The 72089-nt window shown below is 39.2% G+C and overlaps 3 protein-coding genes and 1 long non-coding RNA gene across 6 annotated transcripts; 3 read left to right on the top strand and 1 right to left on the bottom strand.

The window, feature by feature from the left end:
* Positions 1-21926: 21926 nt before the first annotated feature.
* On the top strand, positions 21927-22895 carry LOC119137090. Its single transcript, XR_005100859.1, has 2 exons — positions 21927-22610; positions 22766-22895. It is a non-coding gene; the product is annotated as an uncharacterized LOC119137090 (long non-coding RNA).
* Positions 22896-28614: 5719 nt separating this feature from the next.
* klf17 (Kruppel-like factor 17) lies at positions 28615-30992 on the top strand. The gene is made up of 3 exons (XM_037276694.1): positions 28615-28858; positions 28982-29981; positions 30066-30992. The coding sequence occupies exons 1-3, from the start codon at positions 28787-28789 to the stop codon at positions 30239-30241; spliced, it is 1248 nt and encodes a 415-aa protein (XP_037132589.1). The 5' UTR covers positions 28615-28786; the 3' UTR covers positions 30242-30992.
* Positions 30993-31682: 690 nt separating this feature from the next.
* On the bottom strand, positions 31683-34370 carry ppp1r35 (protein phosphatase 1, regulatory subunit 35). The gene is made up of 6 exons (XM_037276738.1): positions 34198-34370; positions 33540-33717; positions 33302-33428; positions 32837-32958; positions 32666-32756; positions 31683-32570 (listed from the first exon to the last, which is right to left on the bottom strand). Exons 2-6 carry the CDS (start codon positions 33714-33716, stop codon positions 32266-32268), a joined length of 822 nt encoding a protein of 273 aa, XP_037132633.1. The 5' UTR covers position 33717; positions 34198-34370; the 3' UTR covers positions 31683-32265.
* A 5262-nt stretch (positions 34371-39632) lies between these two features.
* slc6a9 (solute carrier family 6 member 9) lies at positions 39633-69749 on the top strand. 3 transcript variants are annotated; one of them, XM_037275857.1, is made up of 15 exons: positions 39633-39790; positions 40862-41145; positions 49077-49195; positions 58890-59046; positions 59907-60038; positions 60796-61063; positions 61850-61982; positions 62116-62250; positions 62524-62627; positions 63421-63658; positions 63750-63884; positions 64033-64132; positions 64541-64641; positions 65483-65653; positions 65964-69749. In XM_037275857.1, exons 3-15 carry the CDS (start codon positions 49154-49156, stop codon positions 66204-66206), a joined length of 1959 nt encoding a protein of 652 aa, XP_037131752.1. In that variant the 5' UTR covers positions 39633-39790; positions 40862-41145; positions 49077-49153; the 3' UTR covers positions 66207-69749. The 3 variants fall into 3 exon arrangements, with proteins under 3 accessions (XP_037131752.1, XP_037131753.1, XP_037131755.1); XM_037275858.1 differs by lacking the exon at positions 49077-49195 and having other exon boundaries at positions 65964-66206; XM_037275860.1 differs by lacking the exons at positions 39633-39790; positions 40862-41145; positions 49077-49195 and adding an exon at positions 55017-55036 and having other exon boundaries at positions 65964-66206.
* The last annotated feature ends 2340 nt before the right edge of the window (positions 69750-72089 follow it).

Genomic DNA, 72089 nt, shown 5'->3' with positions numbered 1-72089 from the left:
AAACCACCTAAAGGCATTTTTATCTCATCATCACCATTTGCTGAGAGATTTTCTGAAAGAAATAGAGGCAAATGCAGATGACCTCCTGTTTCACAGCTATTTCAGATGGTTAAGAAAAGTAGCTCTTTGCGACACTGATGAGTTTGCAGGCTGCTGGTTATGGCCACCTCTTGTCACTCTCTAGCACCCTCCCTGGCCACCCACAGACCTACCTGTGATTTTAACTCTTGACACATTTAATTATAACAAAAGACAAAAACTTACAACTCACCTGAATGCAAACCTTTTTAAAAAAATTGCCTTCAGTTTGATTCATACAGTCAACACCTACCAAAAGTATTGCTTTCACATAATTGCAAGCAAAAAAATTAAATGCAATGTTACACAACATCCAATGTCCATACGCGAGACAAATTAAATTTAACAAATTCAATCTTTTGTTGTTCTACTCATTATTATCAGAGCTCAATCAATTATCATTCATTATTTCCAAGTAAATATTTTGTTGCCAATTCCGTTTTTCAAGCTTTCTTTGTCTTAAATTCCTTCACCAATGTTCAATAATAAATACCACCACAAAGCACAAAATAACTTTTAAATATGAATGCAAATAAGTGTGTATTGACATGATGTGCTAATACATTTGGTTTTCACTGTAACCTTTCTGCCGTTATTGTTACGTATGTGCTATATTTGATACTTTTTGGCTTGTTGGCTGCAGTGTCACCTGTCATGGTTTCGATCAAAGTCTCTTGGCAAATGAACCTGATACTAGCTGACTTCAACACTATTCGAGTCGCTTGAAGCTGTTATCTTGTGAGCCGTCTGTCAGCTGTTCTTGCTCAAATACTTGTTTTGTAATTATGCTGCTCTAAATTGGATCAGACAACTTTTTCAGACCCCCCTCTTCATCTCTAAGATGGCTCCATATTTATTTATTGGACACGTTTCCTCTAGCTAAATGGTTTTAGTTAGATGCTTGAATACGTATAGCTTGTTGCTTTCCTATTGACTTGCAAACACACTTACATGTGAAGATTTCACTTTTCATGACATTTTTAACCCTGCGAAAGTCTATTCTTGCCAGTCCCTTCCTCAAAGTCAGTTGCAATAAGCTCCAGCTCCTTATGACACAAGCAAGGAGAACTTTGAGTACCTGAGTATTAATGCCTTGCATTAGAGCTATTTCTCATTCATAAGTTACATCAACATGGTAATTTGGTTACTCTTCTTCTTTTTCTTCTTCTTCCACTTAATATTATTACAAAAGGGTCGCAAGAGTAGAAAATAAAGTTCCTTCTCCATCATCAGAGTGTCTTTCATCTTGATGATCCCCCTGGGGAGAACGCTGGCCTCGGAAGCCAGCATGCACGTGTTGGGACGAAAGGGGTGGGTGTCTTATATAGGTTTCCAGTGTCTTGAAATAGGAATATGATAACATGAGATAAAGGGATGTAAGCATTTGTGAGTCTGTTTGGTGGGTGCATGTACCCTACTTTCCCACTTAGTAAAAAGAACGACCATGATGATGTCAGTCTTCCCAAGAAGGGTGGTAAGTTCATCAAAGCATTTTGCTTAACTGAAAATGAAATGTGCATGCAAACTATGTTTGCATCTGTAATGACTTACAAGAGCTCAAGAAAGTTGGCCCAAATGTTGAAACATATTAAAATATCAAAGAATATGCATATTTAATAGTTTTCACCCTTGAGGGAAAAATACACTTAAACTGAGCAAAACAAACCTGCTGGTTTTACTGAAACACAAATTACTAAACTAAGGCAAATTTTTCTACAATTTTCTACCTACCTACCTACCTACCTACCTAGGTCTAATACACCTACCTAACACATCTATCATGAATTATACTTAAAAAATAAAAACATCAGTTACGCGGATAAAAGGAACACTGTTGGAAATATAAATTTCTCTTTCCCATGTGTGAAAATTATTATAGTATGTTGATGATTTTATTTAAGCTTATATTGGTTATATACCGTATATGGTGATATTTACTACTTTCAAATGCAAGTAACGAGTACTCTCAAATGTATTACATTTTAGAAGTGACCTGCCCAAAACTGTAGGCAACACAATGCGCATGTTCATCTGTACTGAAAAAAAAATCGAAAAGCAGCGTAACTAGTCATGTTATGATTAAATTTATACTTCTGTCCAAACATACAGTGCAAACTCTTTTTACACTGTTTGTAAAGGCCCACTACCTTTTGGATTACTTTCGGTAAATCTTAGATTTAGCAGGTGCTAATCCTGTAATTAAAGTCAGTTTGTCAAATGGGAAGAGTCAACTATTCTTGTTTTTGTTAAGATTTTTACAAACATTTCAAACAATGCTTTGTTAGTGAAGACTTAAAGTAATGTACACAAGTGCTGCTGTTGTAGTCTTTGCGTACATTGAAAAGCACACGCCCACTGAGACATGCTCTAGTAGTTTACCAAAGCTTCTAAAAAATAAAAAACAATAGTTTTGTATGAGTATTTTTCCGAGGTGATTTGAAGTCTCATTCTTTGAATTTTAATAGTCAACTAAAGAATATTTATCTGTCATGTTTATGGTGTGTGTTGTGGCATGACTCAATATTTTTGGAATGTGTCACTGCAGGGCATTCCATGTTAAATATGCATTCTCAGCTTACTACCTGTTGCAATATCAGTCTTACTTTTTGATGGCTTACCCACTAAGCGTACATTAGCCTATGGCACATTTCTTTCAGCGGTCTTTTAGCGGTCATTTCATCATTTGGTCATTACACAAGTCACACAACACAAACAGCCAGCCCTGTGTGTCTTACTGCCCATGAGGAGTGTGAAATGAGAAATGAGGGCAAGACAGAGAGTTGCCTGATTGTTTGGTTGTACATATCTGTGCATTGTATGTGCCTATGACTATAACCGATTTTTAATACTACCGTATTTTCCGCCCTAAAAGGCGTACCGGGTTATAAGGCGCACCTTCAATGAACGGCCCATTTTAAAACTTTGTCCATATATAAGGCGCACCGGATTATAAGGCGCATAAAATAGAAGCTATACTGCGTCAAACTGAGGTTGACTAGGGTTGCGGTATGCATCCACTAGCCAATAACCAACGAGCCCTCTGTAAACAATCGCGTTTCTCAAACGATCTCCTATAAAATGATCAGAACTGACTAAAGTTCGATCTAACGCATTGGTACTACTTACCTATGTTTCCCTTCCATATCGATCCGTAGATTTACTCGAAACATTAACAGAGCAGCCTATTTTGACATGAAATAGCCTGGTACGTATAGCAGCTATCGCAATAGCATTAGCCATCCGCAAAGTCTCACGAGCCTCAGCTCGCAATCTCCCATGAGCCTCAGCAAAGTGTAAACAATCGCGTTTCTCAAACGATCTCCTATAAAATGATCGGAACTGACTAAAGTTCGATCTAACGCATTGGTACTACTTACCTATGTTTCCCTTCCATATCGATCCGTAGATTTACTCGAAACATTAACAGAGCAGCCTATTTTGACATGAAATAGCCTGGTACGTATAGCAGCTATCGCAATAGCATTAGCCATCCGCAAAGTCTCACGAGCCTCAGCTCGCAATCTCCCATGAGCCTCAGCAAAGTGTAAACAATCGCGTTTCTCAAACGATCTCCTATAAAATGATCGGAACTGACTAAAGTTCGATCTAACGCATTGGTACTACTTACCTATGTTTCCCTTCCATATCGATCCGTAGATTTACTCGAAACATTAACAGAGCAGCCTATTTTGACATGAAATAGCCTCGCGGGTACAACAGCTATTCGGTGACGCCCCCTGACTACAGTTGCCGTAATGCTGGGAAGCGATGCGACCTTGTAATTTACTAGTCGTACTAAAACGTACTGAAACATTTTGGCAGAGCACTGTGTACAACCAGTATGGATCAACAAATTCATCAGTTGATCCATATATAAGGCGCACTGGCCTATAAGGCGCACTGTCGGCTTTTGAGAAAATTTTAGGTTTTTAGGTGCGCCTTTTATGGCGGAAAATACGGTACTTCAAACATCCACCTTATGAACGTTTTGAACACGATGTGTGGTGTGTTGTACAGTAAGTTACTTTAGCATCCATGTTAATTAAAAAAATCAGTTTCTATTTTTATACAGTTTCATGTCATATGTTAGCATTAATGTACCGTATTTTCCGCACTATAAGGCGCACCTAAAAACCTCCAATTTTCTCAAAAGCCGACAGCGCGCCTTATAATCAGGTGCGCCTTATATACTATGGACCAATATTGAGCCACTACAGCAGGCGTGCCTAAAGTCCGGCCCGTGGGCCAAATGTATATATCTTATATATGGACAAAGTTTTAAAATGGCCCATTCATTGAAGGTGCGCCTTATAATCCGGTGCGCCTTATATATGGACAAAATTTTAAAATGGGCCATTCATTGAAGGTGCGCCTTATAATCCGGTGCGCCTTATAGTGCGGAAAATACGGTACTGTACTAAGGTTTGATGACATTACATTGTTTTGTTGAACAAGTTTAAATCAAAGGTCCTCACAATGGTACTCACCACATGAGTAGCCCCATAAGGCTGTTCCAAAAATAACTCACCAGTGATAGGACATTGTGATTTTCTGGGACTGTTGTACAAATTATCATTTGAGATTTATGGGTAAAAGAATGTTGCACATTGTAAATATTGTCAGACATCATTAATGGGATTAGTGTCTGAGAATAAACAGCACAGTGCTTTATTTTATGAGTGTTTGGCTCTTGCATTTAATATTAACAACCCAGGCCATCTTATTAGCGGTGATGAAAATTCAACTCATTACAAATTTAAGTGAAAACAACTGTACTTCACCTAGTACTTCAAAAGAACACCCTCCCCTTCTTTTTCACATCTTCCACTTTCTTGGCCTCACCTATCCATCTCTCAGCTCTCTCCCACCCTGCATATCTGTGCCTGCATGGAGGATGAGGGATTTTGATGTTGTCCCAGACAATGGACAATTTGGGTGATTTCCTGTGTGCCAGTGTCATATGATTTTGTCCTGAGGCTGAGCTGATCCTGAGTCTTTTGTTTGTCTGGCTTGAGCTGTGGAAGTCAGACTTCCCTCTTTCTCTGTGTCTTTTCATGTGGCCTGCGTGAATGAGCCCAGTCCATGGCTATTGTGGTGTGATTTAGTGATTGCCTGACTGGATCCAATGACCGAAAGCTTGACGTGCTGTGTTAACTGTGTATTTGATACTAGTAGCCATACCTTTCACAGGGATCATCTCTCCACGTAAGGAAGGCGCATGCATTGTTCCAAACAATACCTTTTCTTTGGCTGAATAAAAGAGGTTTTAGAAGCATTGCCCAATAGAGAATTTGAATGTTTAAGTTGTATTAAGGACAGCGATGATGGGTTGTTGATGATGTTTCTTGTCATTTTCTGCTTCAGAAGATGAATAGAATTTTTGGCAAGCATTGCGTCTTGTTGGTTGAATTCCTTAGGTGTGTTTCATGTGGAATGGATGTGTTCAGCAGTCGATTACAACTGACATCGGGGAGTGATGTGTGATATGCCGTATTATACGCTAGATTGACATGAATGGTGGAAATTATCTTAATCAGGAAATGTCAGCCTGAATGTTTTTTTTTTTTTGCACCCAGCATGTTCATGATTTAATTGTGAATGTCAACATGAAAATTCAAAGAGATATGCCGCAGGAGTCTTGACAGAAGCGCTAATTCTATTTGTGACTGGATGTCCTCATGCTGTTGTGAAACGCCTCAAGAAATCTGCCTGTTTTCATTTGAACATATTTTAGTCTAAATAAAACCAAACACAGGTTCTTTGTTTGATATTCTCTTCTAGTGTTATATGCTGTCGGTGTGGGAATGTCTCTCTACTTCATAATTCCATTATATAATTAGATTTCTTAATTTATTACATTTAAGAAAGGAATTCTAATTAGACATTAGATCTATTTATTGCTGTTATGTTCAACAAAACAAAAATGTTAGCGATCATGTAGAATTTACTGCAGCTTTGGTTTGCATCCCGTAATAATCTTTAAGCAACTGAACTCTGAATATTTGGATATTGTCTTAAATATTGATGCTTCCGGTACCAGATCGTTTGCGTAAAGATTAATGATCAAACATGACTATAGATGTTTTTAATACTTAATGTCATTTGATTTATTTGCTATATCATATAAGAAAAGAAATCGGAGATATCGATTAGCAGGAAGAAAAATAGCAAGAAAAACTCTGAAATAGTGAAAGATGAAATTAAGGTCACAAATGTAAACCCCGTGATAGACTGAAGCCGCAATAACCCAACTGCGAAGTGGCGAGGGAACATTGTAATTTGTAAATTATAGAAATGAGGTTCTTGAACTGCAAATTTACATCACTGTGCCATTAATAGGCTTTGCATCCTGGAATCCTCTGAAAAAATAAATAAAAGCGTTACAGGAAATTACTTTGAGCTTCAAGAAGAGGTTCCAGTCAAAGGCTTACGTCGGTGACCCAGACAGTGGCAGTCAGAACATGCACGTTGGGGTTACCTCGTCTGACTAGACACGAGTTTGGCCCGATCTAATTTAACGTTTTCATTTTGTTGTACACATTTTCTGTTTATGGCATGAGGATGGAGTTTCAAAATTCAACAAAATGTTATGACATTCATATGCAGAATAACAAGTTTCACCTTTGACCATCCATAAAAACTAGCGAGCCCCTGAAGTGACTAGTACTTGGTCTTGGATGTTTGGACACCCGTTATTAAGATAACTACCAACATCACTTGAGCTTGACTCAACTCATTTGGAGGCGGCCTGGTTCGGGTGGTTGAGTGGTCATCTCTCAACCCCCAAGGTTGCATTTTTTGTCTTCAGTCCTAGCGACTATGTTGAAGAGTCCTTGAGCAAGAAACTGAACCCCCAGTTTCTCCTGATGCTGCATCATCAATAGTGTTGAGGAGACACTTTGAGTACTTTATAGTTTTAAAAATGCTATACAAGTTTGTATTTGGTGGAGTGTGATTTTCACGTCATAATTCCACTATCTTGGAGTTCATCTCAAATGTGTTTGGTAGGTGCAAAGTATCCTAACTTTCCTGATATGGACTGTTGGTGCTAAGGGTTGGAGGTCGAGTTTACTTCTTCAGTTTTTATTCAGATTATGTTAACGATGTCCGGAAGACATGCAACGTTATTTAAATTTGATGTAAATGAAGCAAAACCAAACATACTTCTAAAGCATGTCTTCCTATAGTGAGAAGAAAGACGTTAAAGCGAGAAAAGAAAATAGAAAAAGAAAATATCGTCCAGTGCAAGAGAAAACAAAGTCAATAATTCCCAAACGGCTGCAAAACCGTCTTTCTGTTCGGAACCATGAAGCTCGTATGTGATAGAAGCTGAAAACAAAGAGCATCTTTGCTTTAATTATATTTATCTTGAGCTATTTAGTAATTGGACTGCCGTGCCTAGTTATGGTATGTAAATCACCAACTATGTCGTAACCGGAAGCAAACGCTGTTAACAAATAACACTTTGAACACTTTCCTTTTAACTTCCTGGGCAATTGCATTTGTCAGGTTTAATTATATTTTCAAGACTCATACTCGGCATTTTGACCAAGGCAAAAACTGTAAATAATATTTGACCCATTCATGATTTGTTAGGGAGTATCATTTATATTTTCCCAATTTATCCATTTATTTTGCATATTTCACAAAGATAATACAGATTTTTGAGCCAATTTTAATATCATACAAAAACAACCCAAGTAAATACAACATGCAGTGTCGAAATGATGCAAATCTATCTGTTTATTTCTGAAAATGTAAAAATGGTTGTCAGTGGTGTCAAATTCACTGCAATGTTAGAAACTCAAGAAATGTGTGTGAGTCAGTGAGTGAGTAATAATGGAGAGGAAGAATGGGAATGAAATGGAAAAAAAAGGAAGTATGTTCTATCTGGGGCTTGCCATTGAGACTGTGCTGTGGTGCCAGTGCTGTAACGGCATCTAAATACAAAATCTCCCAGAGCCAATTAGTGGCCAATCTGGGCACTTTGAAGTTTGTCGTCAGCGAGACCCAACGCTTCCTTTCTGCATTACAGAGTCAGTTTGCCGTTGTTTTCTCAAGGGAATGAATAATACGTGCCTTGACCCATGCGTGTGCATTTTTCTGTCTGTGTGTTTATTCATAATCCTAAAAGCCACTGAAAGGAGGCCAAATTGTATCGCATTTATTTCACTCTTTCTTTCTCTCAATGTCTCTTTTGAAATGATCACAGAGTAAAAATATTTAACGACTTTCTAGATAAACTTCATCTGGTTTGGTCCCTCTTTTACCTTTTTAACATTATTTGTGGCAAATACTGATATCCTTCCGATGATCTGTCAGATGCATAGCTATGAAGTGACTCCTCAGTCCCTTCCTCATTCCAAAAAGCTCTGTACGCGATTATCATTGTCATCTTTTGGAAACTCATTTATGAGGGTGATGTGCAATGGTCACAATGTGATAAGACAACATCCGCCAAATTTAACCATCACCAGGCCGACACACAAGAGCCAGAATAACCATTTTTAAATCTCTTAGCCTTATGAGAAATTTGCATCAGTAACAAGTTGACACTAATCAAGTGGCCAGTGAGCGTAATCTGATATTTAAATGAATAGATTCAGAATGACAGATGTGAAAGGTCTTCAATGTTTGCCGTCATGTTATCAAACTGCCCTCAACTTCTTGGTTCACAAGCTTTTCATGTGCCATTTCCACAATGACACAAGCGAGAAATGCTGAGTTTCCACTTTTTGTACCGCTAATGGGATCTTGGCTAATAGTCCCCGGTGGCGTGCATTTCCTTCACAAAGGAAAGTACAGAAGATATTTACCGTGTGCTATAGCTGACCTGCTATAGTCGCACTCCAGTCTACTTCCTCCACTTGAATTTGTCTCTATTAGTTAGTTCCTGATTATTAAGGTGATCCACTGGGGGTGATTTGGTGGTTTGTCTTGGCCTCTAAGACGTCTGCTTGTGCAATAGAACTAAAATAAATAGATCCCTCAACTCACATAGTTTAATCGATCTGACATTTTATAGTTTACATCTGACACAAATTTACGTTTAGTTTTTTCCCCCAACTCAGGTACATAGTTGCTGAATAATTTGTGAGGCTCTTAATTTTGGGGTTCTCAGGCTACACAGACGTCCGGCCGGGATTTCAGGGGGCTTTCCCTCCACTTCCTACATGCACGGTTGAGGTGAACAGTGGAGACAGGACTGCATGGGAACTTGTGATTACTCATGAATCAAAGATCAGATCTTTAACCTGATCAGAGGAAGACAAAATTATTGAGTTCCTGTTCAGGCGACACACTGATTCCTTTATGCTTAGCCTCCGTTGATGATGCGTAGTCTTGGGCATATCCGAGGTGGGGAGTGGGAGGTGACTTCCTCGGGCATTTGTGTTTATGACAATTAGCTAAATAATAGAAATACAAGTTTTAGGAGTGAATGGTGGAAAATACATGTAGTGCATATTTTAAGCAAAATGTATCGTATTTTCCGCACCATAAGGCTCACCTAAAAGCCTCCCATTTTCTCAAAAGCCTTATAATCCGGTGCGCCTTATATATGGACCAATATGGATTCGTGGATGAGGACTAATTTATTAAAGTAAGCTTTACGTGTTTATTTTGTGTGTTGTGTGATATTAACGTCTGAGCAACATTGAGTTATTGATATATTGTTATTGTTTTCACTATTTCGAGTGTTACTATATTGTGATTGCATTAACGTTTGAGCAACGTTGAGTTATTTATTCTATGCGCCTTACAATCCGGTGCGCCTTATGTATGGACAAAGTTTGAAAATAGGCCATTCGTTGAAGGTGCGCCTTATAATCCGGTGCGCCTTATAGTGCGGAAAATACGGGACACAAAACGTATTATAGGATCAAAATATGGGTGTGACCCTATCCAACAAAACACGAAAATAAGCAATTGTAACATCACAGTCAAGTCAAAATATTGACTGGAATCTTAATAAATCATCGATATTATCACAATTAAATTAAAAGCCCCACTCAGCCCACATTACACAAAGTGTGAAGATCACATTAATGGTATTGCAATGGTATATAACAAGAACAAGCTGTAGTGGATGCAAAAAAAATTATTTTCCACACTTGAATGAAAAAATTTGTTTTGCATTCCCGCTTAACTTTTCAAGAGAATTTCATTGACGTCAAGTACTAACTTAGTCTTGATTATCATTCCTAGACCGCTCCTCCTGCAATTTCGACGGTTGATTTCCCTCTAGCTTAATCCCTTAGAAATGTGAGCAGATCAATGATGACTCATTTGAGCTAAACACTGTCATTACTGTCATTCTGATCAAGGAGGTAAGGTGGACTGAGAGTGACTGCGTGCAATTGGAAGAGTCACTTAGGAATTCTAATTGGCAAAGCAGATAAAAGGTGTTGGTTGTTCAATACAGTTGATGTGGTCAACATGCTTGGTTACTGAACGTCATTTAGAAGTCTTGTGTTTATTTTGTCAGACATATCTTTCCAGTCTTTAAAGCAGGTGTTGGAAAAAATTGAAAAAAATGTAGTCTATGATATTGTTTCTTGAAAATCTTTATCTAGCTACTGTTTATTGAATTGAATACATGACACAAGTGAATAGTAAAAGAGAAAAAGCTTAAAGATAAAGCCTCTTATTCTACAATACAGTCGAGCATTGGTGTCAAAATCAAGGCTCGGGGCCAGATACGGCCCGCCAAATCATTTTATGCAGCCCCCAAAGACAAATGGTGCATCAACTTCATCTGTCAATACTAAAGTTACAAATTGTCTTCACTTTTAAAAAGATATTGCTTGCAATTTTTGTTACCATTGATCTTTTCAAAGTATTTCAACAGTTTTTACTAGTCTCCGGTTTCAAACTTAGTTATTCATCAGTATGTTGACGGTCATAATGGCCCTCCAAAGAAAACTATGACTATGACAAAAATAAGTTTGACACCCCTGTGGTAGAGAATTGAATAGAAATAATGGCATATCAATTTGTTTCAAAAGCATAGGATGATTTGATTTGAAATAAATTAATTTACAAGCTTATTCACGGAATTAATTAAACTTGTAAATTACAGTACAACTGTAGTCCATTCATTATATACCTAGAAATATAGCACTTACCTCAATCCCGGCAATTTATCTATTACCACCTTCACAGAGATGATAAGTTGCCCAGGAACATCAAGTGCTTCGTTTCACACTTACAGCAGTGGCGCGAAATTCAAATGAGAATTCAATCCCAAATCTTGTGTCCAGTCTTGTATGCCCCCCCACTCAACCCCATCTACATGTGTGCCCCCCACTCAACCCCATCTACATGTGGATGACACGATGCAGGCTTTCATCAGTCTGCTCTTACTACCTCCACATGACCTGTTGGAAACTTGAGCTCAGCTTTGCACTGTCACAGCAGCTTCCATTTGAAAGTGCATCCATCCACACTGACACAACGCGATAAGCATGTACACTTTAGGTTCATACATACAGTAAATACACACTGGGAATACACAACACACACATATGCATCAAGATGGACAAGATAGCTTACATCTACATGTGTATGCTGTGTGTGTGACACACGCACCTACAAACAAGCTAAGCTTTGTTATATAAACAAAGGCCCTGCCTTTACTGAAACAACTTGCTTACTTATCTTATTGTTCAGCACTTCTTTACACACTTTGATCCCCACATGAGAGGTTACTGCTCATGTTCGCTTGAATGTCCTGAGTCAGCCGCTTTGTTGTCATTGGCAAAGTAAATAAGTCACTTCTTGGCTGAGATCATGTGGATCAACAAGTTTGACTTTAAATTCCGTGGAAAAGTGAATCGCTGTCATCTTGTGCAAGACTCAGAAGTTAACATGCCGGTTGACATTTTCACTGAGTATCGCTTGCATGTTTCTTTTAATCGCGTTACACGGTAGGTCTGTTGAATTTCTAAAAACCTCTCAATTTCTGCTTTTCAACTAAGTGAGCACAGTTCTTCATTTGCTCACATCATTATCAAGTCTCGACAAGACAGACTACCACAGTGTTTCTGACTGAGTGTGTTCCCACTCCTGCGGTGTTATTTGCCGTTATCCCACGACTATAGGGGTGTTTGATATTGTCCCCTGTGGTGCCCTCTTTAGACCCTCTTAACTTCCTGGTGGTGCAGCCCAAAGGCGCGAGGGCTTGCCTGTGATTGTAGCCCCCAACCGAGTTTGGAATGAGGTGCCTGCCTCCCTCCAATTACATTCAAACCAGCCCCATGAAACGCAAGGCTTTACAGCTCTTATCCAATATGAACCCCAGGCAATAGAGGACGGAGAGAATAGGGCAGCAGCAGGTAGTAATGGTGCTTAAATGGCAACAGGCATTCCACAGTGTGAAGCCGCTCCCACTGCAGGATACTGGCAGGGCGACAGGTGAGCGATGGATCTGGTAACTGCACTCTGGGTCCACTCAAAATTACTTGAACACAGTCACCCAAGGCGTGCCTATGCAAGCACTACACACACACACACACACATATTTTAGATTTCTGAATATCCAAATGTTGATGTTCCTGAGTGCCATAATTTAACAAGTCAAACTTGAATGACTTAGTTTTAAAAAAATTACATATAAAACTAAATCCATATCCACCTTATTTCTGAGGACTCTCATGGAGAAATGATTGTGTGCAACGTCCGGTAAGACACATCAGGTTTTGCTATTTGTTATAGCAGTTTATTTGAACCACCCACGCTTTTCTAAACGATCATAAGCCCCCATTTGTATTGAAATGAACATCAGGTGTTGTTTTTATGTGTGTGGGAAAAACAACACTTTAGTATTAATTTGAGAAATTAGAAAATCAGATAGATCAATATTTTTAATTTTGTTCACAATCAGCCTTTTAGTCAGTAAACTGTTGTGAGCTTCTATGACGTGGAAGATCATAAGATTCTATACATTAGAGCCAATTGTTCTTGTAAGGATTGACCATATTGCATAACATGAAGCTCCCTTTGGCTACCTGGATAGAATGACATCTTCCTTTCCCATTGTTCTTTATTAGTATGTTTAACCCAAACATCATAGACAATAAATTGAGCTGTAGGCTGACCATAAATAAAAATGATTTTATGGTAGGAGGGACCCCAGGATGCTATTGTTGCCCCTGTTGTGAGGTCTATTGGCTGCACCTTTGGATGAAAGTTATAAAACAAAGAGTGCAATTTATTTTCAACCTGATTACATATAGATTGAAACCAAATGATTAAATACAGGATGTACATTTCTTGGCCAAATTTGTCTTCTTTCACTTTACCCCTGAGAACGTGAGGGCAATGGGATCCTGAGGGTGCCCAGAGGAAAAGGTGTTGGCCAGGTAGTATTGCCCCTGCTGTGCAACCCCATGGGGTACACTAATGGTACCCCAGCCTGAGCTCCCAACACATCTTGGCAGGTTTAATTAAACACGCATTGTTCAGCCTCCCCTATATATATTAACAGCACATTCTTGTACTAAATGCCTGACAGTAACTTGAGCCGGACCTCCCGAAATTGTAGGTTTTAGATGATTGTGATTTTATGGTAGGCGGGACTTCAGTCAAAGGGGCTGGACCGTTATTGTTGCCCCTGCTGTGAATCCCATTGAACAACACCATGAGGCACGGTTGTGGTAGCTCATCACAGCAGACGTGTCTGTTGTGTCAAAGATGTATTCGCCGTTTACTAACACCAAAAGAATAAATCTTCATCCCGTGACTTCATCTTTTATCACAAATGAAACAAAAGACTTGACATGCACAGTAACCTTTGAGTGAAAATGATGAAAGCATAAATACTTTGTATAAGATGTGATTCTTTGAATTAGAAAACAGTTTGTTGGATGTAATTTCTGATTCTATGCATTTTGAGACATTTAGGCACATTCATTTTGCAATGCAATAATCTGTGTAATAAGAAAAACAACTCTGATCTGTATCTACACCATTGGTTTTCTTTTCACAAAATTTGTGAGACAAATCATTTTTATTCATCTGGTTTGTATGGTTAACTCAAAAAGAGATGTAACTTGTCTTCTCATCCCGCGACGCAACTCATAGCAGTCCACACCTAGAATGAAACGATAGTAGTAGATAGTTTGAACATTTATCATCTTGTAAAAAGTCCAGTGACCCTGATCAACCAGTTCTAGCAGGTGGAGGGATAATTGTCTGATTTTTGTTTCGATCTATTTTTAACGTTGCGAAATGAAAAGTAATTTTCCAGGGAAAATAGCAATTGTTAGTCTGCGCCTAGGTTACATAATTGGCCATATACAGTATAAACCACAGGTGTCAAACTCAAGGCCCGGGGGCCAGATCCGGCCCGCCACATCATTTTATGTGGCCCGCGAAGACAAATTGTGCATCAAATTTGTGTCATGACTAGAATTGCAAATTGTCTTCACTTTTAATAATATCTTTTTTTTTTAAATATTTGACCAGTTTTTACTCGTCTGATTTGAAAACGAGTTATTTGTCAGTTTGTTTTGTAGCTTTTACTGTATATAATGTGAGGTGCTCATACATTTATTTGGGTTGACAGTCATAATGGCCCTCTGAAAGAAGCTATGACTACAATGTGGCCCGCGAAAAAAATGAGTTTGACACCCCTGGTATACACTAATGAAATGACTTTATTGAAGTGAACAATTTTCTACTAAAATCTAGATTGCTTAGCACTCCCCCCTAAGAAAGAAAAAAAAATGTAAATTGGCTTATTTAAGGAAAACCTTTGATATTTAGTTTTATGTTTGTACAGTCTGTGATTATATGCCAACAATCCCTCACAGAGGGTAAATTGCTTTATACCATCTGACCACTGGCATCTAAGCAATGGCCATGGATACACTTCCTTTAGCTGAGCAATTACCAAAAATTCTCTCTGATGTCTTATCACGTACAGTGCCCCTCAGTGTGAGCGTGTGTTTATATAGCGATGTTCTGTGTCATTATATGTTGAACTGTTATTTTGCCACTCATGGGCATCAGGCATTTCTATGTTTATAAAGATATGAGCTAACTATGTTAAAAACGAAACATTTACTGGAACAACATGTTTACTCATGATATTTTTCTAGGATGTTTAGACTAATCTAATAGTGTGTTAGCATACAAGCAGATAGTACTTGAATAGCAACCTAGTCCCAGATAAAGTATACTCTTAAAATGTCTTGGTTAAAATGAAATTGAATGAAATGGGTCCAAAGTGGGCGGCACCACTGCTGTTCTGATGATGCGACCCATCAAAATAGGTCAAGATGTGGGAATAACTCCACAGATTGATTTATAATTATGATTCAATAAAACCTTTATAAACTAGGCCCGTGCTGATTTTTGTAGCGTCATACTGCAGCCCTCGCATACAGCATATCCTTCTACAAATCTAGAAATGGCCAATGGAAATTTGTGTTTATCCTGGGCCTCTCAGAATGTGTGCAAGCTGACCTTTGTCCCTCCCGCAGGTGAATTGTTGTTTTTGTTTTTATGTCTGCAAATAGATCAGAGTTTTGACCACCGCTGGCTTATGAACTCGATTTCCTCTTTCCAGGGAAAAATTGGTGTGGTATTTGCCACTGGGGTGGACTGAGTTTCCATAGACAAGAAGATACGTTGGAACATGCTGGTATATTTAGCACGTTGTTACAGGCAACAATTTTACTCTTCAATAATAATTTACAAGCATGCTTAAACTAAGTGGCATATGCCCTCCATATATTCGGACTTAACTAGACAATTCAGTGGTAATTGCTCTATGACAGAAGCAATTGAGTTGCTAAAATTTTGAGTCGTCAATTACAAAAAAAACAGATTGCAAATAAAAACAATGGTAAACTGTGAAAAACCTTATTAAAAAAAAATACAAAGTTTTCCCTATGTGCATTCTATAAACATTTTATATAGTTTTTTGTGCAACTTATTTAGTTGTGTTCTTTGTAAAAATAAACTAATGTTAAATTTATTACATATATGAATGAATGCTGGACATCGTTATGATGACCTTAAGGAAAGACTCGGAGGGAAATTATAAACTCAAATCCAAATGTCTGTTTTTTTTCATATTGTTGTAGTTTTTTGAGTTTTTTATTTAGTCAACAGTAGCAACATTGACCACATTTGTACTTTGTCAGACAAGAAATTCTTGTGACCTGAAAAAGAGAAAATAGCTGACTAAAAAGATAAAGTTTTCTTAACTTCCACTAACTTTCACAGGATTTGCCGAAAGTTGTGACTTTTGTTTTTCTTGTCAAGATTTCAAGTAAATTGTATGGTAGTGTATTTTGTTCTTTTTGTGCACACGTTTCCTGCATGGGGGTAGGGAATGATTGCAAAGTAAGGTAGAGGTTAAGGAAGAGGTGTCACAGTGGTGCGGCAGGATCTGTTGACAATCAGGTCTTGTATCTTCCACCCGCATGTCCCGAGGGCACAACCCTTTTGTGCATGAAGCCGTAAAACACCAAAATTGGCGCTTGGTTACATGAAAGAAGCTTTTGGGACTGTGAGTGTGTGTACCATACAGAGGAGAGATTTAGCATCCATTTTCTTCTGATCGGTTTGACAGGTGAAGCGTTTTCTTTGATCCTCTGGCTCGCTCACGAGAACACATTCTCTTGTGGGCAGGCGATGATACTGACTGAGAAAATAGGAGGGTGAGAGCGCAGGACACTGGGGAAAACAAAGGGAGAATGGCAAGGAGCGAGATCATAGTGGCGGCAGAAAAAAAATGAATGGGGGGGTGTTGAGGAAGTGAGACGTTACTCTGAAGGGCTTTGGTTACGTTGGCAGTGAATACAAAGTGTCAAGAAAATGGAGAACGGTGAGGTCATGCCATCCAAAAGGCTGTTTCGCTATCACTCGGTGACAGGTGAAACAGATAAAGGATAACATGCCACTGAGTGACATTCTTAAAATGAATATGAAAGAATGCAAGGCTATTTACTTTGTGACAATGACAATTATAGACACAACAGTTTTACTTTTGTTTTGACAGGTTTTCAGTTCAGCGTCAGCGATTACAACGACTATCAAAAATCTTTCATGTTAAATTTGAACAGATTTTGTTAGACTTAGAAATCTAATGTTGTGTCCTGCCCAATTATTATAGCAGGAATTGTAACCATTAGCAAAACTACTTCCTTGAAACACAAAGACAAAAGTTAGCTTCCGGGAGATGGGAAAAAAATAAAAACACATACAACAGGTAGATGACTCTTTGAACATGAGTGGAGGGTGTAAGACATGTCACTGGACTATAGGAGTCATCTAACTAATTGCTGTCATCCCCAGGGCATACAAGGTGTCAATAGGTCAGAGGTCAAGGACATCAATCAGGGTTCACCTGTCTCGACAAGCCTTTGAGGCTTTTTTTTCTCAGGACTGTTTTATTTCATCTGAGCCTTTCATTCATCTGACAACAGTGTTTAGAAGTATCTCAAAAAGGAAGTTCTAATAAGACTTATTTTTCCCTGTCGAAACAGCTAAAATGCGTGCTTTTGTGCAATTGAACCACTGTGCCAATGTAACAAAGCATCTGGTGAATAACTCGCTAACAGTAACGTCAGGTGAGGTAAATAAATACAAATATGATTAAGGCATGGCATGTAAATCACCCATTCGCTCATCTTAATTATAAGTTCTTTTAAAATCCATTTTTTTCCAACAATGCATAGGCTAGGACAAAATGAGTCCATGACATGTTTTGGCAAGGTTGTGGTACATTAAGATCGAGATGAATTCAAGAATTATTTTTTTTAAAGAATTGACAACCATCTGGGCATCTAGGTTCCATGATGGTCAACTTAGATAGAGCAGGGGTGTCAAACTAATTTTTTTCGCGGGCCGCATTGTAGTCATAGCTTCTTTCGGAGGGCCATCATGACAACCCAAATAAATGTATGAGCACCTCATATTATATACAGTAAAAACTACCAAACAAACTGACAAATAACTCGTTTTCAAATCAGTTGAGTAAAAACTGGTCAGATATTTAAAAAAACAGATATTATTAAAAGTGAAGACAATTTGCAATTCTAGTAATGACATGAATTCGATACACAATTTGTCTTCGCGGCCACATAAAATGATGTGGCGGGCCGTATCTGGCCCCTGGGCCTTGAGTTTGACACCTGTGCCTGAGAGTGTTTTCTGGGCGGCCACATTGGTAATATGAATGAATGAATGAATGAATGAATGAATGAATGAATGAATGAATGAATGAATGAATGAATGAATGAATGAATGAACGAGCAAGGGAATGAACATACTCAATTAAAGTGTGTTAGGCTCCCCACACCAGACTCAAATTGCACCATCCCTCACTAATATTTGAAAACGGCGCTCAAAGGGTACATTGCCTGGAGGACCACAGGGCTTGCGAGGGGGTTGGGTGTGGTCTGGCTAAACTACAATCTAAATCATTTCTATACTTGGACAAGCCATGTGAAATAAACTAACCAAATGCTATGCTAATAAATCAATCAAACAAATCATAGGACAGAACTCCCAGTTCACATGCAGTGCAGTGTTTAACCTGAAAGTAGCGCTACATGGATGGTTTCTGCCCCAAATTCAAACTTCCAGTGCAATATCAAAATAATGACCAGAATATGTAGTAGACACCCGTTTCTACAATTTTTCAGCAAAAAAAAAAAAAGTTTATTTGGGGCGAGTACTCCTTTAAAGAATCTTCATGTGCAGTACTGTAGAACAAAAGTGTATATTATGTTTGTATCGCTGAATTATAACTTTGAAGCTTGTTTGATTGTAATGTACTTTTCTGTCACAGTTTAATTGGTTTAAATATGTTGGATAGTCATTTCATACGTGGAGCATCTACTGCTAATGTCACAAGCGCTGACATTTGGCCAGCCGGCAGTACTAATATGTTGTAATTGACTGTTGGTTTGCTGTTGTTTTTCTTTCTCCTCATGCGGTCACCGGGAGTGATGCTATCTCCAAACCACAGGCGCCATTTCTGGATCAAATACAAAAACTGCTAATCTGCTTTGTGACAAAATGTGTGGTCTGTTAATGAAAGATGGGCGCCTGTTTCTGTTGATGTCTGGGTGTGTGAGAGGAACTGAAAACTTCAGGATGCTTCGCATGGACTGGTGGAGCCAAATTTAAAATTATTTTCTGTCTAGTTCATTGGATTATACATGATGGCAAATTTCTGTGGTGATACATGAAAATCTAAATCCATATATCCAATATTAACTGTCAAGGTAAAACACTTTACACCCTAGTTTATTGACACAGAATTTTATTATAGGAAAAGCAAATGAGAATATACAACAAATACTACTAAAAGAACTCACGTATATTACATTTAATTTGCACTTGATTATTTTTTTTTTTAATCACAGTTTCACTTACATTTTTCTTTTGTCCCTTAAGCGTCATTTGTGCAAAATAATTTTAGGAGGGTTGACATAAAGGCCTACGAGCTCCTTCGCTCCGGTCGACAGCATTTCTCCATAATCTTAAAGTGGTTATAAGTCTAATACACTTTTTTTTTATTTTGAAGATCCAACAGTTGAGGTAGCAGATGTCAAGGGTCATGCTGTCTGCGTCTTATCAGTCCTCTGTCAACCTCTCCTTCAAATCTTCAGAATGTCATGCTCTTTAGTGCTATTTGCGCAAAACAGTTTTAACTGAAAACGGACAAAAACAAAAAACTCTTCCGCCATTTGCTTTCACGGATTTAGAGCCGGAAATGCAAATATTTGACATTGAAAAAAGTGTGAATGTCTCCTGGGCAATTGCTTTGGGGGCAAAACAAATAAAAATGAAATGAGACGCGTGTCCAATTTCCACCTGTGTAATCTGTGGAGGCCAGAATGTAGAACAAGGAGCGATACCGTCGTCTCTCTAACGGAAATGCACAAGGCCAGATTCTGATAACAGTCCAGCCTTTTGCAAAGCATTTTTGGGATCAAGTGATAACCAGCTTCACAGAAAACGTGACGAAGCACCGAGTGTTGATTGGCTGAGCCCTTACAATTCATGAATAGTTGCTTTCAAATTTGGTGTGGAGCATTTTCTTCCAGGTTTTCAACTGAAACTATACTTTAACGTGTTAAATTGTACTGCAGAAAATACATTTACTTGTTATTATTATTATTAGTATTATTAGTAACAGTAGTAGTAGTAGTATTTATCATGAAAAAAGGTGTAGGACAAATATTAACAACAAAATTTACATGTGAACTTACGTGATATGGAACATGTAAAAAATGTCATTTCTGATTTCTTTTTGTTCATTTTTATTATGGTATGTACTAGTTTTGAATTCCATTCGGGCATTGTGACTAAATGTTTTAGCCCTGACTTCAATGTTATTTAATTTTGCTCGTTTAATGTTATATTGACCACATGGAGAACCTTTTCAAAACCGTTCTTCTCCAAAAAAAAGAATGTATGTCTGAGCATATTGTATTGCAGAAATTCAGAAGAAAAATGTGGAACATAAATGCGAATATTTCACAAATATGATTTATTTTTCAAAACTGCTTATTTCTTTAAGCTGCTAAAAATCCTTATGATATTGTTTTTTTAAGTGCTTGACAGAAACATGATAATGTTCTTTAAAATGCAGAAGCAGCAAAATTTTAGGAGGGAGCATTTTAGTGGATTTTGAGGTTGTAATCCTTTCATTTCGGAGTATTTTGGGGGATGACTGCAACCTGAATGAGCCAGAAACTGCCAATGCATTCAAATTTGCATGAATCATTCAACTGACATATTCAAATGTCCATGTGAAGGTGAAAAGGTCAGTAATTACACGTACGTGAGTTTCTGTTAGGATCTTGTCCACGTAATGGTGCCGTGCATTATCTCTGTTCCCAAGTTTGTTTTTGTTGCTCTGCTTGTTGAAACAGACCATTAAAAGTTGGAGGCAGACTTGGTCAAACAACGGTTATCTGAAGTGGATCCCATTAGGGCTCTAAATGTGACAGAAGGTTGGGAGGGGGGGGCAGGGCTTTTACATAGCAAAGCCACTGAGCACATATCATGACAAATTGGGGGTGAGAAAACATGTCAACTCCATTTAAAAGGCCAAAAGATAAATGTATGCTGGCCAAGTTGTGTGCAAAACGTCTACAGACCACCTCGGCGTTTGCACAACGCACAGGAATTAACCTGTCTCAGCTTTAATCTCGAGAAAATCGCGCCATTACCCATAAATGATGACCAACAAGAACCAGAGTGACAAGTTTGGGGCAAAATGCAAAGTGCTTGATAAATGTGCTCAGTTGACCGTTGATGAGCCCACAAAGTTGGTCTTCTGCTGCTAGTTCGGGAAGTTGTACATGTATTTGTCTTAATGACACGGGAGATAACATGGCTATGCAAAGCATGTCCTCGTAAGAATTATACAGGCTAGCCGAGAAATAGTAATGCACAGCAACTAGAAACCTTTTTTTGTATTTTTGAAAAACTTGAATTATATTTTTCGTCACAAAAGTTAAGATTTGCAGTTAGGGAAAAACGTTCGATCTACACGAAAATTGAATGGTGTTGAATCCCTTGAGCAATTTGAGGAAAATTTGTATCTGTTCTCAAAAGCTAAATTTAAGTACCGTATTTTCCGCACTATAAGGCGCACCTAAAAACCTCCAATTTTCTCAAAAGCCGACAGTGCGCCTTATATATGGATCAATATTGAGCCACTACAGCAGGCATGTCCAAAGTCCGGCCCGCGGGCCAAATGTATATATCTTATATATGGACAAAGTTTTAAAATGGGCCATTCATTGAAGGTGCGCCTTATAATCCAGTGCGCCTTATATATGGACAAAGTTTTAAAATGGGCCATTCATTGAAGGTGTGCCTTATAATCCGGTGCGCCTTATTGTGCGGAAAATACGGTACTAAAAACATGTGCAGAACACATTTGGGCAAAGAATGAGAACTGGTTCGCATTTGTCTGCTGTATGAACCTAGCTAATGATTTGACCTACAGCAGAGGTGGGTATGTTGATTTATTGACATTAATATAGTGTAGCAATTGGATATCGACGACACTCATATAATATCGATATGGGTGCACGAAGCACGCTGGCGACACATACCGTCAGAGCATCAAGCAGGAGAAGATGGACGCTATGTAAGCAAGATAAAAAAGGGAGATCACACTGGGATTTCCTCAAAGTAGAGTAAAACATTTTTTTCTCCAAATCAATCCTAAATTTGTAAAATTCCCACTCTGCTGGCCCATCTAATGAAAGGTCTGAAAGACTTGTTCCAGTCACTTAACCATCTCGGTTCCCTTTTGTCTCTTGTGTCTTTTGGGGTGGGTAAGGAGGGGGGTCAAAGCGTGTAATTGGCTTGGCCTGTTCAGGTGAAAGCCCACCTCTTGTCTGCGGACATAAAACCGTCTCCAAGTGTGTGTCTGCAGTGTGGCAAGGTTAAAAGGACATGCCGTGTTGGGACGAACACACACAGTCAAACAGAGAGCACCTCTTCATTCATGCTTCAGCCCCAACAATCAGCCCAGATACCTGGGGAAGGTAATTATTTGCACTCCTGTCTGTCTTCCATCTTTCAGAACACTTAGCTGCCATATCTGAGCAAAAACAGAAACTAGAATGTTACTCAGTATCCCAATGCAAATTTCTCAATTCGTACTTACAAACAAATTTTGCCGGTCTGTCCATTTAAACAGCGCTCAGCGAAAGTAAGTTGCCGTGACTACTTCCACCGGCAGTGTCAATGTAATGGAAGAGAAAAGAAGATGATGCCAATGGCACTGACGAAGGAAAAAAAATGATATAGAAGATGAAGTCGCTGCAAGGTAAACATCCATCATGGCCGCCAAGTTACAGCAACTGAACGTTGCCGGGAGGGGTAACATGCTTCTCGTACAGCCTGCAGCTCACTATTTAAGTTACTTAAGTTGAATTTATTAATTCTGACAAGTATTCATAAAGCGGGGCCCTGTTTGGGTGCTGGAGGGGGCTCGTAACTTTGAAAGTTGAACGTATTTATCACCCAACGTGACGTCATACTCGTCTGTTGCCGGGAAGCAGAGCATGCTTAGCCCACAGCTCGCTATGTATTCTTCAGTTTGCATTTTTTAAGTTAAATATATAAAGATTAACAAGTATTTGGAAGGAAGGGAACTGTTTGGGGCTGGGAGGGGTTTCAACGTGCTAATAGGTGTAAATCCCTTGAAAATGTCCACAAATTAACTTCAATTTAAGGAAACAAAATGAAATGATTTTCATTTACTCGAGTTACATTCTGCTTTCATGGTCATCATACTCATCATATAAAGCAAAAGGGCTCGAGGCAAACAAAGGTTGGGAGCCAGTCCAGAGTTTTACTGTTCAGTCTCACTATTCCAGTTCAGTTAATACCATGCAGATTAGAATGACCTCTTTTTCTGACTGTTAAACCCTAGTTTGAAACCCTGACCCTAGTTTTACACCCTAACCCTAGTTTGAAACCCTGACCCTAGTTATACACCCTAGTTTTACACCCTAACCCTAGTTTGAAACCCTGACCCTAGTTATACACCCTAGTTTGAAATCCTAACCCTAGATTCAATCTCTAACCCTAGTTTGAAACCCTGACCCTAGTTTTACACCCTAGTTTGAAACCCTAACCCTAGTTTGAAACCCTAACCCTAGTTTAAAACCCTAACCCTAGTTTGAAACCCTAGTTTGAAACCTTAACCCTAGTTTGAAACCCTAGTTTGAAACCCTAACCCAAGTTTGAAACGCTGACCCTAGTTTTAAACCCTAGCTTGAAACCCTAACCCAAGTTTGAAACCCTGACCCTAGTTTGAAACCCTAGCTTGAAACCCTAACCCTTGTTTGAAACCCTATCCCGTTTGAAACCCGAGTTTAAAATGCTGACCCTAGTTTTAAACCCTAGCTTGAAACCCAAACCCAAGTTTGAAACCCTGACCCTAGTTTGAAACCTTTGCTTGAAACCCTAACCCTAGTTTGAAACCCTATCCCAAGTTTGAAACCCTAGTTTAAAACCTTAACCCGAGTTTGAAACCCTAGTTTGAAACCCTGACCCTATTTTTAATCAACCCTCGCTTCTATTTTTCACGGATAATTTTAAAGCACTCTTTAGCAATGCAGATAAACTGGCTGTAGTGATTGTTTGACAGGCACGCAGAAATCTGTTTGATTTCAAATGTGCATGTGTGGCCCCTGTGGGAATGGAACTCCATCATGAGCAACAAGTGACACAAAATACGCAAAGAGTTGGGCTACAATATATCACTTGTTGGCCTTTGGCTCACCCGCATGGAGCAGCTGTCTTATAGCTTCTATGTGGCCCGTGAAGGGAAGCAAAGAATAGTGGTATTTTTAGAGAGCACTTCATCATTGGACGCATGTAACCTTTCTTAAACTTGAACAGCTTAGCTGCATTTGTGCCACAATTAGTGGTTTTTCTTGTGTGTCAAACAAAAGCACAACAATGGGTCTGATTTTGACCCTTTGGCGTGTGTCTAGAATGTCATGGATGGTTAGCGCTAAGACAGCTAAGCCAATGAAAGACGAGCTACGTTAGCTAAGATAGATGAGACGCTGTGATCCCAAACACACATCTATACACACGCACACACACACATAATCACACAAGTAGCGATTGTTTCTGAAAACATCACACATTATGGCTCCAAAGCAACCCAATACCATTTCCCTGTTTTAGCACATGCTTCCTCCTGTTACCCCTTTAAGGAGAAACCTATCGTGAACCAATTTTATTCATCCTGTAACCCATTTGGTTTTATTGATGGCACAAAAAAATTACCAAAAGTGGTGTCTTTCTCTAGTGTCATCAGTTTTTTGTGCGAAGTTTCTCATTTGTTTATTTATTTTTTGTCTAGAAATTTGTACTCACAAGATTAATATCCACGACAAACATAAAATATTTTGTCGTGGATATGTGTTTTGCTGCCAATCTAAGATTAATTTACTATCAGTGGATATGTGCATTTGGATATTTCTCAGTGTGTGCAAAGGTTTTGTGGCGAAAAAAGGTTTGTGTATTTACACAGCAGCAATTCTGAATAGTCCAGTTTTTCTTCTTAATTAATTAATTTTCCCACATTTTGCATTTACATGAACTTTTGATGCACCTTTTTCTTGAGATAAACATGAATACACTGTAATGGAAAGCACACATATAACAGGCGGAACTGGTAAATAGCCCTGGAGGTATACAATATGAGCTGGTAAAAGGCAGTGGTCACATCCTTGGTGTCTGCTAGAGGCTCACTCAGAGGGAAAAAAAAAGAAAAGCTGACACTGAGTCAAAAAAACTAGACCGGTTTCTATTCTGCTTTGGATAAAAGTGCAAGATCAGGTTGAATAATATTGAATAGCATTTTACATAAATGACCGGAGATGTTCTTTTTACTATTCAAGCACTATGGGTTGTTTATCATCTTAGATTTATATGATCCTAATGAAGATGGAAAAATATGTTCCTGAACCTGAATGAAGCTGGATTTTATTATATACAGTTTTGCGACACAGTTATACGATACTATTACTGTGTGGCAAAAAGAGGAGGAAGCAATGCAGTGGGGTTTTTTTTCTGTTTTTGAGCAGATACTGTATTGTGTTTGAGCTGAGCATTAATCAACCCCTGGATCAGGTCCTAAAATCCTTAGAAAGGTACTTACAGACATAGGACTCCAAGGAACATATTAAACCTCTCCTGGTAATTTTAGTATGTAATGTAACAAACTAGGTTAAGATTAAAGTAACAATTGCTGTAATATCAGCGTTAACACTGTCGCAAATCATCCGGCTAAGCAGGAACTAGGTTCGCCTGGGGATGAAGACTATGATGGTGGTACAATAGCGATTCAAGATGATCTCTTGTATTATTTTACAGCAGTGATGTAAACTAAGAGGAAGTTGGCAGCTAAAATGTGCGGCTCACAAAAATATATTTTCTACAGGAAGGTCAGTCATGTTATTGAAAGGGTTCATTCAAATTACTTTAGTAAGGAATCTGTGGGGCAGTTAGAATTTTTGATACATTTGGTTAAAAAAAAAAAATCTGTCCTTGAAAGGAGGAGGACAAAGATGTTTATTATTTTCTATTTTAATTTCCAAGTAAAAAAACTGGCATTTTAACTGTTAATTGCAACAGTAGCACTGACACTTTTGGAAAAATACAATAAAAAAAAAAAGAATTATTGGCTGGTCCACCAAAACTATAGTGAAATAGTCAAATGTCAGCGAGTCGATGGTGAGAAATATGAAAATTCTCCTCATATAAAACTGTACAACTAGAAGTGGGCATTTAATCATAAATTATTACTAATTGGTTTTAATAGCATTTACAAAGTGTTTTTTAGCGTTCAGAGTAGAATTTTTCCACATGTACTTACATTATCTGATGACATCATCTTGAACCTGGAAAATGCTGACAGTCAGCTTTGTGTTCCCTGACAAAACATGAAGTAGTTATCAGTATATTAGCATGTGTACTGCAATAAATACGATCCTCATCATAGACTAATTAATTCCACCAATATGCAACATGCTCCTTAGTATGAGGCCATCTGATCTCATTAGGCTAACTGGTGATGTCTTCATTAGTGCTGAACACTTTTAAACCATTTAGCCACCTTGAGCCGTCTGCTTATTGGCACGAGATAACCTTTTAACGCCACCGCTAACTAAACATTGAGGTGGGGCGGTAATCTTTTGTTTGATATATCAAGTGGTTTGATTAGCATACGGGTTCGTGTCATGCTACAAATGTGCTGCAAATCCTGATATCAAGCAAATGTGAACAAATTATATCCATTTTGAATTAAGTAAAGCCAATGTCGTTTGCAAGCCATTTATTCAATTTTTCAGTCTAGCTGGGTGAAATTGGACCTTTTCACTGAAGCGAATTTTGTTGACATCGTTCCATAAGGTAAAAACTATTGCTGTTTCGTTCATGCCAATCAAACTGAGGTATTTGAAGCGGAATTGTTATTAGCACATGTGCACTTCACTGCTCATTCCAAACAAAAGCCTCCGTTTGCACAACAATACACACGTCCACAAACAATTACATGTATGAATAAAATAATCTGCTTTCAAATGTGAAAATAGCAGTTGAGTCTTCCATTTCCGGAACATGTTGGCACACATACAAAGAACCACACTGCAGCTTCTTGTACTAGTTAAACTTCTATAAAGGTTCAGAAGAGGAATGCTGAGATGAAAGCCAATAAGATGAAAGTTTTTTTGTTTGTTTTACAATTAACATGGCTGGAGAATCATTTATCTAAATTTTAGCTTCATTTTTTTTTGGAGGGGGGGGGGACATAAAAGTTAAGTAAAAAAAACAAACTCTTAACCTAACCCGTCTTTATTTATTCTGTGTAAAGTTGTAAACTCTGAGGCAATTTAGTGTATCTATAAGATGGCATGCCTCGGCTCTGTCTGACTGTAATCTTCAGTAATTGTGTTTAGAAAACACTCAAGCTGGACGGCTTCCACCCTTTTAAGAGTCACAAAGGGAGAAACCTGAGCCTGAGGTGGTTCTTTATCTCAGTGTTTCTGTCTGTTTTCGCCAGTTGTATTCTTCCTAACTAACATAAATTTGCCATTGCCATTGATGAGACATGATTTAGGATGTTTTCCTCTGGAGGGGGCACAAATTATACCATCAACCATTGGACATGTATGATATCATATGATTTTTAATGTAGCTTTTGTGTGTACAAAAATTACCACCAGAAAAGAAATTTAAAGACAATTTCTTTAATGAAAAAAATATATTATTTTAAAATGATTAATTATGCATGGTGAGGTTCTTTTTGTGTATTCTTCTAAATAGTTTCATTTTAAAAGATGATCTTTTTTAATGGTAAAATTTAAAAAACAATTCAACACCAAAGTTTTCAGTCTTTTTTTTTTAAAAACTTTTTTTTGTATGCTCCCCCAGGTCAAGCAGCTGTAGGCCATTATGATAACATTATCATAGCAACGACTGCGGGGCCTCACGGGGCAGTTGGAGGCGGGGGTAAGATCATTCAAGAAACATGTAGTCCTTTGTTTGACAGCCGGAATAATGGCTCGTTTCGATGGGCCCTTCACACATTCCATATTTACGGATCAATTCAGGACAAATTAATGACGCGGCCTGAAAGTGTGTTCCGAAAGATTAGCTCGAAACCAGGGGAGATAAATGATGGTTAGGGGGATGGTAACATTTGAATCATTTGAATTTTGAGCATTTAAACGATATTGAATTTTTAAACACGACATATAAAGACAGTTTAAGTGTGTGTTTTAATGTGTCCAACAGGAAAAAAAAAAGAGTTTATTCCTGCTAAAAAAAAAAAAAATTAAAAAAATAAAGATTCTGATGATTTGAATGAGGCGAGCAGGGTAACATCAGCAGGATATATGGCTCGCCTGGGACCATGCTTCTTGCATTACAGTATATTACGTCCACCAGGAAGGACCAAAATAAAAGTCTGGTGACTTACCTGCCTGCATAGCACCGATGAGTACGTGTTGTTGATGGAATGGATGGGGTGGGGGCGTTGCCACGCCCCCCAGTATGAGCCAAGGTATATATAAGACGCTCCCACCGCTCATGCGGCATCCATGAACAAGCGCTCCATGGGCGGGGAAGTCTCTGTTGGTTTTTACACTGCTAATTTGTTATTTTACTTTTGTTTCGTCCGATTTGAGTGGTTTGCATGGCTTTGACCGATATAGCGATGCCCAGCACCACTGCATCGTGTTTCCAGTCGACGGGTCCTTTTCCCAACGTGAGTACTGTGATCCAAACTTTTCAAAACTTGTTACACTTTCTCTACGAGCCAGCAGACTTAAAGGAAGATTTGGATGATGGGGTATTGATTCCTGACAACGTATCTTGTTCGACTCCACAGCGATGTCAAGATGAACGTGGAAGAGGGAGCGCACCAGACATCCAAGTGGAGTTCAGCATGTTCAAACCTCCGGCTTTGTCCTCCAAGGACGACGACGAGCTGGGCAAATTCTTGGACCTCGAGTTCATCTTATCGAACACTCTCAGTTCGGACGTTGTGGGAGACAGTGTCGACGGCATTGCGGACACGCCTCAGCCGTGCGCCTACGCGCTACCGGAGTCCCCGGAGAGCTGCAGCGGTAGTTCGGAGTGCGTCGATCGGCCATCCCCACAGCAGCTCCACAACTACAACGGCGCGGTCCGCTTCACCGAACCCAACTCCTTGCGTAGCCTCATGGCGGAACTTCTCGCCCCTGACGACAACTATCCGCGGGAGAGGTCGCCTGCGTGCGCAGACAACGCGGCGAGAGATAGCAGAGAGTACACGGAGCTGGGCGCGCTCAACCCGGTTACGCATCACTACCAGCCATCATCGCTTGGATACAAAATTAAAATAGAGCCCAGTGCGCAATCGTGTATGTTGGCCGGTGGGGACTATATGGGGCATGCTTCTTTCATGCATCAGCAGAATCTGACTCCAGGTACCGGTTTCGGTCCACACGCCATGCAGCAAGAAACGCCAGGGCGCACAGACTGTCATTTAGTGCAGCTCGGCTTCACTACTCATCACCTCCCAAACAACTACGCGAGCAGTTACCATTACGCACAACACATGTCCACGCGCTTCCAAGGGCAGTATAGCATGCACGCAGAGACCGCGCACATCCATCACCATCAAAGGCAGCATGCAGCTTCTGCGCAAGGCGTCTTGCTCACTCCACCGTCCTCACCGTCGCTGATGGACTTCTACGGGCCAGACGAAGCGGTCGGACTCAAGCAGAAGAGAGGACGCAGATCGTGGGCTCGAAAGCGCGCTGCCACGCACAGCTGCGAATTCCCGGGATGTGGGAAAACATACACAAAGAGCTCGCACCTCAAAGCGCACATGAGGACTCATACAGGTAAGCACCACATTTTTTGTAAAAAGTCACTTTTGTCATCGAAATACCCAGTCGTATAAATTAACACGTTCCTTTCGCCCTCAGGTGAAAAACCCTACCACTGCAACTGGGAAGGCTGCGGATGGAAGTTTGCCAGGTCGGATGAGTTGACGCGCCACTTTCGCAAGCACACTGGACACAGGCCGTTCCAATGTCACCTCTGCGAGAGGGCCTTCTCACGCTCCGACCACCTGGCGCTCCACATGAAAAGGCACATGTAGACCTTGATGGCCTCTTCTCCATTGTAAGCCTTTGTGCGCACCTGCGCATATACTCAGTTAAGTTATGACCACTTCAGCGTGTCTTGGAAATAAGTTATTGACTGTTAATATGTGAGTGCCTTAAAAAGACTTCCAAAAGACAACTGCACATTGGGCAGGACCCAGAATGCTGCACCTTTGTGTACTTTTTTGCATTTTTAAATGTTTTAATGTTTACAGTCCTGTCTTTGATACTGCTCGAGTTTTACATTTTGCTATATACTTTTTTCTTTTTTTACTTCGAAAGTTATTGTAAATCAAGCCTAATTCCATTGTGAATGTGTGATTTAGGTTTCAGATGGCATGTGATGTGGAATCAGTTAAGACTGCAAGGTCATCTATTTTTTAAATGAAATTATATATAGTTTTTTAAAATGAAGAAATGGATTCAATTGCTCTATGATAAACTATCTGACTCGCCAAGAAGGAATTTTGTATGCTTCAGGGCTCTAAAATAAAACCTACTTCAAGAAATATAATTTCCGCGCTATTGCCCTTGTATGCAATACCCACAAGGTATTATTTTACGTAATAATTGTTAAATTGATAGCCTACATACAATATTCTACCACGTTCACTACTTTTCCAAGACTGCCCTCTGGTGGTCAGTGCTATAAAGGCAGGAACACGAGTGGTTAGTTGTCACTGGCAGTTTGTACTAAACTGCACTCTTAAAACCTCTGAGCCAAAACCAACACAATTTGAATTAAAAAAAAGACCCGCTAACTTGGGTCAATTTGACCCAAATTATTGGTTGTCTTGTACAAAATAATTTTAATTGACCCAACAGTTTTAAAGGCTGTAGAAGTGCATTTACAGGTGTGAAAATAGATTTGGAAATTACAGCTCAAACTCCTGTTAAGTAAAAGTTATTAAAAAAAGAATGCAGCGAAGCACAAAAGTATTGATTAAGATGAATTTTTACTATCAGTTGCATTTACCCATTTAGCACGAGAAACACTTTCACTTTTATTCATAGACTTGCTGTGATACACACTCTTTTTATGTCATGTCATCAGCGGAGATGGAAAAACAAGCCTCTATTGTCAAAGTAAGGAGTGAAAAGTAAACCTGTTTTCAAATGTATTGACTAATTAATGGCAGTGATGAAATGTTGGCAGAATACTAGATACTCAAGTTTACTGTAGGTATCCTTGTCTAAGTAGAACGCAAATGTGGCACACTACACCGGACCACAAGAATAGTCTGAAACAACCTTTAATAACAACTGACAAGTCGAGTAACAAACAGATGTGCTAGCAACACGTTTAAATAATGAGCAGTTTACTTTAAATTCCAGATAAAGGGTCTTTGAAAATTGGGTAGGGCATCAAGTAAAAGAGTTATATATTATATATATATTGTCACAATATATCCACACAAGACTTTTATTGTAGTTTTAAACACTTTATTGTTTATTAAACACTTTTTTTTTTGCATTTTTAAACATTTTTGCAAACATTTTAAAGTCAAGAAACATTCTTGTTTACTAACTTTAGAAAACACTTTTGTGAACATTTTAAAGACAAGCTGACTTTCAGAGACATTTTTATTTACTAACTATTAAAACACTTTTGTGAACATTTCCACTAAAGTCTCGAAGTAAAAAAAACTTTCATGATGAAGCGCAAGTCTGATATGACACAACCAGTGCGGTAGGCTGAGCTAAATTGTAGTTGGAACTGCTAAGCCAATCAGCTGCAAGGACACAGCTCAACATGTTCCCATTGGGGCCATTAGTGTCATATGGTCAGACAAGTGACGCCCGATGCCACTGATGGTGGAGGGGTGCACTTGCCTGTCTTGTTGCCTGTCTTGTGTGCTTCATTCCTGCATATAACGATTTGAATGTATGAGTGAGACATAAAAAAAAAATAAAAAATCCGCGATGCATCAAATCAATCCGCAATATTTGTTTAGAAAAAAATCCGCGATAGAGCAAGGCCGCGATAGGTGAGGCGCGAAGTAGCAAAGGGATTACTGTACTAGGGGGCGGCTTCCCAGCGACTCCTTCGTCTAAAAAGGTCAAACGTCGAGGAGGCGGGAAAAGGTGCTGGGATTTGGTTTGTAATGACTGGCTCCTCCTCCACGGGGACGGGCCTCTGTCTGAACAAGTCAGGTGTCAAAAAGATGAGGGGTGAGGGGCTTTCTGTTACTTTGGTGTCAAGACTTCGGGGTGTTGGAGCCAAAACCAGCCTGTCCTTAACGGCTTGGCTTATCAGCTGACTCTCAGGCACATCCACGCTGACCAATGAGGTGAAAAGGGTCTGAGACCGAGAGAAGTTGGTTCCTGTGGGGTGGAGGTGGGGGGGGAGTACATGCATGAAAAAAGTGACTTCTTCGCGTTGTGTCACACTCACTTTGCAGGGACTTAAAACAGGTTACCTTGTGTCGCTCTGGTGTTGATCTGTTTTTTTGTTTGCTCCACCTCCTGTAATGTCTCCTGAACAGCTTTCCGGGTGTTAAACTCTGCTCCCTGGGAACAAATGAAAAATGATCAATAAATGCTACTTTGATAACCCCCCCCCCCCATATTGCTCACAGGAATTAGAATACCTGCAACTCCAAGAGCTTTGCCTTTAGAGCCAAGGTGGTGTTGAGCTCCACCTCCTCAGGAATGTCGGGATGGTCATAGGATATTGCAGCGGTCAGCTCTGTCTTCTGGTTCAGCGTTCCAGCTATCAGAGGACAAGTGGTCTTAACTAGAAATTTCAGAAAAGTGTTGTCCCTTCCCATATTTACGCATGAATACTCACACTTGGCCAGTGGTTCTTAAAACCTTTTACACCTTTCGGGTCATTTGATTTTTGCATGAACAGTTTTTAGAGCAGACCGGAACAACCTAAAATACGCATCAGTGTGGCAGCCATGTTGACAGGGGTGACTTGCATTGGCCTAGTGTGAGTATGACCAAACTGTCAGCGTCCAGGTGCATTCTGGGTCATGGAGTCAGTTGGGTTTGCCACAGAAGAATGAGTATGATTGAATATAGCACATAACTAAAACACGAAAGTGACTCACTCCTTAGATTTTGTTTTCCGTGGAGATTATCACTATTGTTGGTTGGCTGTCGAGGCGGTGCATCACTGATGGGTTGGATCTGTGGCTCTGATATTACCTTCACGACCACTGGCTCTTTCAAACACGCCTGTTAAGGGCAACGGTTATGTCATTAGTTGCAAACATACGTCACAGACTTTTTTTAATCAATGTGAATCAGTCACATGCATTAAATCTGTTAGTGGCTATTACAACTCACCTTTGTGTTTTGCTTTCTCTGTTTGTTCTTCTGTCGCTTCAGGTGCATGTGAGTCGGGCTGGTCATGACAGACAGGTCAAGTTCGGGACAGACTGCCAGTGCAGAGGAGGAGGGGAGTGGGAGAGGGGCCACTGATGGAGAGGGGGGAGGCGAGAGGAAGGAGGCCCCACCTTTCATCCTAACAGCAAAATGCAGAGATATATCCTTTAAAGTTTGTGGAACAAATCATTATATAAATGAGTAAAGCAGCTTCACAAGGTTATGAAAATGCATGTTGGTTGGGTACCGTTTTGGATTTCTATGCTTCAATCTAACTATCTATCTAAAAGATACAACTTTAAATGTGCATTACCGTCCAATCAGGAGTGGGGCATTAATAATACTAAATAATGTAAGTCATATTTGTCTGCATGAAAAATGTATTTAATTTGACGATAAAGATGTAATTTAGGTACATGTCAAATATCAATTATTTGATAAAGTTATATGCACCAAAATCACATATTGCACATTTTTTTCCAACATCCTGCAGAGCTTATTAGCGCTATAATACATGTACTCGATTCGGTTCAAGAGGGTAACGAGGCGAACTAAGGCGACAATGAAGCAAACACGTCAGTTCTTAGTGACGCTTTCTTCACCAGAGCAGTAGTTTTACCTGAATTCGAGGCGATTTGCCAACAAAAAGAAGCGGTCCGTTTCCGTCCTGCGGAACTTCAAACGTATCTGAAATGTCCAATAACAAATATTCCGTTGTTGGACTCAGCGAGGAAGAAAATGCTTGCTTGGTTTCTTTTTTTTAAACTCGGTGCTCTTAAAAGCATTTCCGGGTCCGGTTTCTGACGTTCCAAATGACACAGTGACACCTGGTGGTGATTCGCACAATTACTTTTCTACCGTTCACAGCAACAAGAGAAGCACACCTTTCTTTGCTGTCAGAGGAAGAGATTATATTAGAATCATCTTCCAGATCTTTGATTTGATTTCTGTGCTGGTTCCGAGTCATCCAAGTCTTGATAAAATACTTCTTCAACTTTAAATCTTAGGTGTGGAGTTAAAGTATTTGTGTTTTAATTGGAAAACAATATACACACATATAAAATATAATATATATATATATGTATTATGAATAGATAAAAGAGATAGGGGGTTAGGATTTGAAAAGTTTCTTAACTTCTCGAGCTGTCCTAATTGTTGTTTAAGTTATTTAAGACTTGTTTGGGACATTTTGTTACTGTCCTGTTTTCTTTTTTTCCTTTTATATTTTACTGATATATTTTCCTGTTTTTAAGCTCGAAATAAAATTGAATTGATTGATTGATTGATTGAAAACCTAAAATATGAATTTTTGGATCTGGGTAATTAATTTGTTCGAAACATATAAAACCGCAAATATTAAAGGTTAGAGGTACAATTTTCTGCATTTTGTTTTAATTTAAGTTTTACGCAGCGTCCCAACTTTTGTGGAACTAGGTTTGCACTTATCCCATAGTATTTTCTACATATTGTAGCTATTAACTTACATTTTGTAGCCACTACTTTTTATATATATATCTATATATACACAGATTTGAGGAGTCAAACCGTGATTTTTGACATGACTGTAATGTAGTCCTACATTTGAACACCACTATACGTTTGGTCAGAGCCTTCACCTCATTCCCCAGTCCTCTCACCCCACCTTCTGACCATCTGCGCTCCAGCATCGCCACACACACAAACATTCTGTAACCCGATCGCTCCAAAAAGGTAAAATCCCAAATCTGCATGCCAAAGCCTCGCAGAGTCATGTCATTGTATGTTCTGCATCCATCACCCGTCGCACAATCCATATATATCACTATTGTGTCAGTGCAGCGACGTTTCCATGTACGCACATCAGCCCCAGGCTACCACACCTGTCTGCAAGATTTGGTTGACGCAATCTGTATCTGCAAGATGTGCCATACATTCTAATTTCTAAAGACTGAATGCGATTGCTCGCTGCCGCCGAGAAATACATCACAAAAGCCGTTTGCACACAAAACACATCCCATTGCATGTTAACAAAAGAATGAATAATGCCCGCAGTCTTTCTTCCACCGAACACGTGTAGCGCCGCACAATAAAGTCAGCTATTCGACGCTGTAATATATATTTAATTTAGTTTTGCTTGCACCTAAAATGCAATTACATTACAGTTTATTTTAATATTAGCAAATCTTTTTTGGCATGGGAATCAGCAGACTTCTGCAAATCCGACAGTTGCGTCCCTGACAACGTCCGTCCGTGCGCGTGCGCAAGTGGGTGCAATGCGTGTAATAAGCGTGCGCTAAACATGCAGCTGCCTCTTCAGTGGATAACAGAGTTGTAAAGGGAGGGCCCTGAGAGTCGTTGACCCGACTGGTCGAGAATGGGAAGTGTAGTCAAGATGATGCAACTTTTAACAAATTTGGCGGATATACATACGGACATAAGATGTGGAGGAACCATTATAACTGTAAAATAACAATTTGTGGAGGAACCATCACAACCGTAAGATAACAGTTTTTGACTTTACACTCATATATACATGTATATATATGCTGAGAAACTCACATGGGGATCCAAGTTGTTACAGTGGATTAAAACGTGGTGCTCATATTGTCATACTGTATGGCCCTTTTATATTTTGTGGAAAGGTTGACTGAGTGAATGTCTTTTAATAGTGTACAAAATTGATACTTGAGGAATGGGACCTAACTGAATGTTTGACAACAAACATGAGTCATATTGATAATAAATATTAGTTGAACTTCTCGAGAATGACAGTTGCCTTCAAATTAAACATTGACTTTAGCAATGCTTTTATTAAAAACAAATAGTGATTTTTGTCAGGCATGTTAGACAACAAGTCATATTGATAATAAATATTAGTTAAACTTCTCGAGAATGACAGTTGCCGTCAAATTAAACATTGATGTTAGCAATGCTATTATTAAAAACAAATAGTGATTTTTGTCAGGAATGTTAGTCAACAAACTAGTCACATTGATAATAAATATTAGTTAAACTTTTCGAGAATGACAGTTGCCTTCAAATTAAACATTGATGTTAGCAATGCTATTATTAAAAACACAAGTGTTTCAATGAGGTTGCTGAACTGGGTGGTCAAAGTAGGGTATGTCAACAAAAGTTGCACATGTATGGATGGTAATAGATAAGCCCAACCCTAACCAGATACATTCCCCACCCCCATTATATCATTATCCACTCAGAAGGTTGCCTACTTGTTCATTTCAAAAAGGACCGGCACACATGTCGAAAGGCCATTGGCTGACAAAATATGAACAAGTGCATTGTAACCGTAATATTAAAAGCAATTGCTGAGTAAACGACTCAGAGGAAAAAAAAGTCCAAAGTTCAGAACGACTCCTCTTTGGAAAACTACTCTCTTTGTATGACATTCATGATTAAGGTATTTGCATTTGTGGCCCTTCGATAACAACACAACCAAGTACTTTGTCATGAGCTGCAGAATGGATTAGTGCTGTCAGCCATGGTTCACTAAAGGTAATTTATTGGTAAATTATGGTCAAAGTAAAGGTAATTGTTTTACAAACATGGGTATTTAAAAAAAAAAAAAAAAAACTTGAAACATACCGTATTTTTCGGACTCTAAGTCGCGTTTTTTTTCATAGTTTGGGTGGGGGGGCGACTTATACTGAGGAGCGACTTATGTATATGTGAATTTTTTCATCAATTTAAAAAAAAAAAAAAAAAGAAAAGTGAAACCGCGATAAACGAACCGCGATGTAGCAAGGGATTACTGTAATTTGAATTTCAAGTGACGTCAGCAGCGCGGCGCGGCGGTTGTTTACGTAAAGGACAAAGATTCGATCACGGGATGACGAAGATGACGAAGGGCCCCATGTACTACCGGCATCATTAGCGGCTTTGTTTGTAAGTTTGTAAGAGTTTGAAGGATTTAATGATTTGGAGTGACACAGAAGGTTTGAAAAACTATTATGGCTTTTATGCACGCCCGGTCCTACTCTACAGAGCTCTCTTACACCTCCGTGGATGGAAGTCGGGGGCCAGCGCTCAGCCGGGTGGCTGTCCGGGGACGGTGGATGGGGCTCGGAGATGGCTTTTACGCACGCCCGGTCCTACTCTACGGAGCTCTCTTTCACCTCCGTGGATGGAAGTCGGGGGCCGGTGCTTGGCCGGGCGGCTGTCCGGGGACGGTGGATGGGGCTCGGAGATGGCTTTTACGCACGCCCGGTCCTATTCTATGGAGCTCTCTTCCACCTCCGTGGCTGGAAGTGCCCCCCTCCGGGGATGGAAGTCCACGCCGCCACTCGCCTGGAAGTCGACGTCGGTGCTTGGGGCCGTGTGGTGGTTAACTATTTCTGTTATAGTTATTTGATATATTTTATTTCGTGTAGCAACTTGTATATGTTTTTATCGTTACATACTTTGCTAACGCTACAATATAGTTATATACTAGATCTGTGGAATAACGACGAGGCTGACGTCAGGGCGCACGCGCGGCGTTGTTGACAAAGGACGAGGAATTTGATCGATGGATTTAATGATTTGGAGTGACACAGATGGTTTGATAATATTATTGCTTACATAATAGTTATTTGATATATAATTTATATATCGTTATATGGGCCTGTGGAATATTTTGAAGTGCAAGCGCCGTCAGCGGCGTGCACCCATTGTTGACAAAAAGGACGATCGATGGATTTAATGAATTGGAGTGACACAGATGGTTTTATAAACGTGTTATTTATGTAATAGTTTTTTTGAATAACTCTGAATGTTACGTCAGGCCCGTTCTCAGCTCTTCGTTTGCATACCTATCGTTTAGCCTGTTGTTGCTCGTTGATGTCTGTTCTTGGTGTTGGATTTTGTCGAATAAATTTCCCCCAAAATGCGACTTATACTCTGGAGCGACATATATATGTTTTTTTTCACGTTATTGTGCATTTTATGGCTCATGAGACCTATATTCCGGAGCGACTTTTAGTCTGAAAAATACGGTACTAAAGAAAGAAAACAGGTGACAAACTCATCACGGTTGTATTAAGTCAAGATTACCCTGATTTCATGATCACACTATAATTTGACAATGACAACTGTGTCTCTCTGCTTTCAGACGCTGGCTGAAGTTCAATCAAATCAGACGAACTCGTGTTCCAAAAGTGGACTTATCTCAATGGTGCTAAAAAGAGAAGAATCAGGAGGACAGAAGAAGAGATCAGACAAGATAAAGGCATGTTTGCACGATTATTAACAATTATTTACAAGTTCTGACTGAAACTGCAATGCTAACTAACAATCAAGACTCTACTTTGATCCCCATCACAAAGCACGAAATAACTGCGCAAGGGTGGAGTTTGCTTTCGTAGACGCACACAGTTAGTAACCGGCATTTGCGCTGTTGTGGGAGTGAGCACTGCCAACAATGATGGCGACTCTTAAAATACAATGTAGGACAGGTGCAAGCACTGTCTACATTGCGGAAGCATAAACGGACTCACCGGAGTAAAAGTGAACGGAGAGAAATACATGGCAGCAAATCCAAGTCAATCAAAGTCAGTAAGTCAAAGTCATGTCTGAGTTTGCTATGCATGGCTATTTTTTTTTTTCTTAAATGTTGCTGACAGCCCAAAACACTTTGGTAATACGACACTTTATGAGAGTGCTGCGCAGTCACCCGTGAGATTTGAATGAGTGACGTAATGAACAATCGACAACAAAGGGAACACTTTTATTAGGCAATGGGGAAGATCTATTCAATGTCCATAATTGTGGGAGGGAATTAAAAGTTCACGTCTCTGTGTCAGTCACCATGTGTGTATCCTGCTTAAGATGCAACCCTAATAATTTACCAAAAAATGAAATACTAACGAACAGTGGTAAGCCATCCACAATGGTTAACCATTTCATTTGTATTTTGGCAGAAGTAAAATATCAAAATTTGGAAAAAAATACGCTCTGTTAATCTTTGTCAACAAGAATCTCTCAGAGGTAACAAACATCCTGTCTCCGTGGAAATTTTGTGTAATCTCTTACTGCCACTCCTCCTGGAATTGTCCAATAGACTTGCGTCCACTGGACACACATGCTTTGTGTACATACATATTAGTGGAGTCGACCAGTTGCATGGAGCCACCGCTTTTGACTTGTTCTGTGTCAGACTACACACCAGTCAGTTGCTGATGCTTAACTTGTTATTTTCTATCATTGTCTTCCTTCTTCAAATATTACAACATTGGATGGTAAGATTTAGTCTTTTCACTTTTTTCTTGGGTTTGTCTCTTTTATCACTGTGTAGTGTGGCATGTAAATTGGGTTAGGTCTGGTGTATATTTTGCTTGATTTACATGTTGTAAGACAGAATGGTGGCTGTACATTACCCTTTTGCCCAGATGCTGTTCGTACCATGTTAAAGGTTTTTATCATTTAGTCTGTTAAAAAAAAAAAAGAAACTTGTAAATTGAGGATATATGTATATGTGTATGTATATACGTATATATATATATATATATATATATATATATACAGTATATATATATATACAGTATATATATATATATACTGTATATATATATATATATATATATACTGTATATATATATATATATATATACTATATATATACTATATATATATATACGTATATATATATATATACTTTACACTCATATGTGTGTATGTGTATATATGTATATATATATATATATATATATTGTATATATATACACATACATACATACATACATACATACACAGACAGATGATTGATTGATTGATTGATTGATTGATTGATTGATTGATTGATTGATTATGTGTCCAGACCATTTGATCCCTTTAAGAAGTTAATTAGATTATTCCAGACATGTCAAAGGGAGAAAAAGGACCCACTAAATGACGATGCTCATTGTCAGTGTCATTTTAAATCCTTATTGCTGGTTAGTCGTGGGGGATGTTGCGTTCCATTCCAATTCATTTTATATACAGCAGCAGTCGGCGGCAAGTCCAAACGTTTCCCCCAACAGTTAATCTCATCGCACAAAAGGCCACTTTGTTATTGCAGCTGCTTTGCTACGAAATGCAAATCCATTTACACATTTGTAAATTCGTTGACTGCATTCTTTCTTACAGAACAGTGTAAAACACCATTTGGTCAAGTTTCCAACTTTTTCAATTTGTGGTCCCAAAAATGAACTTGGGTCATGTGTTTGGAAAGTGTTGGCTCAGTCTTTTCAACCACTCCACCATCTGCCCCCCCAACCCTCGCGTCTCAACTCACCCTTTCCCTCTCTGCCTGTCACATGCTCTTTTCACAGCATAGAAAAGTTTCTGGATTAGGGCAGAATTAACACAAAGCGGCGACGCCACTCCAGCGACATTCCCAAACAACACTTGAAGAGCCAGTGGAGGGACATCGACTGAGAGAGTGACGCTACAGGGTGAAGACACTCGAACGAACGCCACCTCAGAAAAAACTCCAAACTCTTGATAGTGAGGGGCAGACAGGTCCACCCGAGTGAGGGCGGGAGCATCAGAGAGGCAGGGATCTTTGGCCACAAGGTCCTGAAGGATGGAAGACAAGCAGGTTGCTGGGATCCTGGTAAGTTCAGTAATCATATTCATTCACACTTTAAAAAGCACCCAGCAAATCCCATCATCTTAACCATTTTAAAAGGTGTGTGGTTTTTTTTCCCAGTGGTTGAAAACTTCTAGGATAATTGAAAAGTACACATCTCATAATAATTCATTCATTTCATTTAAAGAAATCAGATTTTGGGAATGATTTTTTTTTTTTTTTTGCTTCTGATCAGTAATCTGGTCAGGTGTTAGTGAAAGGCCAGTGCATCTGTGACTCTTTAAATATAGACTTGAGTTACTGCTTGCTTCTCGATTCTTTCCCGTTTAGTCCTCCAGTGCATCTTAACAAAAAGATAACTACAAACCCACACCTCAAGACTCTTCTGACATTCTCATTCGTCTGAAGCAGCTTCTTTACAGAATGGCATTTTGTTTATTCCATTCCATCATTTCTGTCTCCACAACCTCAAAGACATACATACTTTTTTTTTAACTTCACATGAGAATGTTATCATTCTCTCCTGCTTGCTTCGCTCTCTCTCAGTTGTAAATATTAAGAAGTACTTGGAGACCCGAAGATAAGGTTTCTGCTTTCAGAGTCTTTTGAGAGTGGGAGCGGACGATTGAACCACAATCTCTGGCATAGTTATAAAGTGCTGAAAATCCAGTAACCTTCTAGAAATCGATGTGAGAGTAATTTCCACTAACATATTTCCACAGGTGATAACTGTAATTAAATCAGTACATAAACACAAATGATTAGAATTAACTGAGCTGAATCCACTCAGCAATGATAAACTGAGCAGAACTTACAAACAGCAGTATGAACCCAATCCCAAAAAGCTATAAAATAGTACAACAAATAATGAAAGATGATTAAAAAATATATATATATTTTTTTGTAATGTAAATGCATCTGTATAAGAAAAGCGCCCTCTATACCAATTCTTTGGTCCTAATAATTCTAATTTAGATAATTTTTTGTCTACACCAGAGTTGAGTACCTGCCATTAGGCAGGGGTTAGAAATAGGGTGTCAACATAATGTGTGCTCCTTGCTGCTAAGCTCCTGTACATTCCTACTGATATGTTGAGATGAAGATAATCGAGACATAAAAAAAAAAAGTTTACTTTTAGGTATTTTTTATTGTGTGTGTGTGTGTGTGTGCATGGGGGGGGGGGTAAATATGTTAATCATTGAATTTCCCTAAGTAAATGCCTTATCAAAGTTCAGCGTGTCTGACTGTTGTGTGTGTGTGTGTGTGTGTGTGTGTGTGTGTGTGTGTGTGTGTGTGTGTGTGTGTGTGTGTGTGTGTGTGTGCGTGCGTGTGTGCGTGTGTGCCTGCCCTCCTGTCACCAACTGGCACGGCATTGATTGTCTTATTTTCCACTCTTCTCTCTGTTTCCTCTTTCTCATTTGTCTTTTCACATATTGTGTACATCAACATTATTTACTGCATTTATTACGTAAAAAAAATAATTAACTAAGTGATTAATTTACTTTTATTTGGTAGTAGTTAGATAGTCTTGTTCTAGGTAGTACCTTATTCCACCCTGGCTGAATTAATTTATGCTGTTACAAATGTTTGGTGGATGGACCCATCACTGTAAATCTTGTTAACACACAAGGCACTCGCTTCCTGCTTGGCTAGTAGAGTTCTGCCGTTTTTCTTTTGGCCCAAACTTAATTCCTGTTTCGAAGGGAGACGCACACCGTCAATCTTCCTACACTGGTGTCTTTGACTGCTCTGGAAGCCACCACTTCCACTGAACAGATGAGCAGAAGCCTTTATGGGATGGGTAGATGTCACGTTGTTTTTTCTTTTGTTACTCACTGGTTACTTATTTCCATGTTGTTTTTTCCTCTTTAGATGTATAGGGATGTGTGAGTAGGGGAGAAAGAGGATTAAACTGAAGTTTTTTTTGATAATTTTCTGCAGAACTGAAATATAGACGAAAGATATAGCACACCTGGCTTGAAAGACCCTGATGTCATTTTTTTATCGCCCAGGAAAAAAGGGCATGAAAATGCTAATTCAATTACAACAACTAAATATGAAATCTTGGCTGATTGCATGTCCTTATACTTCTCCTTATACTTGTGTTTGATTGCAAAATACATTTATTTGCAGACTCTACCTGTAACTTGTCCTATGTTGGCTGCGTGAGTTTAAATGATTTGACTGGCGACCCTCAATATCAGCTGGCACCTTATAAGAATAAGTCACAAAGAAAATAGCACAATAGTATATAGTCAATACTACTACTATAATAAAAAAAATAAATAAAAATAATAATAAAATCTTTTCACAATATAAAAGTGTATTGCCATGAGCATCACACATTGGTGTCCACATTTTACTATAGTTGTAAAGAAAGTAATCCTATTTACAGTGGAGCAGTGAGCCGTTTTCCAGGGGAAATGATGTGCCTTGCTTAAGGACACCTGAGCCTGACTAAATACGCGGGTTGATGGAGTTAAACACAAAGTCATTTGGTCACAGGCCACATTTTTACCAAAATGACTCACGGCTGCCCTCTTTTTCCAGCTGATTTTTTATAAGGCTGTAATTGCACAATTCTCGTGCACTTTTGTGTGTATGTGTGTGTGTGTGTGTTTAGTGTATGTGTGTGCACGGGCATGCAGTGTATCCCAGGGGCACCGTGGCTAATGTGTGCTGTAGGCTGTGAAGTGGAAGGAAAAAGAAAAGAAATAGCGAAACCCACAGCTTTAAACCTCCCCAGGGTCACAATGCACACGGACAGATAAAATACCCACATCAAGTGCACAACAACACACACAAGCCCTTTTTCAGATTCCAACACATTTTTGTGACTGTTCCACAAGCTAAGTTGGACGAATTAAAATCGCAACTTAATAAACGGTATCGCTACAATCTGTCGCAGGATATAAAACATCGTTTTTTTGCATACCAATACAGAAATAAAAGTAAGATATAGAGTATATTTTGCAAGTGTACTGCATATGTGTTTAGTGTACACTCACTGCAGGTATAATTCGACAGTTGCGATATCTTCCTTCCAATTTGTGATTATGCAACAGACATATTGAGTTGTCAGCCAGTTCAGTTAACAGCAGTGCTCAACAACTGTGTTGACTGCCTCTGGGGCGAAACAAACAGATGTGAATGAAGAGAGAAAGTGCTGTGCGGTCATTTGGGGGTTGAAAAGTCCAACATGATTTGTGTATCTGATCTCACCCACCTGATTGACCAGTTAAGGACGGAAAGCAAACACAAGCTGCCGTCAGGGTCAGAGGTAACTGTGAGGGTAAAGACAGTTCCTTTCTGCCTTGGGCATTTTAATCAGATAAGGAAAACAAATATCTAAGATTTCCTTCCAGCAGTGGGCTAATTAAGCACTCAGGGAGCAGTTCAAAGTATTGATGTCTTGTCCAAGGACATCACACTCGTATGTCAAGATGATGTTGGGGTCCTTAAATTCAAACCACTTACAATACCAGTCTTGCCATTCCAGGTTGTATTGTCTTTGTCCATGTGAGAATTCAAGTTCCTAAAGCAGAACGAGGGAGTGGTCTTTAGCAACCCCATCAAAGATTCAGAAATGGTTTGGTATTCTGTTTGCACATAGGCACTGACAACACTAAGGAACCATTAACTTACCGGAAGGCGAAGGGATGCTACATTCTCTTTCACTTGGGTAAACCCTAACATTGTGGCACCCAGCCGGCCGGGGGCCTTTATGTATCCACACACCTGTGTGGCACCACTTACGGGGTAGTAGAATAAACCTCTCAAGAGGACTGGTTCTAGACCAATGTAGGAGGGTCCAAGTACACTATGTCTTGCCAGAACCTCTTGACTGTGCACACCAGCTCGGTATCTCTGCCAGGAAAGTTACATTCCACATGCTTCGGAGCAGCTCATGATTGAAATACCAAGGCTACCAACCCAGGTCCCACTGCACCTGACTCCCTGGCTCCTCTGACAGGTAGCAAGCCCATGGGAAGGTGCACCCATGTTGCTGCTGGCAGGCTCTCTAGAGGGCCATGGTAACCCACTTTCAGGCAAAGGTAAACTAAGTCCAATGTGTATTTTCATGTTATCATGGGGGGTCTTCGGAGTTTTGCTTTATTTTTGTCACTCACCTGGTACCTGCTTGTTCTAATCTCGATGACCTTTAAAGCCCTCAAGAAATGTATATTTATATTTTTTTCTTTTCTAATGTTTCACCACAGTTCTATTGCTTTTGGAGAATACATTTATTGCAAGTTTTAGCTTTGTGTGTTGCACTGCAGCAATAAGTCTTAAGAACATTTTGCCCACCACACACTTTAAACTCTCCTTCAATAGAAATGTACTTTAATATATATTTCATACGTAGGTCAAAATTAATTGATTAATCCCCTTTTATTTTATAAATCGAGCAATTGTGTAATCGTATAAGTAATGGTGGATCACTGGTTAGCATGTCCGCCTCACAGTTCTGAGGTGCAGGGTTCAATCCTGGCTCCGGCCTTCCTGTGTAGAGTTTGCATGTTCTCCCCGTGTCTGCAAGGCTTTCCTCCGGGTAATCCGGTTTCCCCCCACATTCCAAAAACATGCATGGTAGTATGAGTGACCACTTCAAACACGTCAATAACCATGTGAGTGCGAATGGTTGTTTGTCTGTGTACCCCTGCAATTGGGTTGTGACCAGCCCCGCCCAAAGACTGGGTAGGTTCCAGGAGATTTGCAATCCTCTTGAGGATAATTGGTTCAGAAGATGGATGGATGGATATATTTAATATATTCTACTTTTAATCATTACACAGAGAAAAAAATTCATTTTTTACCCATAGTTGAAGAGTGCGAGACAGATATGATGGCTTTTTTGCCCTTGCCTTCCTTTGTCACATTACGAGCGCGACAGTGACTTCAGCCACGTGTGTCCAACTTCAGTCACATGTACCTTGCTTTCATTCCCAGCAATGGTCCCATATGTTTGTCAAAATGTGTGTGTCGTGTGCTTTTTCCAGGCTGATTTGTTCCCCTGCTTTCCCTCCGATGAGCCCCGCTCTCCCTGGGGGTCCGAGGCCGAAGCCTCACGCTATTTATACAGACCCAACAGCTGGGGCCCTCCCAGCCAAAGCAGTGGGGGTCGGGGAATGGGTAGAAAAATTATCATGGAAACTTCAGGTTAAACCAAGCGTTGGAAATGTCTGCCTGTTCACTTTTTTCATCTCATCTTTCCCTTGATGCCTCTTTTACGTGGGCAACCATGTCAGTTGAACCCAGCATGAATCCAAAATCAAAGTCTGCATTTTCTCATTTGCTTCTTTTTAAATCCTCACGGCATTGAACGTCATTTCTTTTACCTCCCCTGCCCTTCTTTGTCAGGAAGCTTGGCAAACAGAAACAAGAAATGCAGATTTTCAGTCAGTTTCCAGTGTCACTTTAACATATTGTGTCCCTTTTGTTACGTTCAACAAAGCGAACCTATTGTTAGCCTTTTGAGTTCTATCATTCCCCTCAATGACTCTGTCGGTGCGTGTCCTGTTCTGAACCTCAACCCTGCAAATTTGTGTCCTTACGACTCTAGCCATCTCTAACGCTAGCCTGCCTTCACTTGTGTCATTCTGTCGACTGCTCTGCCCTCCTGTCTTCCCATTTTATCATGCGAGCCGCTCTTGAAAGGAGAACAGTCGTACGGATGCTTCGTTCAGTTAAGGGCCTTTGTCATACATAGCGGTCTCATCACAGGCATGCTTGGCAAATGAGAGGTGAAGTAATATTAGCCTAATTGCTTTAAGGGACATATATACAGATTGAGGAAGATATAATCAGTGTCGCTACAAGTTGGCCTCATTGAAGTTTGAGTTTTTAGGAGAAAAGTAGATATATATTCAATAGATGACACCAAAACATCCAGTGTGGTAGACTGCCCTATCTTTCAGAATTTATGGTTCCTTAATTTTGTTCTACCCTTTTACAAACAGTGACTAAATGTTTTTGTATGTACTCCTCTAGTTGTATTTTGGGATTTTTTTGCTTGACAATCATCAGATTCATACATTGTTTTCATTTGATTCTTAAACGCTACTTTCAACTCTCCCTTTAAAAACAGTCACCTGTACTTTCATCATCTTTGTTTTTATTGTGTTCAGTCAAGTGTTTAAGAACATCCAGTTCATAGGAAGTACGTAACTGTCAATACGACACCTTTTTCCTCCTTCGTACGATTTTTGGGTTTGTTTATGAAAGTTTGGCTAAACATTAACTTAGTGGAATGTGGTAACTAATAGCTTAGGCCACGTGTTTGTTTCTCAAGTTTTGACTAACTCTTGGTTTGTTTACGACAGCTTGGCTAAACATTCACTCACTGTAATACGAAAAATATTATAGCTTAGGCCATGTGCTTTTTAGAAAGCAATAAAATAAAAAGAATTAAAAAGAAGGTCAACTTGATGATAGGTGAGATGAATTTGGAAAGATATCTTGAAATTGGTGAATGTTGAGGGATCTCAGAAACCTTTTGAAAGACATTTCTAGAAAATGAAAAAAAACAAAAGGTTTGTGATCATCTCCCAATGTTTATTGACCTGACTTTTAAAATGGAGATTTGACTTTCTCATTACAAGAATATTTCTTGATTTATTCATTTTAAACCCTCGTTTGGTAAATGTGTCAGGCCGCTAGCTGCACCTGCCTAGACGCAGTTGTTGTGGTGATTTTTTTTATTTTTTATCTCAGCACATTGGACAATGTCAATGATCCCATTATGTAATTTTGAGTCTTTAAGTTGGACACAAATGAATAGCCTGCCATGGTTTCAAACTGCAATGGCCATTGTCCAGTGCTTCTAAACACCTCAGACCATTTGCCAGTGACTTGCTAACTTTTGACATCACTTGGGCTATGTCACTGGATAATTTGGAAGACATCTTCTTGTTTCGCATCCTAGCTCATGCGTTTGTTCACACCGGAATTGCAAATGAATTTTGCCAACTTTTTTTTTTCTATTTGCCTTCCTCTGTTTGAAAGCTGACATTAGCCATATGGTAACAAAATAGCACAATATGTGAGACAAAACAGACCAAGTAGGAGGGCTCTGCTCTCAGTATGGTACGACGGAGGCTGTATGTGTGTGTTTGGTGTGCGGGGGTGTCTGGTGGTGGGGCGGGGGGGCATTGGCAATGTCAGGTTGTAGAGACAGACGAGGATTTGGAAGAGTCAAGTGCCACTGAAAGAGAGGTTGTTGGTGGTCTTCAGAGTTGCAGCAGCTGCCTCTGAAAACAAGTGGAAGAAATAAGAGAAACAGAGAGAAAGAGCTTGAAGGGGGGCAGACGCGTCTGACGTCACTTTTTTGTTTCTTAACTTTAATCTGCTGAGAGGAAAAAAAAGAAAGTGCTTGGCTGCAGCCCATATGTGCTCTAGACCCAACTTTATTCTGCCAATCAGTGTACAAGTTCAACACAACACACAAACCACACCGATTCCTCCATCCTTCCTCCCCTCCTGCTTATGTATTCTGCCAAGGTGCTGGAGTGACAACAGGCCATTCATTGTGGAAGTAGCGGAGAAAGACTGTGGATGTTTCCTGTGTCTTTTTTTTGCGCAAGGAGGGCGGAGGAAGGAAAAAAGCAGGAGGTGGATGTGGCAGAGCGGAGGGCGGGTGCATATTCCTGAAACGGTGAAATACAACTGAAAAAAGGGGTCAAAAAAGAGAAAGTAAATCAATGAGCGAGCGAGAGAGAGCGAGTGGGGTGAGTAAAAACTAAGAGGGCGAGGGGAGGGAGAACTGGGATCACAGAAGGAGGGAGGGGGATGGGGGGCGGATAGGGTGAGAGAGTGGGCTACCATGCCGAATGAGTGAGAGAGGCGGAGAGGAAGCTGAGCTCCATCCGATGAAATGAGGTGAAAGTAATTCAGCATTAATCAAGGCAGAGCAAAAGGGAGCAAATACTGTGTTTTCTGCCCTCTCATTTGCGGAGGACCTGAAAGGCAAGGTGTGAATGACGGAACCTACAGGGTCCAGCTGAGTAGCACCACTGGATCACAGCATCACATCATGTCTGAATCGAACACCATTGCTGCTTCCACTGCAGATCAGGTCAGTTCCAGATGTTTCATTCTTTTCGTTTTAACTTATTCCGACTTACGTCGTTTTTACTCTCGGCACTGGGATAGAGCATGAGAGGTCTAACTTCTACAAAGCACAGTTCCGCTCAGAGGTGTCTAGATCCTAATTTGAAAGTGGTTAGAGGCAGTTTATAGGAGCGACCAAGTTGAGCGCGTTTCTTAGACTATCAAAGAAACGATTGTTTTTTCCCGGAGCTGCCTGGACAACGGTACAGGCTCCTGAAAGAATTGAATTCATCAAGACGAGCTATTGTCTACGCCGCCTTATTTTTCGGTGATCATTCAGGGGGTCTGTGACGACTCAATACCCCCCGCACCACGTAAGGAGGGGGACGCAGCTCTTTAAAAACCTGACCACGTGTGGCGGCCCTGAAAAGTTTTTATAAGTAATTGCAGTGGGAAGTCCGGGCTTGCACTGTGAGAGATGGGACTGGTAAGGAAGTGGGCCGTACCACCGTGTGTGTGTGAATGAGAGTGACAGAGTAGAAAAGTAGAAGGGTCCAGAAAAGGAAGATATTTATGCCCCCAAGTGCCCACCCCAGCCACAAGCCGCTATAATCAAACACGTTGGCACAGACGCCCTTTTTTTTCTTTAGCTGACTTTGAAAGACTTTGAAACAATTAAATTGTCTGCTCTGCTAAAGATAAACAGGTTATTTATGCTATGCCGGTTAAAACAAAAAGTGTGTGTGCGTGTGTGTGGACCTCACCATGCTGTCTTGTGACACTTTGAGCCAAGTGCTTGTCTCCTGTTTCCGATCGCTACTGTCGACAGAGTCAGCTTGCCAAAGATCTGTGGGCGAATACACACACTTGCACACACGCTTTGAGGCACCCGTACCAGCCTCACATATTTTTTTAAAATTAATTAATTAAAGAATGTTTATATGGAAGCACCACCAAAATGTATGTTTACGTGTTTGCCAAACCCCAAATTGTTGACAGACGGGATCAACTGTCGTTTACTTTAAATGCGGAAACAATTCAAATAGCTCACTGATGCTCAAAGTAGACAAAAGGTTGAAATACTAAAATCCAGTGACTCAACACGTTTTAAATGGGATATTACATGTCTCATTGCATTCATCGGGAGAGAGAAGTGTGGCATCCACAGTGGCCAGTAATTATTGGCATGACTGCTATAGAACTCCCGTGGAGAGTGGGTCAGGCTCTCTCTGGCCCCAGTCATGTCAAACAGGGCCGTCCGAACATTGCTCTTGTCGTTTTCATTTCTCCGTTTGCATTCTTCTTATATCATACCTAAGTGCAGTCCCACTAGGTGTACATGCCTACCAATTATAGTTTGAAAAAATCAGATGAGCTCAATGCACTATACCAGCTCAATACCTAGAAAATGATCTAATTCTTGTTTTCCGAATATTTCAAATGTGTGTTTGAACAATATTGACTCGTTCATTTCAGGATTTCTCTTGTCAGGAGAAGCAATATGGAAGTTTAAGAGATTAAGTTATTATACACAGGTTCTCAAATAGGAAAGTCTTTCACGAACCAATTTCATTGATTAAAGATTAGGAATATCATTTTTTATATTTATCCCTCCGATCGGTCCTGTGCAAATGATTTGCAATTGTGAGCATTGTTTAGAATTGGAAAATCTGTTTAGAACTTGAAATATGTGAATAGTCATTTAAAAGACGTCAGTTCATTAAAGTAATTTGCCTCCAAAAATCGACATGCAATTTATCTAGCTACCCTGCTGACTGTAAACATGATTCAAATTCCTTCATCAGTTAATACTGCAGTATTCATGTCCTTCCTCTCAGCGGTCGACTAGACTTAAGGTGTTAGGACAATTGTCTAAGTTTGTCTGATTTCTTGACATGCTTGACTACTTATTGAAATAATTAGTACTTCAAACGGACTTGAATTTAATTGAAGTGAGCATTTGTGATCAGTTCCGACGTGCTCTCCCTGGAATAAAATAACAGATGAGGTCATTAGAACTGAAGAACAGTAGCAGAGCCAATTGTTCAGTTATTACTTTTGACTTTGAGTCATATAAGATGAAGTTATTTTTTTATTTATTTAGTTTAGTTTAATGTATTATTTAAGTCCCTCTGGAAATGACACATTTATTTTTATTGTGTTATTATACTCACTGCACATGTATTTGCATTCAATGATTTTTGATATTTTTAGCGACACGCATGATCATAGCCAATTTGAAAAAGAAAAAAAGGGAATATCTTTAGCAGACTGACCTAAATTATTGGTTTGTACATAAGCAGATTTTCTGCTTTACGCATTGACGTGCCAAGAAGATAATGAGGCTTGTTGTGTTGAAAAGTACATTTATTTTTCAAGGGATTCATCCATTTTAGTGTGCCTACAATTGGGCTGCATATATGTCGACCATCCGAACATACATGGGCATTTTTCGCCCGTCATCCTGCAGTTCATCAAGGGTTTAGCGATAATTCATGTGATACCAGATTCTCTTCAAATTGAAATGCTATGCTCTGAAGGTAGATTCCATGCCATACTTGCACATGTGCAACAACTACTTGTTCTTCCAAATTGTATATGAATCATTTAAATGTGTGGGTTGGAGGCAGGGATGTGGCGCTGCACTCGGCGGGCCTGCAACCCTGTTAAGAACCGCCAGCATTTTATTTGATATTCTGAAATATATTTATTTAAGATTTTCTAAGCCCCCCCCTATGTATCAGTCAAGCCCCCCGTTAGCCTAAGGAGAGAAAACAAATCCTGGAGCTGTCCCTGGTTGGGAGGTTTCAAATTGTATGCACTCATCTTCTACTGTTGCCTTTGCTCATTAAAAAGGTTTTACCAACTTCTGATTTCATTGTTTACAAGGAAACAATGATAGTAACTTCAGGGTAGTATTCTATTGATTTTCCAATTTTTTTAAATGGACCTTGAGAAATTAAGTTAAACCTTTTCAAAATCAAGAGCCAACAGAAATAAAGTAAACTCTGGCTTATTAAAAATCTTGTAGCCATGTCGACATTCAAAGTTGCTCAATGGAAATCTTTTTCATTTTCTACATTTAAGCAGCAAACTTGCCTGCCCTAAATTAATTGTCATGTAGATACATCAGTTATGCAACCTTCAGTCTATCAGCTGACGTTAGCTGCACTTAGTCATTGTTTACTTCTTACTATTACTACTTTCTATTTACGACTGTTCACGAAGTAGAGCATTTTCCGATCGTGGCTTTAACCTTCTGTCTGATTTGACTTGAATTTAAGTTTCGGGTTCACAGCAGCTCCAGCATATTTACAATAAATTTAGCTGTGCATGAATGGTCATATTGATTATTTTATATTTTAAAATGTTCTACCCTTGAACAGCAGAACTGATTGCCTGTTAAATTTGATCACATACGGTACCTAGTTAAGCGTTCATAGATGTCTCATTGAAGAATGTGGCTTTTCTTGGAGTTTATAAAGATACTTTGCGTATGCCAATCTCCTGTAGAACCCAGTCAATTTCTTCTGGCTTTTGCAAACACTGTCTGTGCCTTTCTTGCCCTGATTTTAAAGGGATTGAAGGGAGGCTAAATTATCAAAGGCCTCGTTTAATGGTTCCTGTAACATCAAGTGTTTGACTTACCACAATCATTTTGCCCATCCATCCATCCGTCCATCCTCCATCTGCCTGTGCATCCATCTCTCATTCTGATTGTGTATATATCCCACAAATGCAAGTTTAAATTTGAAGTTTTGTCTGAAAGAGCAAAAGATACACAACACAGAAATTTAGCACATTTATAGACTGGAAACAAGTAGCATTTAGCTTTTAACCTTTGTAAATTAATTACTTGGCAAAGCACATTTTCAATTACATTTCAGCTCCACTACTCATATAATGGGGCACCGCATGCATGATAAGAGGAAAGCTATGTGTGTTTGCGTGTGCATGTGTGTGTGTTGTGGGTGTGGAGGAGGATGCAGGTGAACAGCTTGCGAGGGCCAACAACTCCGCGGGCCAGTCTCGCGCATCACTTGACAGCCATACCCAATGAAGGCCTACGCATAAGTAAACTTGTGAAGCAAACGAGTGAACAAGCAAGAGTGAGGGGAATGTTGCAGAACGGGATGCACATTGTTGTAGCGGTCTGATTGTTTCTGTCAGTCTTAAATGTTTCTATTTTCTAGTTTTTGCTGATCATTCTTTTTCTCAAACAGCTCTCATGAGCCATCTCTCTCATTTTATTCCTCATTTGCTCAATCTCATGTTGACACACGTCTCCGTTAAAGAAACAGGATTAGATTTCGAGATTATCCTCAACGCTGTGATAAATTGTTGTCCTTCTACAATAAGGGATAACTGCAGATAAGTGTATCTGTTGGATGAATGTGTGTGTGTGATTGTCTATTTTGCATTTTTACATGTAACACACATAAATTGCTGATTATTTCCCATGCTGAAACATCCATGCTAAAAGCCTTTTTTTTCCCTTGAAAAATTAAAGATGAATTAATTCTTTGTTATTCATAGTGAAGGCAATAGTTAATGACAGAAGAAATAGTGGTGGGTTACTGAAATACACTCCTTGTGTATTGGGGAAGACAAAAGTTCCTGTCTAGTTGTTTGGGAATTTGGCAGACCTTGCTGCACCGTTTTGGACATTCCATCAGAACAAGAATGTTTTTTTATTACGGATCTCCAGCGCATGTTACAATTGGGTGATAGAAAGTAGATTCGACTTTAGACCAAGCGCAGGTTGTGTAATGTGATTTTGTTGGATTTGAGCGAGGCACAGGCAGGCAGGTTCAGCCCTCTGTTGCTATTTGGTCGATGTCATCATATTTCATTGAAAAATAGAACAGCAACGTGCATCAAACACTTTGAATCATTTTACAGATTAAATCTCTAAATGCATTATTATACTATCATTAATATATAATAATAATAATATTATTCTTTAGAGGACCCACCTGATTGTAGCACAGCTAGTGTGTGGTGTGTGTGTGTGCGTGTGTGCGTGTGTGTGCGTGTGTGCGTGCGTGTGTATGCACGTGCGCATATGTGGGGTTGGTTCACATGATCTGTAAGTGGAGATCCTCATTACGATTATGGGAGTGAATTTAGCTGTGTTCACTCTCACAATGGCACAAACGCCCATTTCTAACTGCGCCCTTCTGCAAAAATACCAAAAGAAAAAAAACCTCCACCCATGTGCGCAATTAGACTTGGGCTGTCCATGAAAATAGCGTAGCTTGAGTAAAAAAGATGGACCAAGGAACTCTGAAGATGCATTTGCGTTAGTTTTAATGGAAAGGTCATATTTACTCAAAGGAGAAAAACCATGTTTCAAATCATATAACTTTATTTGTGATGCATAAAGGTAAAGACATGCATGTTGGCATCAAAGTTTGTTCAATGCTTTAGATTTTTTTTAAGAACAATTGTTAGCATTTGAAAACTATCAATATCAGTAAAATTAGGTGATTTTCAATCATTGATCAAATTATATGGCAATAAAATAACACGTGTACATGAAACACACGTCCAAGTCACATTTTCTTCCCGTATGTAATTATATAATTAACATTAAATGATCGCCCCCTCACTACCCTAACCTCAACCCCCATTCCTTTTGCTTCTTAGCCACACCCCTTTCACAACCACGTTTCTCTCTTCAGAGACAGAGAGACATAGACATAACTAGTCCCCAACCCCCCTCCCCAAGGGGAGGTATTTAAGAACTTCAGCAGTTGTGTTCAGTCCTATTAGTATTAGAAAGTAAGTGAAGTTGGCCAGTCATACATTATTTGGACTGTTAGAAACTGATTGCAAGCTCCTCATCATGGAATATCATGTCAAGGTAAGTTACCTGAATGACAAAGCGGATATCCCAAAAAGTGTAAGAAAATGGAATGAAAGATCAGAAAAAAATCCTGAATAAATAATTACTGCTACTATCTCCACCAAGTATTTGAGATTGCTGTTGATTATCCTTTTGTGTCTTCTAATTGTGTGTTCCTCTACAGGCACATTATGTATGTCAGCAATCAGGGTCAGTGGTGGTGGCAACATTGACCTGACAGTAATTCAAAACAATGTAAAAAACTAATTTTATTTGACATAACTATCAACATTTTGTTCCTAGTTGACATGGGAGCCAAGTAATTGTTCCCAGACAAAAATTTCATGCAAGTTGTAAATTCTTGTCCTACGCTTAGGATGATAATATAGAAGGCTCAATTTCCCCCTCATTATCTTACTCATACAACATCAACATAAACAGCACAATCAATAAACGTGTTCAGAGAAGTCACATTTCAATGACTAAAATACCATAAAACACAAAGCATGCTGGAAAACATTGCCCACAGCCTCCCATGTGTAAAGCCATTGAAACTTTATAATCCCATGATCTGAGTCGTTCAGTCCCATTGACGGGTATAGACGTCAAATATATTAACTGGGTTGGCAGTGAATAAATTAAATAGCAAACATTTTCATTGTTACAACAATGCAAAGAAACGGAAATAGTATCTGTTGTTGGATCTTCAATTTCTGGATGAACAACTCACTATGGACATCATTTTCAAAACTTCCGTGCCTGACACCTTGTTCATTTATAGCTATTATTCAGCCGTGCAAGGGGGATTGATTCAGTCTCTGTCAGACAGAATCTTTTGGTATGTGGTCCCAATGGTAGCAGACTGAGAAGCCACAGTATACACTGTCTTTAGGCCTATTACTCTCACCTCACAGCTCATTCATAAAGAGAGCTTTGAAAAGTCTCTTTTTGGGGGATCCGGTGGGCTTTTTGTCCCATGATGGTTGAGTGAATTCAGTCATTGCAAACAGACATGTTTACGAAATTCCGCATAGGTCGAGTGAGGATTACGGGTGCCACTTTGAATAAGTGAGGCGTGTTCATTAATTGCAAAGTAATACGTGTTGTCACGTGCGGAATGGAGCAGGACGATCATGTGCCGGAGGACAGGATGAGGGGAACAAACATATTTTTTCTGAAGGATTTATGTTACAAACACCCCGAAATACTTCCCTTCCTTCTCAACACTTGTTACACTTTAAATTGTAAAATAAATGAATAATTATATAAAAGCATGATACGATGACACCTCTAAAAAAAAAATCCACTAATTAGCGAGGCCATGAAAGGCGAACCGCAATTTAGTGTGGGAATATTGTACTTAGTTTTACAATGTGTATTATATAAATACAGGATTGTTTGAGATACAGTATTCCCAAAATGGCATCTTTTGGGCACTTTTTTGTCAAGGCATCATGCCCGTTGTAAAGTGGACTTGTGGGTAATCATTAATGTCAAAATAACTCTTTCAGTGTAGACTTTTTGGTGTCCCAAAGCCGGGACGGCAAAGTGACAGATGTACTGTACATGTGCTTCAAAAAAGTAAATAGTGACTCAAAAGCGACCTTGAAAATAGAGCAAAGTCGCTAAAAGTGGGGGGTGAAAAAGGCAAGGCCATGTGTGGTCTTACATAAAGCCCAGATGGTCCCAAAAAACATGTGACAGAGAAATTGAGTCAGTGACTGTTGTCTGACACAGCTCACAGGAGCCAACACCATGGGCCACAACACCTGGCTCGAGACATCAGGGTCACTTAAGTAAGAGAACATGAGAAACTAAAAGTTTGAGGTCTGCCCATGGGTCCAGATAAAAAGTAAAGTGCATCTTACTCTGATATACGCCTGGAGTAAATCATCACTTTCTTTTAACATTGATAGATTTCAAATTATAAACATTTGAGCATACCTTCAATTCATAACATTCAACATATTACCGTATTTTCCGCACTATAAGGCGAACCTAAAAACCTCCAATTTTCTCAAAAGCCGACCGTGCGCTTTATAATCCGGTGCGCCTTATATATGGACCAATATGGATTCGTGGATGAAGACTAATTTATTAAAGTAAGCTTTACTTGTTTATTTTGTGTGCTGTGTGATATTAACGTTTGAGCAACGTTGAGTTATTGATATATTGTTATTGTTTTCACTATTTCGAGTGTTACTATATTGTGATTGCATTAACGTTTGAGCAACGTTGAGTTATTTATTCTATGCGCCTTATAATCCGGTGCGCCTTATAGTGTGGAAAATACGGTATTTGTTTTAAATATATAGTTATCTTAAATATAACTAAATGCTACACATTATAATGTCACCTATTCTCTGTATCCTTTAATGATCTTTTTTTAATCTCGTCAATGGAGGGAAACCAAAGCAAAATTTATGGACTCTGTAAACTTTCCAATAACCTTTGCTGTGTTCATCCAAAACGTTTGCCTCAGGTAACACATTATTTTGTCCGTGCGTGTATATCGTCCGAAGGCACACACCTGGTTGCTGATAACCAAATCAGACGTACAATATGCATCGCTTGCATCAAGAAACACACACAGCTGTGTACAGACTCTGTCTCCGGTATTTTCTCTCTTCCCAAAATCAACTTTATACTTGGGTCAGTGAAATATGTGAACCGCTGCAAAAGCACATTCACACTGCTGTGACCGCTTTAATTTTGAGCAATATGCTCACCAACGCTTATTTGCTCTGCTCCCTGTGTGCGCCACCTGTTCGAAGATCACGGGATGCTGGCTCTTTGTTTTAGTTTTCTGACAAATACAAGCACAGTCAGTTTCAAAAGACTCAGAGAAAACTCCCGCTGTTTACTTTTTGAAGTTGTTGCTATTTTGCTTTCCAGCTGATTGTCTCCTTCTTCCATTTTGCTTCTCAGTTGATCTTCAGCGCCACTTGGCAATATTGTGTTGGCCTACTAATCAAGTCTCACCTAATTGCTAATATCTAGCATTTTATTTAGCAAGACAATATGTTGTAGTATACATTCGTGCAGGTCACATGAATTTAGTTCACACTCAGCGAAGGTGTGAATAGTTGTCTGTCTTTACTATGTCACTTGTGTTAGTTTGGCGACTAACCAGGGTGTAATCTGGTTTCCTGCTTAAATCAGATGGGACAGGCTCTAATTCCCTGCGATGCTGAACAGGATAAGCAGTTAAGAAAATGGATGGAATGATTTAATTTATCTTCCCAATCTGAAGAATCTGGTTTTGATCCCCATGCCAGTGTCCCATTTGCTCCTGATGAGTCATCAGTAGTTCAATGAGAAAATAGTTATTGAAAATAGTTATTGCAAATGCTTCATTTTATTTGTTGGCAGGGTGGCATAAGTCATAATCAGGTCAGAGATAATTACTTTTTGTCCTTTTACATAGTGCCATATATACATGGATATGTATTTCACCTGAATACATAAAATCATCATTTAAAATTTGAATTTTTACTCGTGATGTAATTGTGGTAAATATGCCAAAGAAATTAGAAATCAGGACGGGGCAAATACGTTTTCACAGCAGTGTAGCTGAGGTTACAGAACAGGTCAGGAGTGAGAGAGTGCGACCATCTGATGTCAACAGATGGAATGATAGAAGGAGGGAGGGAGGAAAGGGCAGAAGAAGCTTGAAATTGGGGCGACAAGACCAAATGCTTATGGGCTCCTCTTAAGGCGGTAAGGGTTTCACTTTAGATCCTGTCTGCTCCAGTGCATTCACCTCCTGCTAATCCTGCAAATGAAAATGAATTTGTTTGACAGTACAACAAATATTTTTTGTACAACTGGCTGCCATATGTGCTAACCTTCAATGTGTCTTTTTTTGCAGAATGGAGCAGTTCCAGGTGAGCCGGTAAAAAAGGATGAAAACTCCCGGAGAGGGAACTGGGGGAACCAAATTGAGTTTGTCCTTACGAGTGTTGGCTATGCTGTGGGCCTGGGCAATGTTTGGAGGTTTCCCTACCTCTGCTACAGAAATGGAGGAGGTAGGCAGTACATTACAAAGAACTGTTGCATCCAATGGTGAATAATAAATGTTTCACCGAACAGGGTGAATCTGATAAAAAAGAGGAATGCTTGGAGACAATTGTTTTACATTTTTGTTTTTAACATCTGTGCTGATATCAGGTGTGATGTACAATTTCTGTTTACGTCCATATAATTGAATGAAATTGAACTAGGAACTTGTCATTCAAATGTAAGTCATGCATGCATGTCCATTTAGCAATATCTTTTTGACATGACGCCTATTTTTTGAAATTCACTGGAGCATTAGTCCTTATCTACGATTTTCAATCATGATAACTATGTTTTAAATGCACTGGGTCTTAATTCCTGTTATTTTCAAACTGAAAGTGATCTGACAAGTACCGTATTTTCCGCACTATAAGGCGCACCTTCAATGAATGGCCCATTTTAAAACTTTATCCATATATAAGGCGCACCGGATTATAAGGCGCGCCTTCAATGAATGGCCCATTTTAAAACTTTGTCCATATATAAGATATATACAGTTGGCCCGCGGGCCGGACTTTGGACATGCCTGCTGTAGTGGCTCAATATTGGTCCATATATAAGGCGCACCTAATTATAGGGCGCACTGTCGGCTTTTGAGAAAATTTGAGGTTTTTAGGTGCGCCTTATAGTGCGGATTCATGATTCAAAAACAATTTAGGATGGGTTACTTGATACCAATGACATACTCTAACCTCTGTAAAAGTCCAGGGGCTAATGGGTACAGAGCATGTTTTACAATTTATGTAACTACTGCATATGACCTCATATGACTTCTTTCCTTTGCAAGCATGTGTTGACTAAATTGTGACTGTCCTGTGTCCTCCTCCAGGTGCCTTCATGCTACCATATTTTATCATGTTGGTGTTCTGTGGCATTCCACTCTTCTTCCTTGAGTTGTCCTTCGGGCAGTTTGCCAGCCAAGGGTGTCTGGGAGTCTGGAAGATTAGTCCAATGTTCAAAGGTTTGTGTATTTGAATGAGAGGCCCATGTTATCCGTCTAAATTTCATGATACAGGTGATTGAAACGAACTCCTGGAAATCAGTTTTTGTCTGTGTTTAAACAACCTTCCATGGTTTGTGAAAGTTAGTCAAAAATAGGATTCATGGAAAGTAAGTAATGTGATGGGTCAAAGTAGCATCGTGTGGCAAAGTCCAAAGTTATGTTGACAGAGTATTCCACTTCAAACATAACAAGCGCAATTGTTTAAGTCCCAAGTGAAAAGCACAAAATAAATTCAAAGTGAACATTGTTCAACATGAATTCAGTTATAAAATGTTTTTTAATCTAATACATAGTTTGAGCCAGCAAAGTGATGATCCATTTTTATCATGGTAATTATGGCCCATATTACGAGTGTATAGGGGTGTTAATCTACTTCACATGTGTCAAACTCAAGGCCCGGGGGCCAGATACGGCTCGCCACATCATTTTATGTGGCCCGCGAAGACAAATTGTGCATCAAATTCGTGTGTCATTACTAGAATTGCAAATTGTCTTCACTTTTAATAATATCTGTTCTTTTAAATATTTGACCAGTTTTTACTCGAGTTATTTGTCCGTTTGTTTTGTAGCTTTTACTGTATATAATATGAGGTGCTCGTACATTTATTTGGGTTGACAGTCATAATGGCCCTCCGAAAGAAGCTATGACTACAATGCGGCCCGTGAAAAAAACGAGTTTGACACCCCTGACACCCCTTCGTCTGCTTCCCTGCAGGTGTGGGCTATGGCATGATGGTGGTGTCGACCTATATTGGGATCTATTACAATGTGGTTATTTGCATTGCCTTCTACTACTTTTTCACATCCATGACAAACTTATTGCCATGGACATACTGCAACAACCCCTGGAATACGCCTGACTGCAGCGGCGTGGTGCCCCATAGCAACGCCAGCGTGGCTAATGCCACTCGCAGTATGGTGGAAGGGGTCAGTGAGATCGTGAACCGCACCAAAAGAACCAGCCCCAGTGAAGAATACTGGAAGTAAGTCACAGGTGAACTTTGTGTACATTGTGAACACCTTGACCACGCATACACACACGCACACACACACGCGTATATGTATGTATGCAGTTGGAGGATCAGTTGTGCAATTCCATTATTTGAACATGGGTTCGTTGCGCTCAAGGTCCAAGAGGCACCTGTTAGATAAGGTCGGTTCACACCTGAGTCAGTTCGAATATACAACAAACATGTTTCAAACATTTGGACTCAACTCCTGGAAATGCAATACCTTTTCATCAATTTTGAACTGCCTCATGAGTGATAAGCAGGACATTACCCATCTATCTGAATATGCTACCAACTTTAAACAGTTTTTAAGTATATTTTTTGGGGGGAGAAGGTGTTTTGGCCACTTGTTATGAGAAAAGTAGCGTAGGGCACTTGTTCTTCATGCTTGTATGTTCATTTGTTGAAATAGCAACCTTGTTTTTTTTTTCTCAAAGGTATTCTTATACTGTTGCTTTACATATTTCCTTTGGTTTTATGCATCTGAAATATTGCTTCAAATGCGCAGTGTTATTTAAACACATATACACAACAACACAACAGAGTATGGCCTATAAGATTGCCTTTAATTAGCTCACACGCAAGAAAAATCTCCAGCAAACACAACTTTAAACCCAAATTATTCTAATGTTATGCAAATGTTGGCTGCTGCTGCTTGATAATATCCTCGGTGCAAAAATCGATCGAGGTTTAAGACCCAGAGGGAAAAAAAAAAGGATTTTGGACATGCTTGTAAAAAGGCCCTTGTGTTTATTTCAGACACTATGTGTTGGAGATCTCTGATGGCATTGGAAGCTTTGGAGAAGTGCGACTTCCCATCCTGGGCTGCTTGGCTGTGTCCTGGGTAGTCGTCTTCCTCTGCCTCATCAGGGGCGTCAAATCCTCTGGAAAGGTCAGTCAAACATTTGTGGGTATGGATAACCGAAGAGGTCCAAGTTGTAACTGATGAAAATAAGCAAAGCAAGTAAATTACCTCTTGTGGATTTGTTGTTTTACTGAAGTCATGTACATATATTCATTTACAGGTGGTGTACTTTACAGCCACATTCCCATATGTTGTTTTGACCATCTTGTTTATCCGTGGGATTACCCTGGATGGAGCCATTGATGGCATCATGTATTACTTGACTCCTCAGTGGCAAAAGGTCCTGGATGCAAAGGTATATTCTTTATTATCATTATTATTATTTAGTATTTTTGGATGGAAACAATAGTTTTACTTGTTAAATGTTTTGCTTGATACTTTTCTGGCTCCTCAGAGAAGCCCGTAAGCCATTTCAAATTTGGGACTAAAAAGATGAAATAACGTTCCTCTTTCTTGTTCAAAATAATAAATTGGTAAAACTCTGTGTAAAAATCAAAGAGCCCACATTAAAGGAACTATACACAAACTATTTTTGTTTACGTCTATCAATGGATTGTTGTTTTTCTAGGTGTGGGGAGATGCTGCATCACAGATTTTCTACTCCCTGGGATGTGCTTGGGGTGGTCTGATTACCATGGCTTCTTACAACAAGTTCCACAACAATTGTTTCAGGTGCTTTGAACTACTACTAATAATAAAAAGAAATATTATAATAAAATGTGTCTGTACAGTCATCTATTGATTAGACAGAATCATTGATAAAACTTGAGAGTTTATTAGATTGTGCAAGTGATGCTAAACAAATGCCCAATGTTGAAGAATACATATTTGATAAACTGATAGAATAAAATGTCATAAAATTCACATTTTTGCTGATATTGGTGTGCAAATCAAGCGTATCTTGATGTGTTGTCGCATTAGCAAGTGTTTCTGCCTTGCGTGAGTGAATATCCTATTCCAGGTTATGATTGTAAGGGATTGAGTTTAACAGAGCAGTGACTTTTTATTTGCAAAGGTCTGTGAAGCAAGATAGTCCTAAAATGATGAGGAGGCAAAACGAAGGCAGATTGAATTGACATACAGTAATTTACTCACCCACACTTTCTAGTAGAGCGAGTGCATCAGGGAGAGAGAAAAGAGGCGGAACGGTCTGAACTGACTTGAAGCTATCTGCGCAAAAATGCTGCACTCTAGCCAAATCTACTTCTGAGGCGTCATCCCAATTGAAGTTTCCCCACTGTTGCAACTTCATTTTTCATCATCTATTTTTTTAACGTCATAAAACAGAGGTGTGTCAAGTTTTTATACCCTCTGTGGATATCAGGGGAACATTGTGTGGAATGGAATTTTCTGTGTTAGCATGGCTGTGCCCCAAAGAATAAAGCAAGGTATTCTAGGTTTGTGTGCAATAACTTGTGCCTTAGCATACGGTTAATTTCCTTCCAACCTCTTTTTCTATATACAGAGACAGCATCATCATCAGCATAACCAACTGTGCAACCAGTGTCTATGCTGGTTTTGTTATTTTTTCTATCCTGGGCTTTATGGCGCACCACCTTAACGTGCCTGTGTCAGAGGTAGCTGACCATGGCCCAGGACTGGCCTTTGTGGCTTACCCAGAAGCCCTCACTCTGCTCCCCATTTCTCCACTTTGGTCACTCCTTTTCTTCTTCATGTTAATCCTCCTGGGACTGGGGACTCAGGTAAGCCATGAAAAAATGCAGTACACTGTTTCTACAATTGTAGACTGAGGTACATTTTTATGTTTGATTCGTTACTCGTTTTTCATTTTAGTTCTGTTTGTTGGAGACGCTGGTGACAGCCATTGTTGATGAGATTGGCACCGACTGGATCATCAGGAATAAGACTGTAGTTACGCTGGGTGTGGCTGTTGTTGGATTCCTTCTGGGAGTTCCACTAACAACTCAGGTAAGGCCAAAACACACTATGCCTGAAAACGTTTTTTTTTTTGTTCATCACTGTGAGAACCCAATGCATACGTACGATTCAAACAGCCATGCATTTCTTGTACCGACTGGAAATGTTTTGAGCCACTTGTTTTGTTTATGTCTTACAGGCAGGAATCTACTGGTTGCTACTGATGGATAACTATGCTGCTAGTTTCTCTCTAGTCATCATCTCCTGCATTATGTGTGTCTGCGTCATGTATGTTTATGGTAAGGAGATATTTTTTGGAAGTATTCTTAAAATTGTCATTGTTCATGTGGGATGGGAATAAACCATTTTTTAAAGACTGTAATTTGAGGAGGATTAACATTGGGGACTAGTTTTTTAATCTTTGTTAATGGTTGGCCCTTTTCTTATCTCAGCTATTGAGGAAAGAAATGATTTCTATTACCATCAATATAAAGTCTCTGGACATTATGATTGGATTAAAAATGAAGATAGAGTTAGATGTATAATTATGAAGGTTGCAGGTTCAATTTTTGACATTTCTTTCACCCCACAGATTATTTTGTAGCTACCATTTAAAGGTTAAATTCCTCAACATGGTTGCTCTAATTTTGTTATTTGAATGTAGTTCAAATGATATTACTTTTTGACCTTTTTCTTTTCCCCTCCAGGTCACCAAAACTACTTTAAAGATGTTGAGATGATGTTGGGCTTCCCACCCCCACTCTTCTTCAAAGTCTGTTGGAGGTTCATCTCCCCAGTCATTATCTCAGTAAGTATACCCACACAAACAAACCAAAGTCTGCGTACTGCTAGCGCATTTTAGGAATATGACCTACATTTCCAGCTAATATGTTGGGCTTTGTTTACAATTTCAACCTCACATTGAAAATCTGTATGACTAGGAAATGGATGAGTGCAGCTCCGTATTTGTCCACTAAGCTTCTGAACCAAGCAATAAATTCAATGTTGTGGATTACTGGTCAGATTCTAGGCATTTTTCCATCTCCATCTCAGACTAAGAACTGCTCTCCAAGGCCTGCACTGCAACTGACCATTTTTGCTCATAATTGCAGTCAGCACTTGAATTAAACCAATTGCATGGTTTGTGCTTTTACAATTTCACTGAAATGAAGTGATACTTACAAAAGCATTGTAAGGTAAATTAAGCACATGGCTGAGCTTTTGAAGAGTTTATAGTGACGGATGTGGGTACTCTTTCTTATTCCTGAATGATCTTCCACGCAGTTGAGCATTCTCGAGTTATGTCTCTCCCAACTGAACCAACTGGGCCTTTTGTTTTATGGAACATTTTGCGCCTATGGTCTGAAAATGCATTTTTCAGATTAGAAAATATTACATTACCATGGAGGTGTCAAATGTTATTGCTAGTTTGAAAGCAGTCAGGTCATTTGGTATGGCAATCAGATACTTTGACAGGACAGATTACGTTTACATGACATCACACAGAAGCTAAGATTTGAACAATAATTTAAAAAAAAAATCTAACTATACTACTGGACACTAGACAGCCAATGACTATTAAATGAGCTATATTGGTTACATTTTCTGCAGCACTCAGGTATCCAATTGCTTCCCTTTTGTCCTCCCAGTTCATCCTGATCTTCACAGTGATCCAGTACAAGCCTATCACCTATAATGACTACATATATCCCGGTTGGTCTCTGGCTATTGGCTTCTTAATGGCGCTTTCCTCCGTGATCTGCATACCCATCTATGCCTTCTACAAGATCTCAAGGTCCCCAGGAGCCACCTTTAGAGAGGTAACACGCATCAAAATCACATTATACTCCATGCACCACAATTTAGACCTGCTTTAGCTGGTTTATTTTTATTGTGGTCCCTCACGTGGAAAGTCAACTCCCATTCTGATGTAAATGTGTGTAGCAGAGCTCATTGCCTAAAAGGTTCAAGATGGCGACTAAGTGAGTGAAGGTTTCCTTTTAGTTGCTATGCACCAAGATGCCACCAGATGTCACTGAAACCATATTTTTTCAGATTAGACATGGTTTTGGATTGCATTTACTAATTGCATCCGCTTCGAAACCATCTATCCTCCCTTATTTTGCACAGCGGTTGAAGTACGCGTGCCAGGCACATGCAAAGTGGGGCCCAGCCCTGCGAGAGCATCGCACGGGCCGCTATGCCCCTACAGCCTCTGAAGACAGAGCGGAGGCTCGTCCTTTCAAGGAGAAAGACGATCTGAAGGAGGAGCTGCGTGAGGAGGAGAACGAGAGGAAGGATGACATCAGCCTCACCATCCAGGGAAGCAACGGCTCCACCAACACACACAACAACCCGAACCCGAGTGCATAGATGGCATCCCACTTTGTCACCCACTACTGACACCATCTTCCCCTTGTCCCCTCTCCTTCCTCCTCCACTACGTGCACCACACTTTCCCACAGTCCTCTGTGGGGAAGATCCCTTTCTACTGGAGACCTTTACATATTGTAAAGGCTTATTATATCCATCCTAACCTCTGCTAGTTACCTGTGTTGTATCTTTAAGAAACAACAAAAAAAACAAGGCACAAGAAAAAGAATAAATTGGGTCACTGTCCAAAAGATTTAGTTTATGTGCGTGCGCGGTTTGTAAATGTGTTGCACATAATTTAATATACCAGTTTGTTTTTCCTTACAATTGTTTGTAAAAACATGTTTATGCAATATTCATGCAGTTGAAGGTATAGTAGATTGTAAGACTTGCTCTGTTGGGCTTACAGAAGCACACGCCTGTCATCTTATTATGGACCTGCTGATTCAGGTTTCCTCAGCGAGAAAGCACACAATTAAAACCACTAATTTACACTGGGGCATTAATTATATGCATATTATAATACGGTGACTTGACACAAAGTTGATTTGAAAAACTAGTCCTTGCTGTTATTCTCCTGATTTAGGATGCTTCTTTTAATGACAACAGTACACTGAGCACAAACAGAAGCTTCCAATATAGTCATTGAAAAGATGTTGCTTGGATTATAACACACAATAATTCCCCATACAGAAATACTAGGTCCATTCTCAGGTTCCATTTCAACTTTGTGATTTGCCTGGGAAAACCTTGTATTGATGATGAAAAATATGGTATTATAAAATGTATCATATCAGACAACACATGTATACACACACACACACACACACGTGCGCACTTGTTGGATGTGACTGTGAGCAGTATTAGAAGTATTAAGAAGTTACAATTCTTTGTTAGTCTTCCAGCAATCCTTTTTCTCTAAAATGCAATTTTGGAATGTGCATGAGGGAGAATATTGAGCGGAGGAGTTAACCAGTGAAGGCATCACTGGTTTATATCTTGTCTTATTTTGTGTGGTTGTAGCAGTCCACCTCATTTGGTGTGTTCTGAGGCTGTGATGTGATCTTTCAAGCAAAAAAAATGGCAGCTTGTTTCCAGAACAGCACCAACTTATTTTTTTTTTTATCAAAAATGTGAAATGTAGTTATATAGTTTTGTACTACAATTATCATTTGGTCATCTCACTATTGTAAGTGTCAATCATTAGTAAGACCTTTTTTTTTCTTTTACAAAAAATAAAAACTTGAATCAGAATCTTAAATAGTCATCAGTTACAACTTATTTTGGGAACTTGTAAGAGAGAACAATGGATGGTGATGTTTTCAAAAGAAAGTGTGAGGTGTGACTTAGGTCTGGCACAATCCAGCACAAAACTACAATACCAGTAATTATGTTATACATTGTTGTTCTTTATTTTCATAATTGTTTTTATTGAACACCTGAAAGTACATGTGCTGATTTACGTGTTTGGCATTTTGCAGAGCCACAATGCTATACGTAGAGAATGAATATGTATATTATACAACACAGTATATAGTATATTGCACACTAAAAAGATTTGAGGAATAAAATAGTGTAACAGTTTAATTTGTTTATTCATGGACATTGAACACGTAAACTCGTGTCCCGAGCCAATAAGTACAAAGTAGTCGTACTAGAAAATGCCTAAAGATTTCAGCACACTTATTTGACCACATCTATTTTGCTCTGTTTTTAATCATTTGCTAATGAAAAGTTTTCCTCCTAAAATAAATGGACTTCTTTGTACATTATAGATGGAACAGTGCAGTAGCTCATTTTATCCACAAGATGGGCCTAAATTGAAACGCACAGCAGTGAAAGCACAGATGGACTGGCAAGATATGTGGGGACAAAACAAGCACACATTATTTTTTTTTCTCCCAATGCGGTTTTTAAATAGGTTTTCACAAAATAGACGCTGCTTAATTGAAACCACCAGGCTAATTATTATTTCCATTAGACTAGTGAGACCCGACTCGAAAGAGAGAGATGTCTTTATTTAAGTTCTTAGGCTACATTATGTATTTTGTTTGTTTTAATTGAATCATTGAAAATGGATGAATCATTTTTTTGGAGGAAATGTGTTCATCAAATTATAATGTTATATTTTTTCCAGTGTTTGTTTGGGTCAACCATAGTTCAAATTATTTCTGTGTCACTGCTATTAGAAGTAAAAACATGTTTTCATATTATCTCTATGAATGCCCTCTCTATCTCTGGTGACCCACAACTTGTTTGACCTTTGTAAAGAAATGTACAAATTATATAAATGATTGTGTGTGTGAGTGCTTGTGTGTGTGTTGAGGGGGCGGGGGGTCTTTAGTGTGAGGTGGGTGAGTATGAGGTTGTTTCCTTTAGATTTGCCATTTCTAGTTGTTTAATGTAGATGTCATGTGTACTGTGTACTGCATGTAGTGAATTAGCTTTACTGCTGAGTCTGCATGTAGAGCAGACGTAGTGTTAATGTCAATGTATCTCTAATCTTGACCCTTTTATGGATAATTATGTAGAGCCCATCTTTTAAAACAATTTTGTACTAAACAGAAGAAATCTACTTATTTTATTGTTTTTTTTGTTGTTATTGTTTTATTTGAAAACTATATACTCAGAAAACACAAGATATAGCCAGCTGATATTATACGAGTATTGCCAAACAAAAAGCTATGGATTGAAACTTGAACTACAGATAAAAAGGTCAGTTTGTACAGTGAGTGAGCTCGGGTATGGACAGTGGTGGCAGCAGCAACATAACTTTGTTTTTTTTGTGTGTGTTTGTTTGTTTCTGTGTTTGTTTGTTTCTTTGTTTGTGTGTTTGTCACATGTGGTTTAATCTTAATAGAGACAGTGGCCACTAATTCACATTAATCCTAAACATTCGACATGTTAAAACCTGAACAAAACAAGCACCAAATAATAATAATTATACTCCTAGTAATTTTAACAGTTGTATTTGATTGATGAAGAATGATTCCACAGATTTCAGGACCCATTTTTCATTTTACAGTCTGTGGTATATTCTGCATGGGGTATCTATAATACTATGCTTCCACGCTGCACTAACCTTTAATGTAAAAATAAGAACAAGCACATTGGGGTTCAAACTGTTGCAACATCTTAAACATTTTCTCTTGAATTTGCCACTGATCCAATGTTTATTTCATCTAATATTACTTTAAATAGAATTTTTTTTGCAAGCAACCAGAGGACGTGTGCTTTTTTATGAATGCACATTTCCATGTTGGGAAAAAAAACATTCCTGTGGTCCTACTAAAAGAAATGGTCAAAGTGTAGTTTGTGAACTTCTATGTTGTTACCATGAGCAAAATGTCACATGGTAGAACTTGAGAGGAAATACAAAGGTGAAAAGAGCACAGTTCTTTTGGTACCTTGTATCATATCTCTAACTGTATCTGTTCTTCTTCTTCTTCAATGTTTAGGGTCCAAATACAGTCTTGTCTTGTCAGCTGTATATTGTAAAACTGTTAAATTACATTCAAAAATAAAATTTATTTTAAAGATCAATAATGTTATTGTGACTCACCTGTTGAATTGAAAATTACGGGTGACGTTCTGTCTCTCTTTAAAGCAATTTATTCATTTACCGTATTTTCCGGACTATAAGGCGCACCTAAAAACCCAAAATTTTCTCAAAAGCCGACAGTGTGCCTTATAGTTCGGATGCGCTTTATATATGGACCAAATTCCTAAATTTAAACTGGCCCGAAGCATTGTGTCATGAAATCAATCATAAGTGGCCCGCTGAAGACTATGAATCATGAATCAAAATGACTATGGATCATTATTTTGTGATTATAAAGTAATTTGTTGTGTCTGAAGTTGAAATAAAAAAGATAAAATGGAGAATGATTTGGATTAAAAATCTGACATGATGCATTAATGGTGCGCCTTATAGTCCGGTGCGCCTTATATAAGGACAATGTTTTAAAATGGGCCATTCGTTGAAGGTGCGCCTTATAGTCCGGAAAATACGGTACATCTTTTTGATGAACACTTCACAGATTCAAACTACAGCGATGCACAAGAAAGTTAAAATCATTATTCATTTAAGCCATTAACCTGTTTTCTCAATGCCTGTGCTTTGGTCAAATGGCATGTAATATTTAAGTATGAGAATGCATAAACTTTTGCCACCAAGATGTAAATGTGACGTAATGGTGAAAAGGTCAATTGTGTCGAACGAAACATCAACCACACAAACACTCACCACTTAGCCACCAGCACTGGAGATATCACATTCAGCTTCTTGTTCAAGGCCATTTCATTGGCCATCCATCTTTGTGCCACCAGGGAAGATGCTTGAATAAACAGAAGTACACACCAGCATGGTTAATTATCATCAAACTTCACAATAATCTTGTTACTGTTCATTTATGCATCTCTGTGATGGAAAGTGCTCACTGCAGAAAGCGTGTGTGTGTGTCTGTGTGTGGCCGAAGGACATTTGCCTGACTGGATTCACATTTACTGACAGAAAGCAAATTTTGAAGCCTTGAGATCATTGTAGCTGCTATAGTCTAAAAAGTGACTATAACTTCTGGGAAGACTACCTCGCTGCTTCTTTCAGAACATAATACAACCACTGCACACAGACACAAATTCTGTAAATACAACAAAGCAGGAGCACGAATCAGCAATTTGAGACTTTTATTCATACATTTGATGAAAGTGATTGTTATCGTGATTCAGATTGCGAGACACTGGTCGTGCGCTAGCTGTGCAATCTTTTATCCTGATGTCAGACTATCATAAATCAACCTGTTTGTTGGCTGTTTACTACAAGCCAAGCAGGTTTTGTTGTATCATTCCAACTATTAAACCACAACTGCTAGCTTTGTGGCTATAAGTAGCGGCTTATAGTCCAGAAATTACAGTACATTACAAAATAAACTTGCATTTTCCAGAATGACTTGGGTTGTTGAGCTAGATTGTACTGTATTTTGTGTCACAAATAACTTAATTTTAATTTTGCTATATGCGCTCATAAATCATATTTTAATATCACAAATGTGTGTGTGGGTTAAACAGTATGGTGCTGAATGTAATACAACGCAATAACATGCCACCCTGTTTGTGGTTTATATTAACCACTATAAGTCAGTCTGACAAGAGCATAGCAGACAGAGTACAAAAGCCCCAGGGCACATTTTATTGCTTTACAAATCAAATATTGATTTAAAGCATTTGTTACATGTTCTGTCAAAAATATTTTCTTTTTCAGTCTTCTGAAGAAAGCAACCCAATTTAAACATGGCACTAACTAACTAACCATAAGTTTAAGTTAATTGTTGTTTTTCAAAGGTAGCCTTTCAATTTACCCAATGTATCATTAGAAATACAATCATCTTAGGGAACAAACTGACTTGAGTAAAATCACATTTTAATGAGTATTCCTTAAGTATGTATTCACCTTAGACAAAGTAGTAATTAAGTGATAGTCTTTACATTTGGTTACACTCAATATTAGATTTCATGTGAGCAGGAGTTAAATATTACCCGAGCAAAGAATTTGCAATTTCTGTGAATTTGCAATTCATGTCGGGCTGATGTATGGCTCCCTCTCCCTCTCGCTTCAGCTTGCAGGCAGCCTTCTGACTTAATAGGCTGTCATATCCGCAATGACGGATTTGGATCAGTAGGTCCTGAGAATTTGTCTTGACTCTAGAAGGATGGGGAAACGGACTGTTCATCACCTTAATGGAAGAGTATTGATTGTGGTGCAGGAGTACGATGCCCGTCTGCAATAGTAATGGACTTCCTGAGAAATCACAAATGAAAAGCCATCAGGGGATATCCAGGAAGAGACAAACACCTTTGTCCTGCTTGTTTGCGCCTTGTTATTTG

Source organism: Syngnathus acus, chromosome 17 (assembly GCF_901709675.1).
Source record: "Syngnathus acus chromosome 17, fSynAcu1.2, whole genome shotgun sequence".
NCBI lineage: Eukaryota > Metazoa > Chordata > Actinopteri > Syngnathiformes > Syngnathidae > Syngnathus > Syngnathus acus.
The sequence above is the reverse complement of the archived record's forward strand: the minus strand, read 5'-3'. Positions and strand labels throughout refer to the sequence as shown.

Bases quoted from the DNA above. Each gene is read 5' to 3' on its own strand.
- klf17 (XM_037276694.1), top strand. From the start codon at position 28,787: ATGGCTTTGACCGATATAGCGATGCCCAGCACCACTGCATCGTGTTTC. The intron at 28,859-28,981 runs GTGAGTACTGTG...TCGACTCCACAG, and splicing joins CGACGGGTCCTTTTCCCAAC to CGATGTCAAGATGAACGTGG. The intron at 29,982-30,065 runs GTAAGCACCACA...TTTCGCCCTCAG, and splicing joins GCACATGAGGACTCATACAG to GTGAAAAACCCTACCACTGC.
- ppp1r35 (XM_037276738.1), bottom strand. From the start codon at position 33,716: ATGAAAGGTGGGGCCTCCTTCCTCTCGCCTCCCCCCTCTCCATCAGTG. The intron at 32,959-33,301 runs GTGAGTCACTTT...GTCCTCTGATAG, and splicing joins CGGAAAACAAAATCTAAGGA to CTGGAACGCTGAACCAGAAG. The intron at 32,757-32,836 runs GTATTCTAATTC...ATTTGTTCCCAG, and splicing joins CAAAGCTCTTGGAGTTGCAG to GGAGCAGAGTTTAACACCCG.
- slc6a9 (XM_037275857.1), top strand. From the start codon at position 49,154: ATGTCTGAATCGAACACCATTGCTGCTTCCACTGCAGATCAG. The intron at 49,196-58,889 runs GTCAGTTCCAGA...CTTTTTTTGCAG, and splicing joins CTGCTTCCACTGCAGATCAG to AATGGAGCAGTTCCAGGTGA. The intron at 59,047-59,906 runs GTAGGCAGTACA...GTCCTCCTCCAG, and splicing joins CTGCTACAGAAATGGAGGAG to GTGCCTTCATGCTACCATAT.